At 37.9% G+C, this 72,089-nt stretch overlaps 2 protein-coding genes across 3 annotated transcripts; both read right to left on the minus strand.

The window, feature by feature from the left end:
- Positions 1-22,792: 22,792 nt before the first annotated feature.
- On the minus strand, positions 22,793-26,185 carry LOC149817099 (serine/threonine-protein kinase SAPK7-like). Of its 2 annotated transcripts, none has more exons than XM_089988106.1 (10): positions 25,966-26,185; positions 25,643-25,868; positions 25,441-25,515; positions 25,188-25,289; positions 24,816-24,869; positions 24,560-24,652; positions 24,307-24,399; positions 23,692-23,796; positions 23,484-23,582; positions 22,793-23,374 (listed from the first exon to the last, which is right to left on the minus strand). In XM_089988106.1, the coding sequence occupies exons 2-10, from the start codon at positions 25,760-25,762 to the stop codon at positions 23,030-23,032; spliced, it is 1,086 nt and encodes a 361-aa protein (XP_089844232.1). In that variant the 5' UTR covers positions 25,763-25,868; positions 25,966-26,185; the 3' UTR covers positions 22,793-23,029. The 2 variants fall into 2 exon arrangements, with proteins under 2 accessions (XP_089844232.1, XP_089844231.1); XM_089988105.1 differs by having other exon boundaries at positions 25,643-25,797; positions 25,966-26,161.
- Positions 26,186-46,338: 20,153 nt separating this feature from the next.
- On the minus strand, positions 46,339-50,055 carry LOC149817100 (photosystem II 22 kDa protein 1, chloroplastic-like). The gene is made up of 4 exons (XM_089988107.1): positions 49,638-50,055; positions 49,414-49,527; positions 47,067-47,310; positions 46,339-46,752 (listed from the first exon to the last, which is right to left on the minus strand). Exons 1-4 carry the CDS (start codon positions 49,854-49,856, stop codon positions 46,508-46,510), a joined length of 822 nt encoding a protein of 273 aa, XP_089844233.1. The 5' UTR covers positions 49,857-50,055; the 3' UTR covers positions 46,339-46,507.
- Positions 50,056-72,089: the final 22,034 nt, after the last annotated feature.

The raw sequence follows: 72,089 nt of genomic DNA on the forward strand, positions 1-72,089 counted from the left end.
ATGCCTTTCACAAAGGTGGTGTTCGTGCTAGAGAAATGCTTATCATTTTGGTGCATGATACGGTCGGCTTTGTGAGATTTTTTGAAAAATTGTCCCTGCACAACACATACAAGAAGAAGAGAAAAACACAAAGAGAAAGCAGTGAAGAATAACATGACATCTCACCCTAACGGGATGACATCTTTTGATATATATATATATATATATATGGCTGTTACAATTACAATAATGCCTATCTCTCACATGTTTTTACATAGTGCATATCAGGTCTCGATATGAATCCAAAACTCATGTATATTCTAATACATCCCCTCAAACTAGGCATGGTTGACCATGGATAGTTTGGATTTCAGATTCAAGTGATGACGGACCATAAGAGCCTTGGTGAAAAGATCAACCACCTGGTCCTCTCCTCAAATAAAGACTAACAAAATTTCTTTGGCTTCGACCTTTTCTCGAACAAAATGTTGATCAATCTCTACATGTTTCATCTTGCCATACTGAACTGGATTAGTAGAGATAGCTACCGCACTTCTATTGTCACAATAGAGCAAAAAGTTGAATATATGTTGATGCAAGTTGAACAATATTTGTTTAACCTATTCAACTATATGTGAGCGGGCAACAATTTTTTGTTTTCTACTAGCCCAAGCGAACAGGTGTCTTATCAAATAAACACCATAACCAATGACCGAATGCCTTGTGAGAGGATCATGTGCCCAATCTGCATGAGGGCTCACCGAAGAAGATCAAAGATATAAGAGGCCATCTGAAAGAGTGCCCTTAATATATCTAAGAATCCTCTTCACCGCTTCCATATGATGCATATGAGCCTTATGTATAAATTGAGAATCTTGATCCACTGAAAAAGCCAAATCTTTATGCGTGAACGTCAGGTATTGTAAGGCACCAACAATGGTTCAATAATTTTCAGGTTCGAGAAAATCAGCATTATCTGAATGACTATTACCCAACTGAGTTGGAATAGCCATGGAAGTGAGTTCAGGTTTGTATGCCAACATTCCATTGCGATGTAGTATGTCTCTAACATACTTTTGATGCGAAATAATACATTAGTTTGATTGTTGATCCACTTATACACCCAAGAAGAATCGAAGAGGGCTCAAATCTTTCATGTAAAATCTACTATGAAGAATGGATTTTAACTGGCTAATCTTTGCATGACTGCCGCTTGTGATAACTATATCATCCATATAAACCAAGACGATTGTGATTGCAGATTTGTCATGATGCACAAACAAGGAGTAATCATAATGTCTGCACTCAAAACCAAGAGAACAAACAACATTGCTGAATGTATCAAATCATACCCATGAAGCCTGTTTTAAGCCATATATAACAATTTTCAGTCTAAGAACAATGTTTTGAGCGTCTCTCTGAGGATAACCAAATGGATGCTCCATATATACTTCTTCACACAAATCACCATAGAAGAATGCATTTTTAACATCTAATTGGAATAAATCACATCCATTAGATACAACGAGAGATAAAACAATATGAATCATTTCCATGCGAACAACTGGACTAAAGATTTCATCAAAATCGAGTCCATATTTCTGAGTATATCCTGTAGCTACCAACCTGGCTTTAAAGCACTCGATGCTATCATCAGATTTGCGTTTAATTTTGTACACCCAATGATAACCTACCACGTTTTTATTTGATGATCAAGGAATTATTTCCCATGTATTGCACTCATGAAGGGCTAATATTTCTTCATTCATAGCATTTGTTCATTGTGAATGACGACTAGCTTCAACAAAGGATCGGGGATCTTGAAAATCATCAAGTGATGCAACATATACTTGAAAGTTCAGAGAAAAAGACTCATAACTGACCCGTTTATCAGAAAGATGTCGAATCCTGCTAGACATGCGAGTAGGGTGAGGTTGCTGCTAAACGGAACCAACGTCTGCTGCATTATTTGATGGTTGAAATGGAAAACTGCTAGTAGGCTGATTTGTGGTGTTGATGTCAACCAATGAGGGGGGATCTACAGACTAATCAACAGTGGAAGTAGTGGGCTGAATGGGTTTGGCAGTTGATTTGCTATATTTTCAGGCTCCATTTATGTTGTAAACTAGTTTAAAATTTTGAAAATGAGGCTATTGTATATGTGTTGGCTGAGTATTATCAGCAACAACTTTGTTAGTAAAAGCATGCTTAGTTACATGAATGATGGCCAAAAGGAATGCAACAAACTACTGGTGATTTCAGATGATGCAACCCCACAAACATCTTCATTAAAAACAACATAACGAGAGATAAGAACCTTATTGGCAACATGATCAAAACATCTATATCACATGTATTCTTCATCATATTTAATGAATTGACACATGGTTTCTCTGGGAGATAATTTATTTTGCATCAAGCCATCAATATGGACAAAACATCGACATCTATATGCACGTAACGAAGAATAATTGGGGTATGATTCATACAACAAAGAATATGATGACTCACCTCCAAGGTTGGATAGAGGCATTCTATTTATCAAATAAAATGTTGTGTGAAAGGTTTTCGACCATAGCTAAGTCTTGAGGTTAACATCATACATCATAGTCAAGGCAGTTTTCGCAATATGACAATGTTTCCGTTCAACCACACTATTTTGTTGGGAGGTCCTTGGATAACTCAACTTACGTTGAATGCCGTTATCAAACAAAAATTGTGTGAATTGAGTGGACATGAACTCACCACCACGATCACTCCACAAGGTTAAGATTTTTCAAAAAAATTGAGTTTAAACATACAATTTAAATTTATGAAAGACATTTAGGACTTAGTCCTTGGATTTTAGAAAATATATTCAAGTGAAACGAGTAAAATTATCTACAAAAATCTCATAATACTTGGATTTAGATAAGTACACAACCGGGAAAGGTCTCTAAACATCATAATGAATCAACTCAAAAGGAAAAGAAGCTCATTTATTAGATCTTGAGAATGAAAGTTCACGACTTTTATAAATACGACAACTAACACAAGATGAAAAATTTCTTCCTCGAATATCAATCAAACCTTTATTATATAAAATATCAAAAAAACTTGAATTGCAATAACTAATCTACGATGCCAAACATCAACTTGCATGTGGACTCCTAGACTTGACGATGATGATACATAGAACAAATGACTGGCTAACGATAGAAAAGAGTTTGGAGCTTCATTCAAGACATATAAGTTTATGCATCTTCTTTCCTCAATGAGTGTCTGATTCGTATGAATGCCCTTCACAGAAATGAAAGACGAAGAAAAGAAAACATAAAAATTAGTATCTCGATAAAGTTGAGAAACAAATATAAGATTTTTCTTAATATTGGGCACAAGAAAGGTATTGGACAAAGAAAAAGACCCTTTAGTAGTAGGAATGACAACGATACCTATGTGAGTAATGTGGTGGTGTTTTCTATCTCACATAATCACATTTCTATTACCATGATAGGCTCAACATGAGTGAGTTTACCTAGATCTTCTGTTACATGGTCTGTAACCCCTGAATTCATAAACCTGCCTTATGAGGAAGTACATAAAGAGAGTTCAGTTGAAGGTAGAAAATGCATGTTGATGACCCATGGATTTCCAACATGATTATGGTTTTGTTGAAAGTTTAACTAACCAAAACCAACAGTAAAGGCATCTAAATCATGAGAACTCAAATGCTGGAGTCGTAAAGCGAATGGGAATCAGTACTGTGGGCAGTTGAGAAGTAGGAACATATCGCCAATAACAGTTAAAGCACATATGACATACAAAATTTTCTTGATTAGTAGAAGAAGAAGAGGGTATAGGGAGTATACATGTCCCACGACCACCAGAATTGCGTCCATGATCGCGTCCTCTTCCTCAAGAGGTGTTGAAAGTATGTGTTACGACCATTATATCATGACTCACTTCATCCTTTTGGGACCCAGATGATATGTTAAATATCGCTTCATGTTCTAATAACATAGTGCATATTCAATCAAAAGGCGGGCGATGAACCATAATAGTATAAATCGTGATAAACATATTATGTTCCTGCCTAATGCCTCTAACAGTTTTTGTGCATATATCCTCATCTGACAACGAAGAGCCTATGGCTTAAAGCTAATCCACCAAAACCTTGATCTTGTTGAGATATTCAGCAATATGTGAATCTTACCTTTTTAGATCTACGAGTTCTGCCTTCAAATAATAAATCTTGGAAGTAGAAATCTCTTCATACCATTTATGCAATGTATTCTATAACTCTTTTGTTGGATCTCCAGATAGAATAAACACAAAAACTTTTATTTTTCAAAAAGTGAACATTCTTAGATATATATATATATATATATAGTTTGTTATTTTTTAAATCAAAACATCTATACCCTTTCTGAGTTTCTTCATGTCCAATGAAAGCACACAATACAACTTTATGAGAGAATTTATTATTTTTGTCAGTGAGAACAAAACACTTGCATCCAAAATGTATTAATCTAAGATAATCGAAAAAAACTTTGAAAAGTTTTTCATAAGAAGAAGTGTTGTGAAGCTTATATGACGGGAATCAGTTGATGAGGTATACGGCCATTAAACATGCTTCAACCCAAAAAGGTTTTGGAACATTTTTTGCAATTAAAAGAGTTCTAGTAGTTTCAATTATTTGCCTATATTTTCTCTTAGCTAATTCATTTTGTTGAGTATAGGCATGTGTTCTTTGATGAATAATTCCATTATTTTTAAAATAAGTTTTGAAATCATTTGACATAAATTCTCCTCCAAAGTCAAAGTGGAAGATAGAAATTTTGGTCTAAAATTGGCTTTTGATAAAGTTATGATATTTTTTAAAGTTCTCAAAAACCTCATTTTTGTGCCTAAGAAAGTATATCCATGAGTATCTTGTATAATCGTCAACAAATATAACATAATAACAAAACCACCCTTAGATAAAATGAAAGAAGGTCCCTGTACATTTGAGTGTTCTAATTCAAATGATTTAAAAGAAAAGAAGGTTCTTTTTAGAAATGGAAGAGACTTCATTTTGCCAACGATACAATCCTCACAATAAATTTTTTTATTACAAAATTTACTTAAATGGGGAACGTGAGATAATTTTAACAAACTAGGACATCCCAATCTTTGGTGCCATAAAGCCAAATTTATATTTTGAACATTATAAAAGAAATTGCTTTTTGAAAAAAGAAGACGATCTATGTAGTAAAGGTCTCCTTTTCTATAGCCTTTCTCAATCTGCTTCCTGGACTGGCGATCCTGCATAAAACACTTTTTGGATGAGAAGGAGACACTATACACATGGTTTGTAATTTGTGAAACAAACAAAAGATTTAAATTTAATTTTATGACAAGTCTAACTTTTGAAATAGAGAATTTGGAAGTGTTTTCAAAATTTTTAATGCTTTTTATGCTAAGAGAGGATTCATCGACGGTAAAAATATTTTTTGGTATTGAATTAGTGCAACATTCAGAAATTAAAGAGGAATGTTGAGTCATATGAAATGAGGTTTTGAAAACCAAAAGCCATGAAACCTTACTGGGAGGCAAAGATGTAGAGACCGTGGCACTGGAGAGAGAAGAGTTCTTTATTAGTGGATGAAGGGCCTCCATGATTTGAGTGAACATGGTTCCAATAGATTTAGAATCTTTATTGGTTTCACTTCTTTTTTCACGAGACACTCCTATGGATGCCACATTTTTTCTTCTCTTTCTTTGAACTTGGGATAAAATGACTTAATATGGCTTGGTTCTCCACAATTATGACAAGTCAACATGGTTTTATTTTTATTGTAATCATATTTAGGCTTCCCATTATAAGGTTTTGAGAAATGAGGTGGTTTATAAATATTTGTATTGGCCCCCGGTCTTGAGACAACCAACACATTATCCTTTGTCTCCTTATACTTGGTCATAGCTTTGAGTCTTGTCTCCTTCATGCATACTTGAGCCAAAACATAATGTAAGAAAAGATGTTTTTTCTATGAATAATATTGACCCAAACTTGTTCAAATTCGGGTCTAATACCTCTAAAAAATTGGAACAATTATTCCTCATGTTTGTATTTTGTCCATTCTTGAGCATCTTTTGGAGTCTCTCATATAGGCTTAAGTTTAACCAATTGATCCCAAAGTTTCCTGAGGGTACTATAGTATTCTCTCATGGTTCACCTTGTTTGCAATCGTGTACTTTGTCTTTGAGATCTTATTTATGTGCCACATTCTTTTGGGTATACGTTTGTCTAATATATTCTCAAGTCTCGTTGGCTCTTTCAAATTCAAGAATGTTGGAGCTAGACTCCTCATGCATACTACTTATAAAGAGGGAGAGGCTACTTCTCATTCTTTATAGGCTTTTTTTATAGCCAATCTTAGCCATTTCATTTCAATTCCTTTAAGGCTTTCTTTTTTTTATCCACCATCGGCTTCAACAATCAATTTTGTAAGAATTGGTTATAGTTAAAATATAGTTCCATCAACAAAATGTCATAAGTTTTTACTCATGAGGATTCTCTTTACCGTTGTGGCCCACGTGTTGTAGTTCTTCCCATCAAATTTGATGGGACCAACCGTTACAATTTCTTTATCGGCTATAGTGAAGAAAATAGTGAAGATAAGAATGAGAAAAACGAAGAGGAGAAAGTGAAACAAGATTGTTGAAGAAGTTTGATAGCTCAATGAGGCAACGAACTAATGCTCCACCAATCTCTCTGATCTCCTCTTCAAGCTTTTGTAAAAGAGCACTAAAGGCTCTAATACCATGTAATGAAACAATAAGTGTACAAATACAATGCCACAATATGGCTATAAATGTGCACACTCGCAAGAACAAGAGCTACTAATGGGTTGAATCACACAAACTCTCAAAAGAAAACATGAATATAAAAAATAATAAGAATTTTATTGAACAATGCTTGAAAACAAGCCTACCTAATACAAGAGGCATGCATAAAGGGGTGGGCTCTAGCCATTGAGGCTGGTCCAAAAAATAGTTAGACCAACTCCCAATCAGATGTCAACTGCAGCTGAGCTGTAGGTGCAACTACAATTGTTAGTTGACAGCTGCAACTTGTCAGCTGTCAGAATAAAAACCAAAAAGTAAAAAACAAAAAGCTAAAAAAAAAAACTCGTCAGTCTCTAGTGGACTGACTCCTATTACAACATGAAATGATTGAAATACCTTTGATGGATATTTCAGTTTACATACATAGTAAACTATATATATATATATATATATATATATATATATAACGCCCCAGATTTCCAAAACAAAGCCAAGTTACAATTTTTATGAATTTTTTTTCTTTGCAGCGGAACTTAGAAAAGCTTTTAGTAGCGAAATCAGACGATAATGAGTCATCAATTTTATAAAACTTCGGGCAAGTCACAGATATGTGGCCAAGCTTTTCTTGACCACCGAAGTGTTCCATTTATCAAAACCATTTATTTATTACAAACATCACTACTTGGAAAAAACATTATTTGGTTTAATAAAGGAAGCAGTACAACATTGTCTAGAGAAACCCTAGAACTCGATGTCGCCCTGCTCCACATATCGCAACGCAGGTCCAACACCTGAAATTCCCATTAAACGGGGTCAGAACCACTGATGGTCTGGTAAGCAAGAAATCATACATCCATTCAACTCAAGTAAATACATTGACCACTCAGGGTCACAGTTCGCAATAACGACACTCAAGTCTCCATGACTTAGCGTATATCGCAAGAGCCTCCTTCGTGCTATGAGTTGAACTCCTCGCCCAAGTCTTCATGACTTAGTGCAAGCCTCTTCATGGCTGTGATTTGAATCTCTCGCTTAAGTCTCCATGACTTAGCATTGACCTCTTTCGGGTCACAATTGGGATGTCAAAGCTCAAGTCTTCATACTTGGCACATCCGTATCTTACGAGCCTAAGATGCACGCTCCTTGATCTTCGCTTAGTCGTATAGATACAATACGGGTCTTTGCCCTATTGGTCTAGTAGTATACCGATCATGACACCTTCACTAAGGTTATGCAGGAATTGACACAACGACGTTCATTCACTCATACATTCAATACATCGTTGAACCTAGAGCTAATGCATTGTTTCAATATTATCTTTTTACCTCCTGGTACACGGAAGAACTTTTATTCAGGCATCAACACAACATTCTGGGGTTGATTATTCAGTGTATTTTAGATAACCCAGAGGCCTGTTGACCCCATCCATGTTAGGGCGGTAAGCTTGTACCGGAAGAACCCTAACAAGTCGGTTCGAATGCATCCTCTACTTGCAGTTGTTGGGTTCAATCCTTAGATCTTAAGGATAATCATAACCTCAAACCCTTTGAGTGACTGAGGTCTCATTGAACTCTGTCAGGTTTATAATTAAATACATGTCACTCAGGTTGTATCATCACTGTCTACCACGGTGAGCATTAGTCCTAAAGAGGTCCATCGATCTAACCGTTGTCGGATATGTTCTTGTCATTCGGACAAGCTAGTGCATCCCGCACTGAGAATATATGTACTTGACCCCATTCAATAATCCCCTCTAACATGACCATCAGCCACGGGGTTAATGAGACATTTAAGTCTTATTCATATGCATGCTTAACTGAGCTCTCAACACTACAACCATCACGAGCACCTCACCTCTTTTAGGTGGATAATATACTCCGGCTCTGCGACCCTTATAAGTCTAGTTGTATAACAGTATCCATGAGCATGCATATGACTCGATCTCAATGGATCGACTGCTCAGCGTGAATCACCGCAATGAGTAGTTGGCCTATTCAAGGCACAATAACTACTCTGGCTTTGCGGCCCTTATAAGTAGTGACTTAGTCAAGGGGTCACAACTACTCTGGCTCTGCGACCATTATGAGTAAAGTGCTCTTAGAGGCGAAACATAAAAATGGGCTATTCTGGCAGCGTTCCAACAACAGAGCATCCTCGTACCATTCAACTGGTTCTGACAGCTCTTCTGCCAACCATTTTGACAGCACTTCCCCTGTTTTGACGGCAGGAGTGAGTCGAACCTTTCTACGTTGTAGAAAGTACTTGACGGATTATGAGCAATACCTAACATGCTACGCTCTTTCCGAGCTTGGTTGAGCTTTTTCAGAAATTATTGCAGAACTCCCTCTCTTTATCTAAGAAAGCGTGCATTTTTTTAAGCTCTGTGCGCATCTTTTCAGAATTCCAGCATCACTTCACCTCTTTGATGGGAAAATCGTTATGCTTTAACTCTGAAATGGATGTGCACCATTGTGCATACTTTGCATGTATCGAGGTTCGATAGAACCTTTAGCCATATCCAAGCCACGCGTAAGTGACTTAGGTCTTTACAAAAAAGTAGTTTTACGCAAAAGCAAAGCCTTTCCAATAGGGGCTTCATTTGTCAAGCAGAATCTTAAACAAGGAGCGGTAATGAAATCACATTAGCGATTTAGAGTTGATCTCCATTTGAACACTCATTTACGCATACTATATTTAGTATAAGCAGAAGCCTGTGCTTTATATGGCGGCGGTGTAAAAGAGTGCATATACATTTTGTTCGGGGGGTGAAACTGAATAAAATATTTTACATATATAATTACAGAAAGCAGAAGCCTGGGCATCATTCGACACGATGGCAAGATAAAATGCGTAATGTAAGTGCATAATTATAAATTGCAGAAAGCAGAAGCTTTCACATTATATAACGTGACAGTAAGACAAAATACAATATACGCGGGAATCAATATCCAACGATAGTCACAAGGCGAGCGCGTAAATACTGAAGTGTCCTAGAGGGCTCATCCAAGGACTAGGGTGAGATACCATTTTTAAGAATGCATATACTGCGCATTCAATATATATATCCAATGATAGTCACAAGGCGAGCACATGAATACTGAAGTGTCCTAGAGGGCTCAACCAAGAACTAAGGTCAGATACTACTTTTGAAAGTATACATCATATATAAACAAGCAAATACTTGAAAGAGATGGATCAACAAAGTTAACTTACTTCAAATCAGAGAAGAAACGACTCTAGAATGCTTCGATTGCTTCAAACAATGTTCAATGTTCAATCCTTCCTTCGAGAGGTCAGATTAGGTCAGATGAGTTCGACCTAGTTGAGAAAGAGGGAGAGCAGGTCAAGCTGCTAAACCCAAGTGGTTTGAACTAAACTGGGTTCGGTCCAAGTCAACATGGTCAGGCAGGTTCAGACTTAGCCTAAGTAGGCTTGGTCTAGGCTAAGTAAATCAAACTTGGTTTTAGGACCAAAAGAGAATTTGACTTTGACTAAACCCAACTAGGTTCAAGCCAAGTCAAGTGGGTTTGGACCAGGTCAGGTGGGTTTAGACTAGGTCAGAAAGGCCCAAACCAGGTCAAGCAAGCTCAAGCCAGGTTAGGTGGGCTCAGACCAAGTGGGCTAGGTAGGGGAGGTTTATGAGAGAGAGAGGAGAGAGAGAGGAGAGGGGGGGGAGGAGGGGGACAATTTTTATGAGAAGAGAGAGAGGGGAGGAGGGCCATTTATAGTCAAAGTTAACTTAGCTCTTAAGTTAACTTTTTCCCTTTTTGCACATGGCTTTCAAGATAAAGATAGGAGGTTCTTTTTAAGGTGGGGCCCACATGAGATATTTTTATAGGATATTTTGTGGGTCCCATAAGATATTTTTTGAGGAATAATTTTGTAGGTCCCACTAACATTCTTGTGGGTCCTGCAAAAATTTTGAGTTTTCAGTGTTTTTTTTTCTGAAAAATTCTGAGTATGCCTTTCTCTTTGTACTGACGTAACTAAGAAAGTTGCTTGTATAAATCTTTTGATTTTATTTAGGGATAAAGTTATGACTCTCTGAGTGTTTGAGAGTATATTTGTGAAGATACGAACATCCTAAGTATAACTGGTTCATAGAAATCAATTCGTTTCGTATTTTGAGTTTGAATGTTATTTTCACTTGGAAATGCCTTGTGAATTTATTAAGAAAGATACTAAAAAATTGTGGGTCTTACAATATATATATATAATACAAATGGCATATACACAATACATTTGAACAGAGGCCACATTCTTTTCATTTCTCTTTTTTGGGCAAAATAGTTTGATGTTGCCTGGTTCTTTGCAAAAGTGGCATATTATCTTACCACTTCTCTTGTAATCGTAGTCACTAAAATTTCTTTCATAGTCATTTGAGCTCTTTTCATAGTCATTTTGGCCTCTTCCTAAGTGAGGAGTCCTATATTTTTTTGTATGATTCTCGAGTCTTGACATAGCAATCACCAATTCCTCATCTTTGGTAGATGAGGTTTTCTTTAATCTATTTTCTTTTATAGTTAGTTTTTCTAAAGTTTCTACAATGAAAGAAATACCTCCTTTATGAATGAGGGCCTATTTTATTTCTTTAAATTCGCGCTTAAGCTCATTTATGAAGTAGTAAAAATGCTCTGAGTTCATTTATTTTTCTCGAACTTCAATATCAAGTGGACAATACTACTTAGGCTCCAAGAGAGCCAATTCATCTCAAAAGAGAGAGAGAGAGAATTGTAATATTCTCTTATGCTCATATCTCCTTGGGTCATGAATCTTTCTTTCTTTTGGAGATTAGATATATGAGCTTCTCTTAAAGAATACATATTTTTGAGAGAAAGATAGAGAAATAGAGAAGAAGAAGAAGAAGAAGAAGAAGAAGAAGAAGAAGAAGAAGAGAATGAAGGCAAAATGTTCTTGGGCACCATGAGTCCACGATCATACAATCCACAATTTCACGTGCACACGGGCACACTTTTACCACGATAAAAAAGCAATGACTTTGATACCATGTAACAAAATCAAGTATTCTTCACACACCTCAACCAAGAGGCCAATACAAAACCCACAATGGGAGCAAAGCACAATACCCACTTAGAGACTTAGAAGAGCGTACACAACATAAAAAAATTATGTTTATTCACTTTAAACGCACACAAAAATGCATAATTTTACAAGGGGCTCAAGGCCCATATATATACACAATGAGATGGTGAAATGCTCCCAAAAAATAGTTGTTGGGAGCTCCCCAATGGCTGAAAATATAGTTGTTGGGAGATCCCAATAGCTATAAAGTTGTTGTATTGTCAAGAGATAAAAATTCCCTTGACAATACAACAATATACCAAAAAAATAAAAAATAAAAAATAAGCAAGAGACAACACCTGTTACAGTGGTCAAAAGATCAATATACCCCTGGATTGAGTATGTACATATAAATATATGTGTGTATATAAACATATATATAACAACAACAACCATATTTTAACAATGATGTTGGCTATATGTTGTTACCGTAATGGTACGATGTGATAATTTTGGCTTTATGTTGGTGTCGTAATGGTACAATGTGATGATTGGCTTTATGCCAATGTTATAATAGTACATTGTGATGTTGGTACCGAAAGTGGTGTGTTGTATGGTGATTTGATGCCGGTATCGTGAGGATGTGTTGTGTTGTAGCATGATGCAATGTCGTTAAGTTGATAGAGGATTGAGGTGCCATGTAATACAAGAAAAACAAGACTGAAGGATAACCTAGACGTACACACTTATAGGCAGATATAGTATGAGTTCGTGTGTTGGTGCATTTGGGCACCTGTCGACTTGGCATGAGTTAGGAGTCGACACCTCAGAGTTTACTGTGTCGAATGATAGTTGTTGGGATCTAAGGTTGACACCTATGTGTAAGGTTCGACTCCCAATGGGTTCAGTTTGGTGGGATGGTCGGCTTCTGCATTGGGTGACCCCTCTCTATTTAGTGTGATGATTCAGGCTTGAGGGTTGACTCTTTGAATAGTAGGGTCGATTCCTGCTTGTTGAGTAGTTAGGTTTGGAACCTTGTTGAGGGTCCTTGTGAGTGCAAGGTCCGACTCCTCTGAGTTCTTCTTTTCAAAATGAGTGAACCTTCAGGTCGACACTTGTGGTTGAAGGATCGACTCTTCGTATTTTAAAAATTGGGGTTTTTCAAAATGAGCTTTCAAAACCATGCTTATGTAGGGTGCTTCCTAGTGAGTTTGTTGAGTGGTGGGACCATGCTGAGACAAGTTGTGTTTCACATTTTTAATTATTCTGTTTTCAGGGGCTCAATTGTAGGGAGGCGAATGGTACAACACAGAGGACTCAAAGACATTTGCAGTACTAGACTTGGGACTACTTTTGAGAGTTTTGTTGTTTTTGAACTCTGATGAGTACATATGATATATTTAAACTTTTACAATGAAAAATGAATGAAAATATTTTTGTGTGTGTTGAGAAAACTTGTTTGGGTTTTGACCCTGTGCCGTAATGGTATGTTAGGATTGACTTAAGATCGATGCCAAAATGGTACATGAAAAAATAATGATTTTGCAAAGATGCACAAAGTATTTAAAAATTTGAGGTCCTTAGAGAAAGAGGGTTTTATTTTGTGCACCCTTGCATCGAAGTACACAATTGAGTGTGTGCAACTAGGTCGTGCTTGCCATTAGAAAAGTCTATTGTTTGGTTGTATCCCGTCTTATCCACAATAATAAAAAAAATGAAGCGAGCATGCAAATGACTCGGTGAGTATAACATCCACAAAATCACGAGGAATATGCATGGGCTCCTGTGTATAACTAAAGTATATATCACTATTACAAATTTTCATATATGACATACAACAAGTAATGCAATGTTTCACACAAAGTACTATAAATATGAAAGAAAAAAGATGAATACCTTCAAACTATTTGAAGATCCTCTACCCTTCTTTGAAGCTCTCTTCCTCTTAACCTCCAGCAGCCCTTTCGACCTACGATGACTATAATCTCTTGCTGCCTTTCTTTTCACACCAACTGGCTTTCTTATCTTCCCCTCATGGTTGATCACTTGTATTTTCTAAATTATTGAATATAACATTTATTTTTCACCCGATTATGAGGTTTTATAGGGGTTTGGGAGGTTCTCCGGCCTTAACTTTTTGACTTGAACATTTCTTTAGTATGCCATCTACTTTTTCCATAATTTCCACCGAAAGGTTCTCTAGGTATCTATAGGATTCTTCATTTGTTGAAGCACTAGCTGCAATTTTGTTCCAGTGGCTTATGTGACAATAACTTAATCAACTAATCATTGTCTAACAGGTCATACTTGCACATCGTGCTTTCCCATTTCAATGAAAACTCATCCTCATCTTCACAATCAAGTACACATCTTGAAAACTCATCCTTGAATCCATTCTCGATATTATATACATGATTTAGATTGAATGCAACATTTTGAAATGTGTCATACTCACAACAGATAGTGTGAATCAGACCAAACACATTTTAGAGCAGCTGCAATTGCTTGGTCTCCATCAGCTAAGACTCCTTTTGGACGTTTTTCCTTTCATCGCTATTTCAAACGACTAAAACAACCACTCAAAGGATTTTGTCATCTGATCATATAAAAGAGCTGCATAAAAAATAATACATTGTCTATGATGATTCACACCAACAGTGCAAATGGCCAACCAGAATTATTTTGTCTTCATTATTATATTAAAGCACACCATATCATTAAAGCATTCATAGTCCATTCTAGACCTTGCATCGGCTCAAAAAATATTTGTGATCATGTCATCTTCATCCGGCTGCACGTCACTAAAGAATGATGGGTCACTAGTTGATCTTTGTTGGAGGTATTGCATTATACCTCACCACCTTTGGGTGACATTTGATAATTTTTCTTATAACTTGAAGATAGAAAAGGCATTTGGCCTCAGTCTCTAATTAAAAAATAAAATCACTGAGTGTACTGCAATTTTTAACATCTATAAAACCGCAAGCCTATGTCTCAACTTTCCAATGACTATAAAACCACATGTTTTTTTACAACAGATTAGAGAGATACAAATCTTAGAACAAAGACTGTTATGCAGAAAATATGTGAATTTTCATATAAATATGCAAATTTCTTTCTATATATATGATTTTTCTTTCAAATATAAAAATTTCCTCCTAAATTTGTGAATTTCCTCCTAAGTATGTACCCAAGTATTGCATCTAAGATTTGTGACAGACTTTGTCAATGATTTTTGACCTAAAAAATGAACGATTATGAAAAAATACAAAAAAGAACAAAGAAACTAAACAAAAATAACTTTCCAACGATACTTGATCCATTGAAAAATGATGTGCTGGGTTATAGCCCCGACATCGTTTCTAAAATAAGAAATGAAGTTGTGTCTATTCTGAGTATTCTATGATATTTTTTGGCCACTTGCACTAGAAATTCAAAAAAATAATAAAAAAGATAGACAAATCAGGGTGCTAGCTTTTTATTGCCACCAAGATCACCTTGATTTGATGAGTAATTGAAAATGTATTTCTTTCCAGTTTTTTTATTCTTTTCTCCAGAATCTTTCATTTTTTGTGTAAAAAATTAGTGACAAAGTCTTTCAAAGATCTTAGATGCAATACTTGGGACACACATTTACAAGAAAATTGCATGTTTAGGAGAAAATTTAAATAATTAAAAGAAAATTTTCATATTTGAGAGGAAAATCACATATATAGGAAGAAATTCACATGTTTGAATAAAAATTCATATATTTAGGAGAAAATTCACATATTCGCATTTTTTTATAGGACAATTTCTGTTCTCAGATCTCTACCTCTCTGATCCGATGTAAAAACCTATGATTTTATAATCGTTGAAAAGCTGAGACATACATCTATAACTTTTTTGTTTTGAGTTAGAATTGAAAACCCCTCTAGGGCTTATGTTTCTAAGTTTCAAAATCAGAATAGAAACATGCTCTTCTTATTGGAACAACCTAACAGTCTATCTTTTAAAGGATGTTTATTCTCAACGGCTCGTAAGAGCAAGATGATCTTAGTGGTGTTGGAAAGCTAACACATGAATCTATCTTTGTCATTTTTATTATTTTTTTGGATTTATGGCTCAAGTGACCAAAAAATAGGATACAATAATCGAGATAGGAGCAGCCATGCCCGTTTGTAATTTTTCAACGAATCAGGTGTCGTTGAAAATGTATTTTTGTCTAGTTTTTTGTATTTTTTCGAAATCTTTCATTTTCTGAGTCGAAAATTAGTGACAAAGTCTATCACATATCTTGGATGCAATACTTGGGTACATGTTTGAGAGAAAATTCACATATCTAAAGAAAATTTGCTAATGCAAAGGTTAAAATATCAAACATTTGCGATTTTGGTTGGGTGGATTTGTGACAATTATAGGTTTTTTCATAAAACACATCGTTTTTACTATACGATAGTCATTTTTCGAAAAGAAAACGCACTATTAATTGAAAACTTTCTATCAATTGAGTATGAACCCCCCCTCCCCTATGTTAAAAAAGTTTAATGTTTCCATGGTCTATAGATTGACATTACTATGTTCTTTTATGATTGTTCAAAATATTAGAGAAATAACCACGTCTTGATCAGTTGGTTCTCTTGTAATGGAATCTGAGCTCATCCATTTTGACAGTGGTTCAATGGTAGAATCACCATTTTTAAAAAAAGATTGAAATACAATATTCATGCCCTCCTAATTATTTGTATGCGACTTGAAACAAAAACGACAAGAGTGTTGTCTTCCTAATTATTATATGTGACTTGAAACATAAAGGACAAGAATGCTTTAGATGAACTTATCACCCAAACCAATATTGTTCTCATTTTTCTTCTGAGATATTTTGTTTTGAGTTTTTTTTTTCTTTTTGACTGTCATTGTCAATTTTAAACAATCCCTTAAGGGTTTAGTTGGCATGGACTGACAGCATGGTCTATATGCACGGCATGTTGGCGACCTTGACATTAACAGAATCAAGGGGGCTGACCTGACCCGTATCCAGTATCTTGAACAAATAGCAAAATCAATAAAACTCAGCAATAGTTAGCACATAAGCTGGTTAAGCATGCTTAAGTTCAATTCAGATCTATCAAACTTGTCCCAATCTGAATCTACTTATGAAGACAACCAGATAAAGCCTAGGACAGAGATCAGTACACAAATTTCATTGGGCTCGAATCACCTTGGATCCACTCATTTCTGTTAACAGCTGAATCCATATCTCAATTTTCAGACTTAGTGGACTCTTGGTTGAGTCTGTATGGTGCAGGTTACAGGTTGCTAGGGGTGCAAATGGGTCGGATTCAGGATGGAGGTTTTGCAATTTTTGGTTCTGAATCCAATTCCTCTCCGAATCCCCATGTATTTAGATGTTCCAAATCCGAACAGTTTACATTTCCTGATCACAATCCAGATCCACTGATCTCTTATGTGAAACAACCAATCACATGGCAGTGCATTGTTTGCCTGCGAATGAGGAGTTAAGAGATCATAGGAACTCGGTCCACAATCTGCAGCAAAGAGCGTACGTCCAGTAGGACTGGTTAAACAAGTCAAATTAGACTAGCATGTTCAAGCTTGGTTCGTTTAGTCTCTGTCCAAACTCAGGTTTGGGCTCGAGCTCGAGCTCAAGCTCGTGATGAGCCAAGCTGAGCAGGGTCTGTTTAATAAGAAAATACCATATCCTTTTTTATACTGAATGCACAGAATTAGGCAATCGAGCACTTTCATCAGAGCCGGATACTCAAACCAAGTAGGGCTGGTAACCGAGCTGGGCTTGAGCTGTTTCGGCTCGGCTAGTACGCTCATCACGAGCCAAGACAAGCTTGAGCTGGTTTGTTTTTATTAAAAAAATGTTTTATTTTTTAAAACTTGATAATATATAAAATAGATATAATATATGTGTAATACATAATAAAACATATATAACATATATATATATATATATATATATATATATATATATATATATATATATATATAAAATGAGCCTATATGAGCTGAGCCGGGCAGAGCTTGCCATGTTCGCGCTTGGCTCACTTACCTAAATGAGCTGGCTCATAGCTCTGCTTTTCAAGCTGAGCAGAGCTTAAAAAATTTATGGCTGAAAACAGAGTTTAACCATGGTATTTGGGATACCGTTAGTCACATGGATAAACAGCATCGGGTCAGGTGGCATTGATGCCTTCCATCTTTGGCTGTGAGGCCCAAAAGCAGATGGAGAACCGCCAAGTGCAGAGGCACGTGTGCCATGTGATTAGGGATGGCAATGGACCGGGGTGGGGGACAGGGTCTCCACCCCCACCCCGTCTCAAGATTAAAACCTCCATCCCCGCACGGGGATGGATTTTAACCTCCACCCCCGCCTTCATCCCCGTTTCATGTCCTTCATCCCCGGTTCAAACGGGGATGAGGTGGGGGCGGGGCCCCATTTTCCCGTAGTCTATTGCCATCCTTTAGAAGGACTGAGGATGGGGCATGGCGGGGATGGGGCGTGGCGGGGAAAAGTGTAAGTCCATCCCCGAACCGGGATAGATTTCAACCTTCCTCCCCGCCTCCATCCTCGTTTCATGCCCTTCATCCCCGGTCCAAACGGGGCGAGACGGGCCCCGCTTTCCCTGATCCACTGCCATCCGTACATGTGATGGCACCTGATCCTGGCTCGACATGATAGGGAGAATCACTTTGTGATTGAGACCTATTGTACCAATCACATCAAATAAGCAGAGAATATACCGGAGATATTAATTTTAGCAATGTTGATTCAACTGATAGAATTGATCAAAAGCCCCCACAAAGCATTGATATTTTTGCAAATACATAGCCACGAGGTAAAAGAAAGTAGCTTTCTTTGACTTTTTATTTTTCTCTAAAACAACAAACTCCCTCTACCTGATTAACTATATGTTTTAAGTAAAAAATGAAAAAAAAATCACTTTACTCTTAAAAAAAACTATATATTTTAAACAAAAATTCAGTTTAAAAAAATATTTTAATCAATTAATCAATGAATGATGCTAACATTAATATAATATTTAAAGTTAAATAATTTATACACTGGTGTATAGACTCTTTTTTGCAAGGATTCAGCTAACAAATGTTGGATTTAGTTTAATTATTTGTCAGGTTAACAAGCTTAATCATCTCCAATACATCGTAAAAGATTCAATTTTCAAGTCATATATATATATATATATAAAGAGAGAGAGAGAACTGCTTTAGAACATCCTGCACTGGCAGAGAGAGAAAGTTGAAAACTACTTTGGAACACCCTGCACTAGTAAATTTAACTTTTCTAATATATATATATATATATATATATATATATATATATATATATATATATATATATATATATATATAGTAGAGCATAGGTGCTTGCTTGGGATACATGCTTCATAAGTTTTTCTGTTCTTTTGGTGTTTTTTTGCAGTTTCGACCCCATAAATGTGTTGGGCATGATTGATTGTTTTTTATGAAAAAAATGATATTTGAAGCCTAAAAAATTTGTTGATTTTTTAACTTTGTAAAAACCCACTCATGTGTCAAAATCGAACACTTCAATGGTCAAGTACATAGATCCCATCTGTACTGTCAAAATTTAAAAATAAAATAAAATAAAACCTTAAAAAAACTATCAAGCACCTATGCTCTCTCTCTCTCTCTCTCTATATATATATATATATATATATATATATATAGAGAGAGAGAGAGAGAGAGAGAGAGAGAGAGAGAGAGACGAAAGAAGATCAACATTACCACTCATGAAGATCAACAAAATGTTGAACCCATAAACCGAACAATATAGAGAACAAAACAAAAAATAGCTAAAGAAAAAGAAACTACAGATATATAACAACCAACAACAAAGCCAAGCTCAACTAGAATCCATTGGATTAGAAGAAACCACCGATAAGTGAATGTTGTTAAGAGGGAATGAGAGGTCTCTAAGATACATATATAGAATCACATATACATCAACCAAGATTTTATGGACAAGATTATTAAGGACGACCGAAATTTGACGAAAAGTAACATCATTGCGTGCCATTCAAACAAACCACCAAGTAGTAAGCAACCTCGTCTTCTAGATTAGTCTCCACCACTTGTGATGTCTAATTTCAATAGGGCCCAGGAGCAGATCGAGCGCAAAAGACTCATTTTTTGACAATTACGTTCGGAGATCTCTACGTCTTATTAAATAGGACTACAAAGATTGGACATGACCAAAATAAATGAAAAGTAGTTTCTTCAGCAGCTTGACAAAGCACACACCAGCTAGGAAACTGAAAGCCCAACTTCTTTCTGAATCCTATCATGCAAAATTAACCAACCCAAGACCCAAGATCTTGGGGAAGGGCCCTTAGCCCATAACACACACTCAGAGAACCAATCTGCCCCCAGGGAGAGCAACGATATAGGGTGAGGAACGCACCATTTGGCGCAATCGCCCATTGCAACCACTGATTGTAATTTTCCGCATCTCCAATTTGATCTCTAAAGAACGATAAGGCTCTCGGTCACATGCTTTGCAAGTGCGAGATCGCCAACCCCCGGGTTTCATGACGAAAAAAAGATAAATCAGAAGCATCATATTTAGCATGAAGCAAACTAGCGCATGGAGAATCTGGATGATGGGTCATTCAACATTGCTTGGCTACAAGAGCAATACTCCTAAGCCAGCCATATGCCTAGGTAACACCACCGTTCGCCAACCAATCAAATGGTGCTTACTCTGGAGTTGACACCCAGACCAAATAAAATCTGCCATTAAACGACAAATTTGTTTCTCCACACCCACAGGCATCACAAACATTGACATAAAGAATTCAAGAATAGAAGAAAGAACATGTCTGATTAAAGTTAGATGACCAACGATGGAGATATAAGACGCTTGCCATGCAAAAAACTTGTTTTTTATTTTTTGAATAGTTGGAGCCCAAGCAGCGGAAGAGAGGCGTTTCACTTGTAACAACATGCCCAAATACGCCATCGGCAATTCAGAGATAGCGCAATTAAAAATTTGTTGACCTGCTGCAAGCATAGAAGACTCAACATTGAACATAGTAAGAGAGCATTTGCTATCATTTAGGGAAAGCCCAAAAAGGGATAGAAAGAACTGGAGAATAAGTTTGAATCTAAGCATCTGCTGCATGTTTGCTTGCCCAAAAATAATCATATCATCAACATAAATAAATATATGATCCGAGAAACCCAAAACATCTAAAGGATCTATCAGGCGCTTCTCCGCATTATGCTTGAGCAACACCACAAGACCCTCAGCAATGACATTAAACAACAAAGGCGAGAGAGGGCAGCCTTGTCGTAATCTACACCCCAACTTGATCTGGCCACCTCAAATGTCGTTAATCTTAATCATGGCCTGAGCATTAGAGAACAATTCCCTCACCCACCCAGAAAAACGATGACCAATGCCAAAATTGGATAACATTTAAAATAAGAAGGGCCAATGCATAGAATTAAAGGCTTTATGAAAATTTAATTTAAGAGAAAAGTAGGGCTGACCACTAAGATGTAAGGGGTGAATTACTTTAGAGGCCAAGATGAATGAATGGTGAATCCTCTTATTGTGGATAAAAGCGAACTGAGAGTTCAAAAATATTTGGTTAGCCACAACCTTCAACCTATTAGCCAACACCTTAACAATCATTCGATAAAGGACACTCATAACAGAAATCGAGCGAAACCTAAAGATATCAGTGACAACATCATCTTTTAGAATTAAAGAAATAATTGTCAAGTGGGTTTGAATAGGTAATCTGGAGTTGCGATAGAACTCATCAAACATGTGAATAACATTAGGCTTCACACAAGACCAAAATTTTTTGAAGAAATCCACATGAAACCCATCAGAACCTGGAGCTTTCCACCCCGACAAACCTTTAATGACCCTAAAAATCTCATCTTCAGATAACTTCATTTGCATAATTCTGGCTTGATCTTGCTGAATCGAACCAATAGAAACAGGACCAATGACACCCTCCGCAGTAAGTGAAACAAAATATAAATCTTTAAAATACTGAGTGACAACTGAAATAACATGTTGATTACAGTACAAAACACTCTCAATGGTGATTGATGGGACGGCATTTCTCCTATGACAATGAGAAGCATATGGGAGCGAGAGTAAGTTGAAAACTGCTTTGGAACATCGTGCAGTTTGTGTGTGGGAAAACTGCACGATGTTCCAAAGCAGTTTGTGTGTGGAGGAAAAGTGCAGCAGTTTTCAACTCTCTCTCATTCTCTCTCTCTCTCTCTCTCTCTCTATATATATATATATATATAGAGAGAGAGAGAGAGATAGAGAGAGAGAGAGTTGAAAACTGCTTTGGAACATCCTGCACTAGCAAGTTTAACAGGGCCTCTTTCAACAAAACGATGAGCCATTTATGTGCAACCCTTACCGCAGGTCTCACGAACTGTCCCATTTCAACTTTCTATTTTTTGGAAAAGCGAAACCAAACTTTGCTACCTTATATATCCCCGCTAATTAATGTCAGCTTTGATGCAGAAAACAAGAAATAGACCGACTGCTGAGCCTTAGGACACCTCGTTCCAGTCTCCTTTGTAGTTCCCTACTATTCTATTAAATATAAATAAAATAATAATAATAATAATAATAATAATAATAATAATAATAATAATAATAGAAACCAAGCAGGAAAAACAGTCAAAAGAAGCTCAGATTGACACAAATACGTGAAGAGAGAGAGACGAAAGAAGATCAACAAAATGTTGAACCATGAACCGAACAAAATAGAAAACAAACCTAAAATATAAAAAAAAACAAAAGCTAAAGAAAAAGAAACTACAGACAGCTAGCAACAAACAACAAAGCCACCTCAACCAGGATCCCCTGGATTAGAAGAAACCACCGTTGAGTTGAGTGAACGTTGTTCAGATGAAAGGAGAGAGAGAGAGAGAGAGAGAGAGAGAGCATACCAAATACGCAAAAGCAGCTTTGCATTACAAACATGACTAAAATTCTGGATTCCTAACACCAGATAGACATCCACGCCATTTTGCTGCCCCAGTTACATAATTTACACACCTTTGATTTTGTTCCTTGTCCAATCATCACAGCAGAATTCCCCAACACAAGATACCATTGAAAAAAGATGCACATATACCAACAGTTATTCAGTTGTAATATATAAGAGAATAACCACAGAGTTGATGAATCTTAGGTAACTTTGAAATCCCCGCTCTTCTGTGCCTCTTTCACGGTCTTATCATACTCGTCCTCTTCCTCCTCGCCATACTCCCCCTCCTGACCATGCTTCTCCTTTTCCTCTGCTTCATCATCTTCCTCTTCCTCTTCCTCGCCTCCCCACCCGAAGCCAGGAACAGGCCTTGAAGAAGGGGGTACTCTGGCCTCACTCACAATCTTCATGATCTCCTCTACGCCTTGAGGGTATAAACTGGGGCTGTTTCGTTGGTAGTATACAGCCTGTGCTGCCTCTGTTAGCTCTCTAGGCAGGTTCCTGAGAAACCACCGGTGGGATTTAATCTCCCTGATTGTGATCCTCTGCAAACAATCAGAAACAGAGTCCCTCTTCTCACCGTTGGCTCTTAACAATAAAAGGGAGGATAAGAGAAGCGTGTTTGTTAAATAAAAGGACATTATACATTGATACCTTGGCAGGATTAGCTACAAAAATCCTTGAGAGAAGCTCCCTGCAATCCTCAGAGATGTGGATGTAATCCGGGATTTTGAATTGTACATTCATTATCCGCTGCGGGCGATGAAATTTGGGGAAAGCAGTTAAGAGTTTTCAGCAGAGAGAAATAGCAGGGAATTAGGGAGGAAGACTAGAAGATAGAAGTGTGGTTGAAGGAACTTACCCCGATGGTTTTTCTGAAATTTTTGGGGTCCTCTGGATCTTCAAAGGGGTATGCTCCAACCAGCATAACGTAGAGAGTTACCCCGCAGGACCAGACATCGGCCATCTATGTAATACCATAACAGCAAAATAGGAGAACACAGATGATGATTGTGAGAGAATGATTCTTATTTGCCCCATTTGTCATGTGCAGTCAAACACGAGAAAATGGGCCCATTTGTCATGTCACATTAGGGGCCATTTTACTCATTTTTCATGTGATTCGAATGTGATTTTGAATCACATGAGATAGAATCAGGTCACCTGATTTTGAATCACGAGATGCAACCAATTGTCCCCAAGTGCATCCACTTTTCTACAAAATGTAGGTTGTGTTTAAATGCGAATGTAGAGAAGTGGAGAACATTAATTTCAACGGCTATCATTGTGGACTTTCAAACGTGTGTTTGGATGCACCCGCTTATCCAGAAGACTCAGACAAGCTTGGGCATGACACATTACAGAGAAGAAAACATCCCAAAATTTCCCGTTTTTCTGCACTCGAATACCCCCGAACTGAAAATGTTCTGAATGAAAGTAAACAAGAAGACCCAAAACTCTGTTTTTGCTTTAGTACCTTGCCGTCGTATTCCCGCCGGGAAAGAACTTCTGGTGCTATGTAAGCAGGAGTACCAACCGTGGATTTAGGCCTCGAGTGGAGCAGAGAAGACTGTCCAAGTTTGTGTTTTCAAACCAGAAAAAGGGCAAAAGGAAAAAAGCTTCAGCGAGCGAGAGAGAGAGAGAGAGAGAGAGAGAGAGAGAGAGAGAGAGAGAGAGAGAGAGAGAGAGAGAGAGAGAGAGAGTTGCAGGAATAAAGGGTCGGATAGGACCTTGGAGTATCCAAAATCGCAAATCTTGAGGCGAGGTGCAGGGCTTCCGTCTAACAGAGTGTTCTCCAGCTTCAGATCACGATGACAGATTTGCTGGCATCGACCAAAACCCACAAAATCAAAGATTCAAAATCAAAATGCTGATGCACTCAATCCACCTAAAGAAGATTTTGGGGAAAAAATTGGCAGGAGAGAGAGAGAGAGAGAGAGAGAGAGAGAGAGAGAGAGAGAGAGAGAGAGCAACGAAAGATCTTACCATGGAATGGCAATAGCTCACTCCTGAAATAAGCTGCTGGAAGAAATACCTTGCCTAAACGAAAACCCCAAAAAGAAGAAATCATGTCTAATACCAAAAAATCGGCTAACAAAGTTGCAGAATTAGACGAAATTAATTGACAATGAATCAATTAAAAGCGAAACTCCCGCCATTAAGGGGTTTTGACCCGACTAGTGCCAGTGGATTATATCAATAAAGGAGGAGGGTTGGCGTCAGTGGCAAACGGCAGTAAAACTCTAGCCACATCCCATGAAAACGAGTCCTAAGTGGAGAAATAGGACTCGTAAAGCCGACCCCATGTAGTTGGGATAAGGCTTGATGACGATGATGAATTAATCCGAAGCAAAAAACCTCGTTTTCGCTGAACCGCCCGGCGTTGCAGATGCGCTCGAAGAGCTCCCCACCTGCGGCGTACTCCATCACGATCCCAAGATGAGTCGGAGTTAACACCACCTTCGCAAAAAAACCCAAAATTTCCAAATCATCACCCATGATCCTCCATCATTCCCTCAAGCAATTTGCGCTCAAACAAAGGGGGGAAAAGAAAAACAAGAAAGAAAACCCTTTAAACAGAGAGGTTTACGGGATTCGCGATCCAACCGACCTCTTTGAACCTGATGATGTTGGGATGACGAAGCGACCGGTGATTTATGATCTCCCTCGCGACATTCTCATCGATCTGCAACTCCGTTCGCGAAACAAATTCAGATCGAAAACAGCAAAATTTTCAGGAAATGGGCAACAGAAAGAAAGGAAATAGAAAAGAAAGAAGGCAATTGTAGCCACGAGATCCATGAGACCGATACCTTTTGACCCCTTTCGATGAACTTCATGGCAACGAGCTCTCTGGTCTGCTTGTTCCTGAGCAGCCTGGCCACGCCAAAATTCCCCGCCCCTATCTCCTTCACCACTTCGTACTTCTCCATCTTTCTCCTTCTCTCTCACCTCTCAAATCTCACATCTCCAGCAGAAGAAGAAGAAGAAGAAGAAGAAGAAGAAAACTCAAGGTGGGTCATTTAAGTCGCTCCTGATCTGTTTCCTTGTTCATTAATTAAAAAAAGACGAAGGAATTGAAAGAAAAACAACTTTGCTTCATGATGAAGCATGATTGACGGATCTACGAACTTACAGAGAGAGGGATTGAGAGCACATGCACCCCAGATCGGATCCTCGATATGCGGCGGGATCGATCACGTGAGAGAGTGTACCAAGGAGGGTGGTCGTTGATGGGCTCGCCCACCGAGGGGGGACGGTGCGGGATGTGGCGGTGGAGGAGCAAGCAATCAACCTGTATCTCTCTCTCTCTCTCACATGCTCCTCTTTTGGTTTTTCTTTCCTTAGCTTCTCCCTTTATCTTTGCCGGGAATTTTACTCGGTTTGTCCTCTGCAAATTTCTAAGGCGTGCCAACGATTAATTACCTGCAGTAACGCGGTAAAAAGAGGGAGATGGCGTGTGTAGACGACGGGGAGAGTGACAAGGGAATGAGAATGTAGGAATGACTTTCGTCTGCATACGCTCACAGTGGTTTGTGGGGGCATGCTTAACGGGAAGTGAAATGGATACCAGAAGCGAGATGCGTGAAGCGGAAGCGCGGGAGTGGGTCCAAAAAAGTAGGGGTGGGCAACTGGCCGGAAGGCTCGATGGGCCAAGCTGACTTGGGCCATCATGGGTCGGGTTTGGGCTAAGGTTTTAAGCTCAAGTTCGGGCTTGTTAAATACTGAGCCAAACCCAACCTATTATATATGTGGGCCGGGCTTGGGCTGGCCCGCGAGCCATCAAACTGACCCTCAAGCTATACTATTACTATTTACCTAATTAATTGTATTAAATTTATAAAAAACTAGAAAGATAATTAGTTAGGTACGTGAGAACTTGTTAATTATTATTATTTACAAATTGATTTGGGTTAAGCTAGTCCGGATCCACCAGCTTCACATTGGCCTGTTGGACCAATGAATTGGACCATGAGCTGCTCTTCAAATCCGAACCCGTTAAAAATTGGATAGCTCATTAAATAAATAAATGAGATGAACCATCTTCGGGCCGAGCTGCACTTGAAGCTTGACATTCAGAGCTCTAAATGGGCCCGGGCCAGGCGGGGCCAAACCACTATGCCCACCCATACTAAAAAGTAGCATGAAGCGATAAGGTTACAAAGAAATTAATGAAAAATGGAAAATAGGCACAAAAAAAGTAATATAAAGTGCTGGTAGAAGTAAATATGAAATGATATAAATATAAATATAAATATAAATATAAATATAAATATAAATATAAGGCACTTCCTTGGTAGGGATGTACCATACTAGCTTGTGGTGAAACACCCTTGATTTACGTAGATCTAAGCTCTAATATCAAAATCTAACCATTGAATCATGTTTAGCATGATCTATTTATTATTTTAGTGTGTAAAAATTGACTGGACTGACATTTTATATCATTTTTTAAGCTGCTTTTATTTTCATGAGTTGTGAGCCATTGATTTTTACTCTTAAAAATGGATTCTTATGGTGCATTAGACATGACAAAACTATACTAAACATTTGTACCATCGTATCACCGTATATGTTCCAATGGATAATATAAAACCTACTGATAATTTGTGTAGGAAGGCTAGGATTCTAGATTGTGCTTATATTATTTTTGATAATTGATATGAACTTATTTAAGTTAATTCTATATTATGCATGAAAGAAATATTTTGCTGTGAACTTTTGATTTGATAATTTAGACATTCTTTAAGATAGAATTTTGATTTTTGTGATTTTTTTATAAATTTGGTTTATTTCTTTTGATCTCACATGAATTAGTTTATTAATTTAATTCAAAAGACCTACAAATGGGTTTGAGCCAGGTCAGATTGATCCGCTGAACATTGGCCCTGCCTTTCAAACCAAAGCCCATTAAGGATCTAGCTGAAATCCAGCCCATTAATAAATGGGCCAGGTTGTTTCTGGGCCGGGTCCTGGTTTACGCTCAAAACCGGATGGGCCGAGCTTCAAACGGGCCTGGGCCTGTGCCAGGCCGGCCGGCCGGCCGGATACGCACTCCTAACTGGAAGTCATCATTTGGCAATTTCTATGAAAAGTTAAGTCTGTTTTATGGTTTCTCAAAAATATGTGTGGGTTTTTGAAAAATAGGTCAAAAGTGGGGTCCTCTTCGGAATTTATTTATTTTTTAAATTAGACAGAAAAGATAGGGGTTCCAGGTGGCACCACGTCTATTCCCCATCTCCTGTGGGCCCCATCCACGTAAGCCACCTATAGGACAACCCACTACCTGACAACAGTATCATTTTAGTTTATCAAACGAAAAATTATAAAGATAAAGAAGGTAATAATGATAGCTATTAGATTTTACCTTTTTCTCGTATCGTTCTTTACCTTTTGTTTTTCGCCTTTTCACTGCCTGCCCGTATTCCCATTTTGGTTGGACGTAAAGTGGGGCAAATAACGTGAACCTTTTTTATCCATGAGAAATTAGAATTTTTTTTTTTGTATTTTTATTGGCAAATATCACGGCTAAAAATAATAAAGAAGAAAAGTTAATTTTTTACAAAAGATTTTTTTAAATTAATTTGTGCTGACTTTATGTATTAATCGATTGACAAAATTGTTGCACGGTTTTGCATTAAAAAAATGTTGTTACTTGTCACAGTTCAAGCTATAGGTGAGATGACAAGTAATGCACAATTAAAAGTGAAATTTGATCGATCAAATCCTCATGGGCCGTAACTTCTTGAAGATGGGAGTTCACAGTGTGTCCCTTCATATGTGTTTCTTTTCATGCATCATACCTTTTGGTATGATGCATGGTGACCCTTTGGAGGTATTTCTTGGATACCTATATATATACCACAATGATGGGTAGTGGTATAAGAAAAAGTGAAATTGAAGGCTTACAGAGATCGTTTTCTGCTTACCCACTGCTTGAAGGCCTATACTCATCAACAGGAGTAGTTCAGCTAAAGATATTGTTTGTCAATCACATCAGCGTTGTTCCCTTGCGACTTACAGTGTACAATTGCGCTAGAGTCTGTTTTGCTTTTGTTGAGTCGGATGTAAGCTGCCCGGTTCAGGTGAATTAATACCCCGAAGGGGCAGCCCGTATACTTGAACTGTAATAGCCTGCGGGCAAAATTGTGAATGAATTAAATGCGTTGAGCTTTCTTTTGTTCACCCTCGTTGTGATTGCTTCTTGTGATTGCAACTTCTCTCCCTCTATTCTCTCTTGCTCTCTTGCACTCTGATCATAAGCTTCCGCGACCGGCAAGCGAGCTGACGAGTAGGCTTGCGGCGGTAAGGAAGGACCGTCGCGCCGCGCTGGCCCATTGAAGGAAATAGGCCCGTGACAAGTGGTACCAAAGCCCGTTCTCGTGCTGGGGAAGGGACTCCGGAGTTGGTGTCGACATACACGCCGACAGGCTGCGATTTGTGAGCAAGACATCGTGGCGCCTTATCAACACTTGCGCAACACCAAAGGCAAGGCAGTTGCCGAAGCTGAGGAGATGGGTTCACCTCGGGGCCAAGAAGAGTTGGCTGCAACTGTTAACAAGTTGGTGGAAGATGTGACTTCGCATGATGAAGCGATTTCACGCGCATGTTAATCATTCAATGGATTGAATGATGTGGTGGCGAGCCTGCAAGAGCAGGTGAACTTACTAATGGGGCAGGTCACTTCGTTGACGACTACAGTGACCGATTTTGAGTTGAGGAACCGTACGTTGCAGCGGACGGTGACCCTGAATGGCGGAAATGGTGAGAGACCATCAAGGATTGAAGTACCTAGACCCGCAAAATTCAATGGTTCTCGCGACAGCAAGGCCATTGAGAACTTCTTGTTCCAAGTAGAAGACTACTTGGATATCCAAAATGTGACCCTTGAAGATCTGAGGATCAAGGCTGCAGCGGCCTTACTTGATGGTGATGCTATCGCTTGGTGGAGGCGGAAGCGCAATGACATGGAGAGGGGTCAATGTGTGATAGACACCTTCGACGACTTCAAAGTAGAGTTGCGCAACTACTTCATGCCAAGAAATGCGCAGAGACAGGCTTACCGAATGGTTCATGAACTCAAACATACTGGTTCGTTGCAGGACTATGTCCGAACGTTCCAGAAGCTTATGCTGGAGATACCTAACATGCCAGAAGACGACATGCTCAACTGGTTCATTGTGGGACTTCAACCATGGGCACAGTCCGAAGTGGAAAGGAGCAACCCCCGTATTTTGGAAGATGCATACGTGGCGGCTGAGCGCTTAGTTGATACTCAGCGCAAACCTTTCACCCCATCAACCAAAGTTGGGAAGAAGCCTGACCACGGAGGCAATAAGGATGAGCAGCGCAACGATAAAGGTGAGGCGTCGACACGCCATCAATCCGAAAAGAAACAGAACTACACAAAGCATAACAACAGCAACAAGGGTGCGGTTGTGACATGTTGGTTCTGTGGTGATAGACATATCGCCCGGCAATGCCCAAAGCGCCTTGTAAAGGACGACGGGCAAGCCAATGCTGCACAGGAAGAATGCAGCGATACTGAAGGTAGTGACACTGAGACCATGCAACCGAGGATGGGCGTCATGCGATCGATTAACGCAGCTAGAAGTTGCGCAGCTAAGAACATGCAGGTCAGTAAGGAACTTATGTACGTAGAAGTCATTATGAATGAAAAGTCTACTTCGGCAATGGTAGACTCCGGGGCCACACACAACTTTGTCTCGCGGGAAGAGGCAGAGCGGTTGGGCTTGAAAACAGGGCCAAAGCAGAGGACTATCAAAACAGTAAACTCTGAGGCCAAGCCCATTCTTGGTGAAGCAAGAGATGTGGCTACTCAAGTGGGGAGTTGGGTCGGCAAAGCCAACTTCTCTGTGGTGCCCCTGGACGATTTCAAGGTGATTCTGGGTATGGAGTTTCTGCGAAGCCAGAATGTGATGATGCTGCCAAAGTTTAACACGTTGACGATCATGGGATCGGACCTGTCCCACACAGTGCAGTGCCTTACGCAGAAAGGCAAGTCTTCAGTGTTATCAGCAATGCAACTGAAGAAGGGTGTCAAGCATGGGGAGCAGACATTCTTAGTTGCAGTGCGTGCAGATGAAGGGAAGGTAGAAGCAACAGTGCCGCCGACCCTAGCCCCTCTATTGGAGGAGTTTCGGGGGGTGATGCCTCCGGAATTGCCAAAGCGTCTTCCGCCAAGACGCGAGGTCGACCACAAGATTGAGTTGACCCCGGGAGCAAAGCCTCCCGCAATGGTTCCATACCGTATGGGGCCAGCAGAGTTGAAGGAGCTGCGCAGGCAGCTAGACGAGATGTTGGACGCAGGCATTGTTCGTCCATCAAAAGCCCCATTTGGTGCCCCGGTCCTTTTTCAGATGAAACATGATGGCTCTAAACGGTTATGTGTGGATTACCGGGCCTTGAACAAGGTCACGGTGAAGAACAAGTACCCATTGCCATTGATAGCAGACTTGTTCGATCAGCTAGGCAGTGCCCGTATCTTTTCCAAGCTAGATCTGCGATCGGGTTACTGGCAGGTGAGGATTGCCGAAGGTGATGAGCCGAAAACAACTTGTGTCACCCGCTATGGTGCTTACGAATTTCTAGTAATGCCATTCGGGTTGACAAATGCTCCAGCCACGTTCACGACTTTAATGAACAAGATTTTCTACCCTTACTTAGACAAGTTTGTGGTAGTCTATCTAGATGATATCGTGATCTACAGCAGTAACATGGAGGAACATGTCGGGCACTTGCGAACAGTGTTTCAGGTGCTGAAGGAGAATGACCTCTGTGTTAAACGAGAGAAGTGTCTCTTCGGGCAGGAGGAGATCAGCTTCCTTGGCCACGTTGTGGGGCGTGGTGTGCTGCGTATGGATGGGCAGAAGATAAGGGCCATCCAGGAATGGGTTCCGCCAAGCAAAGTGCCAGAATTGCGGTCATTCCTCGGCTTGGCAAATTATTATCGGTGTTTCATCGAAGGTTATTCCCTCATTGCTGCGCCCCTCACAGATTTGTTGAAGAAGAATCGGGTATGGCTCTGGACAGGAGCGTGCCAAGATGCCTTCGAGGGCTTGAAGAAAGCCTTAGTGAGAGAGCCAGTGCTGCGACTGCCTGATCATTCGAGACCCTTCGAAGTCCACACTGATGCCTCAGACTTTGCCATTGGCGGGGTTATTATGCAAGACGGGCATCCGATCGCATATGAGAGTCGTAAGCTGAAGGATGCAGAGAGGCGGTACACAGTGCACGAACGTGAGATGACCGCCATTGTGTATTGCCTCAGGACCTGGCGGCACTACCTTTTGGGTGCCGAGTTCGTCGTCAAGACGGACAATGTGGCCACGAGCTATTTTCAGACGCAAAAAAAGTTGACGCCCAAGCAAGCTCGATGGCAGATGTTTTTGGCTGAGTTCGACTTTGCCTTAGAGTACAAGGTTGGAAAAACCAATGTTGTGGCGGATGCTTTGAGCCGTAGGGCTGAATTAGCTGCTGCGCGCGCAGAGCCTTCTGAAGTGCATTTGGAGGGTGCATTGCTGATTCGCATCCGCGAGGGTACACAGCAGGATCCGACCGCACAACACCTTGTTTCTCTGACGCAGGCAGGGAAGACTCGATGATTTTGGCTACAGGATGGCATCCTGGTAACAAAAGGGGGACGCATCTTTGTACCACGGTGGGGAAGCCTTCGCCGAGAGCTACTCAAGGAGTGCCATGATACACTATGGGCCGGCCATCCTGGTCAGGAGCGGACCTTAGCACTCCTTGAGCGCGGCTACTATTGGCCGCAGATGAGAGACGATGTTGAGGGGTATGTGCGGACATGCCTCATCTGCCAGCAAGATAAGGGGACAAACCAGAAGGCTGCCGGTCTCCTTGAGCCTCTACCAATTCCAGAACGTCCTTGGGAAAGCATATCTATGGACTTCATCGTTAGTCTGCCAAAGGTAGAGGGCCTCAGTTCTATTTTAGTCGTGGTGGATCGTTTCTCAAAGTATGCCACCTTCATCTCAGCTTCCAAGGAGTGCCCTGCAAAGAAGACTGCAGAGTTGTTCGTAAAGCATGTGGTGAAGCACTGGGCATACCAAAGAGCATTGTGAGCGATTGCGATGTTCGCTTCACGGGCAAGTTCTGGCGTGAAGTATTTCGGTTACTTGGCTCTGATTTGCTGTTTTCAACAAGCTTCCATCCGCAGACAGATGGGCAGACAGAGCGCATCAACGGGATACTGGAGCAGTACCTTAGGCACTTTGTTAGTGCCAATCAGAAAAATTGGGTGAAGCTCCTTGATGTGGCACAGTTTTGTTATAATCTGCAGAAGAGCGAATCTTCAGGCCACAGCCCGTTTGAGATAGCCACGGGGCAGCAGCCACTGACCCCGCACACTCTTGCCGCACAAGAAAAAGGAAGGCCATCCTTCGCCTATCAGTTTGTTCGCGACTGGCACGAGCAGAATGAGTTGGCGAAGGCATTCTTAAACAAAGCGGCGAAGAGAATGAAGAAGTGGGCGGACAAACACCGTCGGCCCGCAGGGTTCCAAGTTGGGGACCAAGTGTTGGTGAAGTTATATCCTGGTCGCACAGGCATCTTCCGCGGGCGTCACCGCGGACTACTCAGAAAGTATGAGGGACCCTTCACCATCACAAAGAAGGTGGGCAAGCTGGCATATAAGCTGGAGTTGCCCCCAGACTTCAAGGTGCACCCGGTGTTCCACGTGTGCAACCTCAAGCAGTTCCATCCAGATGATGGAGACCCGGAACGCAATGTGCCGCAACGCGCTCCCATCATGCAGAGGGCCCCGGCAGCACAACGGGCCGAGAAGCACCTCAGTCAGATCCTTCGCCACAAGGTCAACTACTTGGGACAAGCGAAGAAATACTTGGTGCAGTGGGAGGAAACAGCGGAACCAACGTGGGAGCCTGCATTTCGAATGAACAGCCGCTACCCGGCTGAAGTCAGGGCTTACCACGAAACAGATGGCGCCGAGGACGGCGCATGATTTGAAGGGGGAGCATGTTCCCTTGCGACTTACAGTGTACAGTTGCGCTAGAGTCTGTTTTGCTTTTGTTGAGTCGGATGTAAGCTGCCCGGTTCAGGTGAATTAATACCCCGAAGGGGCAGCCCGTATACTTGAACTGTAATAGCCTGCGGGCAAAATTGTGAATGAATTAAATGCGTTGAGCTTTCTTTTGTTCACCCTCGTTGTGATTGCTTCTTGTGATTGCAACTTCTCTCCCTCTATTCTCTCTTGCTCTCTTGCACTCTGATCATAAGCTTCCGCGACCGGCAAGCGAGCTGACGAGTAGGCTTGCGGCGGTAAGGAAGGACCGTCGCGCCGCGCTGGCCCATTGAAAGAAATAGGCCCGTGACAAGCGCAATGGCAGGGACAAGTATGTGGCTCTATCTTTTCTTATATGTATGTATTATGTTATGTGTTATGCATATATGTCAATGTGTATACTCCTCATTGATGCCCCACATTGTGGTATCAGAGTCAGGTTTCCGATACGGTTTTCCCATTGACCCTATTTTCTCTCTCTCTTTTTGTTTTAATAGAAATACAGAGACACCAGCTGTAAGTTGAGTCACTCTGGGCGAGACGGGACCACCATCGTGAATCTATGTTTTTTGGCTAGGGTCGGAAAGTGATGCCAGAAAAACCTTTTCTCGACGTTGTTTTTTAGCATGTATGAGGCCAATCAAGCATTGAACCTTATTTTTTATGGATTATGTATAGAGGATCTAGATTGGATTAATTTTATTTATTTCATAAAAATGATTTTTATTAGTAATATTGGGCAAACTTGTTCTCTTTTGAAAAATAGTTGATTTTGGGTGTTATATTCATGTTATATATTGAATTTATGTATTTACAATATGTTAAATGTTTGTATGAATGTATCTCATATGTTCTTGATGGATTAAAATTTGTTAGATGTTGGATCATGGACTCATAATTTCTAAAATTTAGTGAAGATATTCCATATATATGAAAGTAATCCCAGATCAAATCCCAAACTCGGATGAGTTGTGGATTGAAAGATATACCCTTTGCAAATCGGTATAGAAATTCTGTCATGACAGTGAGTCTGAAGAGACAAAATATTTTGTAAAAGTTATATCTACTAAAATACTTAGGATTTGTGGCTAAAATTTTAAGAAATATTAGTTTAGACAAGGAAGAACACACTGTTAAAATTTGAGAGGTCGAATCCTCACATTTTGAAAACGAAAATTCATGAAAGTTAGTTTAGATTCTTTATTTTTCTGAAATATGTTCCGTTGAATAATAGAAACAATATATGTTTCGAGATTTTTATCACTCAGCTGGAATCAAATTAAATTTTGAAATTTTGTGGACTTGAACCTAACATATCAAGTCATCCACAATAAAAATCTCAGTATCTAATTTATTATAGATGATTTATAACTATTTTTTTTTTGAAGAAACATAATTGGACAAGTTTATTCTCTGATAAAACATCAGTCTATGTTATAAAAATTTTATTCCATGTTCTGTAATAAGTTAATGTATGGATTTTGCTGGTATGCATATAACATATCTAAGTGATTCAGTTAAAATCTTAGAGCCTAAATTGTTTTGTATGATTTATGATAGATTTTCTAACGTCAGATGAATTTTTGCATTAACTATCTTGCGAGTGAACTGTTTTGGTTTGAATGCATGTGATAGTTGCAGAAGTGAACTAGATGGACTTTGTGGTATGTTGTTGAGTAACATATAAACCTATTAGGGCAACATGCTGGTGTTTGTGAAAATTATATTGAATACAAAGTGTAAATTCTGTCATGATGCATATAATGAATGATACATATTTGCACATATTAGCACATGATGGGTACACTATTGTGTTCGAGTGAGGAGATAGCTCAATCAAATGTACATGAGATGATATGCATGTTTAAGCTAGATATGAATCTCATTTAGTATGAGTTCATGCTATAGATGTCATGGATCCAAAACCATTCTATGTGAAAAGAACACATGAAAGTTAAAGAAGTAAAAAATACCCAAAAAGTGTGCTATTTTTTTCTGCTTGGTTGCCCTCTAAAAAGGTGAGATCGTTGGATGACTATCATGGGAGACAAGGTGATACTGAACTCCGTGGTGTGGTTTTTCCCAAGAGTATAATATAGGGGCTCATTGTCCTCAACCATAGTAGTAGAAGACATTTTTCACCATTGAGACCCAAGAATGGTGTGGTTTTGGGGTTCAAATGTTAAGCATTATTGGTATACTAAAAAGTGGCCACCTAGGGTGTTGTATCCTGATGTTGATCCAATGAACAATTGCATACTAGGTTAATAAAATATAATTATGTATGTAAAAAATATACTTTTTGGATTGCCTTATACTTTGGTTTTTGCCTATGAACAGTGCCTACTATGGGGTCAGGAGGATACTTAAATTGATTGTAAGTATATTTCTCATATATTTAAAAGTAAGTGTTAATAAATAAGATAAAAGACCCCATGCATTATGCATTGGTTTATGTATCTTATTTGATTGCAACCATGTTTGAATTGTTTTACGTACCTTAACATTTTCTGAAGTTGATGTTTGTTAGATTTATGCTTTATGCCGTTACTGATGGATTATGTAAAATTTTGTACGAGAATCATGGTTCTCACCCGTTGTTTCATATTTCTCAGGTAGTGAGACTCATACATAGTTGAGTGGCATGATGACATGATTAGTGCTGGAGATGATGGATCTAAGTATTATAGGGTCTTTTGTTTCTAAGCGGATGGATTGAATGAAAAAATTATAAACTTAATTTAAAGTTTATTAAATTTTTATTATTAATTTAAACTATTTTGTTTCATCAATAGTTTAAAATGAATGATTGGTTTGATGATGGAACATGAGTTCTGAATCTATGATATGCCCTGAATTCTTGAGATGTATTTCTATTTTTATATAAAAACTTCTTTAAAAAAATCAAGATATTCAAGATGATTTTGTAGCTGTTACAATTACTTTATTTGACATATTATGAATGTAAAAGGCCTTGATTTTATGCTTGAAAGTGCATGATGCTTGAATCTTAAAATGCTTCCTTGAATCATATCAATTGTTATAAAAGTGGAAACAACATTCTTTCTAATTGGATTGCTTCCAAAATGATAATTGCTTGAGAACGTGATTGCATCATTTTAGCATATTTTGGATATTATATAGCTTGCAATCACGTATTTGGACAAAAAATAAATTTGGATATATAGATCCAAAGTTGATATGTTGATGCAGTGAATTACTGTGTAATTAAAGCATGACTTTGAATATACATATCTAAAAAAAATATTTTTAAGTTTCTCATTACGTATGAAAAGTGAGAGTAGAATTATGATTGATATGCTCTCTAAATGAATAATTTAGATGGAAACATGATTGAATATTTTTTATATGCTTTGAATGCCTAATACCTAACTTTTATTTATGATTTTGGATAACAAAACATAATAATTGGATATGGATACATGATATAATCATGTAGTGGTCAAGTTGTGATTCATTTTGAGAAAGTAAGAGTATGTAACTCTAATTACATATCTAATAATTTGAATAAAGCATATGAAAAGTTAGAGCATTTTTCATATTTTAAGAATTGATTAAATACATTTAAAGTTTATGTATGCAAATTATATGCAATATGACCAGTTTTTAATTTAAGTCTAGATAAAGGTCTACTAGTATTTTTTTTAAGCATGAACTCTTGGAGTTAAATTAATTAGCAGTATGACAAATAACCTATTGCGCGTGAGTAATACGAGCAATTTAAAAATGACAGTTATTGAATAGTCAACCCATGGATGGTTATAAAAAGACCATGGATCCTTCTTAAGAAAGAGATATTGGAAGGGTTGATTGCCATGATGGCCTTATCTAATGCTATGGTTAGTGGAGGTTGGCCACCTCTACTAATCATGTGAGGAGATAATCATGGTTAGTGGAGGTTGGCCACCTCTACTAACTATGTGATAAAATCTTTTTTACTATACAAGATGCAAAACAATTATGACATTTCAATATGTAGAATCCACCTCTACTAACCATGTGAGGAGATAACCATGGTTAGTGGAGGTTGTCCACCTCTACTAACTATGTGAGAAAAAAAATTTATTGCATAAGATGAAAGAAAAATATGGCATTCCAATGCGTAGAAAAGTGAGAGTTGAATTATAACTTGCACATGCATGCAAATATTTATTATGGTTGCATGTATGAATATACGAAGGAATGTTTTTTAATGCTTTAAAAGATTTATGCATAATCTGTAATATGGTTATATTTAATTTTATTTGTATTCATTTTTATGACTATTTGGATTTGGATATATTGATTCAAAATGATCAGGTGTGGTTAACCCGATAAGAGTCTTAAGTAAGTTGCATGTGGTAATGATGCATATAGATAGTGAAAGTATTATTTATGGCAAAATCTTGAAAAGTGATTGCATTAATTATATTTGACAAATCAATTTTTATGAATCCATGAGATGCTAAAAATTTATAGTACTTCAATAGTGTAAATGAAAATTTTGTGCATGGTTATTAGGACAATATGCTATCCTATGACATGGTTATGAAAGAGTAATATGAAACCATGATTATCTAAGAAAATAAGACCCTCATTATGTTAAATGTGCAAAATAAATTCACAATGGTTTGTTCATGAGCCATAGACTAGATACAATGGAGGTAAAAACAAAAATAAATTTTGCACATAGTATTATACATTAAGAGTTACGATTGAAATTTTTGACATGATATGAAACCCATATAGTTATGTGAAATGAGTGCATGAAAGGATCATGATTGAAAATCAACCTAGTATATAAATATTCTCATGATAGAAATATATTATGAAGGGAAATTCCAACTAGTGTATGTAAAACCTCATGATGTTGTAGATAAACCCATACTATATGCGAAAAAAATCATAGTTTATATGATCATAAAAAATACGCATAACTATGTGAGAAATAACTCATAGCATGTGAAGAAAACATCATACTTAGATATTGATGTAACCCTTGGAATTGTGCAAAGTCACTCGGTAGATGTTTTGCTATATATGATACTTGATGCACCAATTATGATATAATATATTTGTTTGCCCTTATGGCCAAGTGAGAGATGTTGGGTCCAAATATTAGATCTAAATATGGTCATTGGGTTTCACTTTGAAATTCAAAAACCATCAAGGTAGTAAACCTTTGGTCTCTCTGTGTTGGAGTGCCGTGCCCCAAAGGGGGTTTGGCATAGTGGGGTAGGGCCTTGGCTGCTATACTGTCGTCAAGGTTCGATTCTCATGGGCGTAACCCTTTTGCGCAAGCCAATGCATAGTATAGGCTATTGGGCCAAGGGTCTTAGCCTCATAGTTTTAAGTTGTGGGCACGATGACCATAGGTATGATAGGCTGAACCAGGGCGACCAGGTCTTTATGCGGTGTGCAGATTTTTCAGGTTATAAATTAAAAAAAAAAAAAGACTTGCAGTGCCGCAACATATGCCTTTTTGTACTGTGATGTCAAACTTGAAGAAGGCTATAACGGCCACTTGGCGAATACGATCAACAAATGGCAAAGGGAGAAAGCAAGCCACATTCATGTGGGGCTCAACATTCATGTTCATCCCATATCCATATGTGATTGATTTAAATGAGAAAATATATAGGATGGTTTTGCTTCTAAAGGATGATGCCATGTGATGGTGAACACTTGCTTTAGATCCATCCACCAAATGCTAATGCTAGATGTAATCTTATAAAGAGAAATTGGTAGCGGCTCACACTTTAGGTGCTAAATGATATGTGCTAAATGGGTTTTTCTGCCTTTTTGTATTTTTTTTTTTGCAGTTTCAACCCCATAAATGTGTTGGATATGGTCGATTTCCGAGGAATTCACACTTGGATCATGTGTTTTCAATGAAAAAAATGATATTTGAAGCCTCAAAAATTTATAAAGATTTTGGACTATTGATTTTTTGAACCTTATAAAAACCCACCCATGTGTTGGAAATCAAACGCTTCAAGAGTTGATCCCTATAAAATCAAGTACAAAGATCGCATCTGTACTATCATAATTTATAAATAAAATAAAAAAGACTGTAAAATCCATTAACATGCTCATTTAACACCTAACGTGTGAGCAACTACCAATCACTTATCTTATAAATATGTTTATTTTTTATTTACTATTGTAAGATGTTTTATCATCTCTTATGATTTGATTCTTGAGATTCATAAAGATATTAAAAATGGTCTAAAACATCATCTTAGAGTCAACTTTAACACATGAACATAATAAATAAATATGCTCAATGTGATTCAGAAGTTAGTTTTTGCTTGTGGATATTAAATCTACGAATTAAGTGTATACGGCAGTAAGTCGTGGTGGTTGAATTGAGATCAGGTGCAATGTGATTGCATACTTTCAGTGTGTCAAGTTCAGCAGCACAGTAAAGTGTACAATCACATTTCACCAGATTCTAAGATTGCACTAAATAAATCCCAAGATAAGGTTACACAATTAAAAAAATATTTTTGCAAAAACAAGGTTTACATCTTTTTTCTTTTTTAAATAAATAGGAAACTGCATTGCTCATCGAGCTCATTGGCATAAAACACCAAAGTGCCCCTGCCCGCGAAGAAGTATAACCAGCTTTGGCCTCGCTAAAAAAGAATGTGCATCCATGGGTTTTGAACTCATGATATCTTGTTAACTTTGTCATGGTTGGCCGATTCACCAAGTTAGACTGCTTGACTTGGCGACTCAGTTCAACTTTGCATCCAACCGGATTAGCTTGTTTTTTACTCAAACTAGGCTCAAACTCATTGTAAACCAGACAATAAAATGCGAATGAACCAAGTTAATACGCACCCGCCAAGTTGGTCACGTGTATTTTGAAAAGGAAACTGTAAAAGAGGAGGCTGTTGAGCTTCCTCATTAGGGGTGTCAATGGACCTGGTTTACCTGGACCCGACCGAATCAAACCCTATAGGGTCCGGGTATGGTGATAAATAAGAAAACCCGGGTCCAAACTTGAATGTCCGATTAATACATGGACCTGGGTATAGTTTGTGAAATTTTATACCAGACCCGGACCCAACCCGAGTTCCAATTAAGACCCGTAATTTTCAATGTAAAAATGATAAAAAATATGATTTTACCGGGTTTGTTTCATGTAGTTCTTATCGGGTCTGGATATGGTTTTTTTTATAGTGAACCCTATTAGACCTGAATCCGGACCCGATGCCATACCCAAAAATTTGGTCCAAGTCAGGTTCTACCTGAGTCTGAACCAAACCCAACCCGTTGTCACCCCTCTCTGTCTCCTCTTTGTTTTCTAAAAAAAAGAAAACTAACTTTTAATTATTTCTCTCTTCCCCATTTTATGCAGTAACTAGTGCAAAGCATATTTATGGCCCAGGGTTTATCAGTTACAAAACCTAAAATAGCAACATTTAGTTATCTTAAAAAATAATTTTTTTAAGATGCCATCTAAATAGAATGTGACACCATTATTTTTTTTAGGAAGCAATAGGGATGGCAGTGGATGAGGGGCGGGGGACAAGGTCTCCACCCCCGCCCCGTTTCAAAATCTGAACCTTCATCCCCGCCTCCATCCCCGCACAGGGATGGATTTTAACCTCCATCCCCGTTTCATGTCCTCCATCCCCGGTCCAAACGGGGGCGAGGCGGGGTGGGGCCCCGTTTCCCCTTAGCATATAGTCATCCCTTAAAGGATTGGGGACGGGGCGGGGATTGTGACGGGGATGGGGTGGGGCGGGAAAAAGCGTAAGTCCATCCCCACCTCCATCCTCGCATGGGGATAGATTTTAACCTTCATCCCCGTTTCATGCCCTTCATCCCCGGTCCAAACGGGGCGAGGCGGGGTGGAGCCCCGTTGTCCCCCGGTCCATTGCCATCCCCAGGAAGCAATAATGACAATGGATCTTTAAACCAATGTTATCAGTATGGGTATCGGTCCTGAATCGTTCGGCCAACTATTTAGGTGAATCCGCCCCTACCGATTCTCAAGTGAATCGTTCTGAATCAGCTCTCTCTCTCTCTCTCTCTCTCTCTCTCTCTCTCTCTCTCTCTCTCTCTCTCTCACACACACACACACACACACAGAGATTGGTGAACAACCAAACAAACTGAACATACCCACCCTTGTGGTGAGCTGAGCCATGCTCGAGCTAAACAAGCCAAACTTAAGCTGGCTCATTTGCAGAAAAAAAATACATTTTTAAAGCGAAATCCAAAGAATTTTTGGACTTTAAACTAGAGGTGGCCATCGGTCCAGCCCGGCCTGACTTTATTCGACCTGGGTACCCCACAGACCCATCAGGAATTCAGCCCGATGGCCACCTCTACTTTAAACCTACTGAACCAAGCTTTAACTTTCTTATTTATAAACTAAATACATTGTTTTAAAGTTCTAAGCAATAGAAATTGAACTCTAACCTCATGCTTGCAAGTGAAACACTTCAAGCATCTACAGACTAAGCATCCACCGAGGTGTTTTCCCATGTGGTAAGCAGGGTCCTGTGCCAAGCTGAAGGCCCAGGTTCGAATTCCTCTGCCACATGAGCCTTAAAAGATATCTGGTAAGGTCTGCCTAACCCCAGCTTGTCTTCCAAAAAAAGAAAATGTAGGAGGGCCACGGGGGGGGGGGGGGGGGGGGGAGAGAAAATGTAGGGGGGCCACGGGGGCGGGGGGGGGGGAGGGTTCCGCTTGTGTGGTTGGAGCAACTAGTGCACGTCTCCTTGTGTTGGAACATTGCAGGTTCAAAACCTAATGGTATAGTTGTATAAGTGGTAGGGGTCTGCCTAACCTCAGCTTGCCTTCCAAAAAAACAAAAAAAAAAACAAGGGTGGACAACAGGCCAGGTAACAGGCCCGAAATAGGATGGGTTTGGGCTGCCATGTGCAGCCCAAGCCTGAAAAGAATTAGGCTCAACCAAACCCACTAGTAAATGAAATACACACACTTAACGGATTAATGTTTTATACAGTCCATTACATTTACAAATGACTTGGCAAACAACAAATTTTTTTTCACATCTAACACCATAGATGGCCTAAATCCACCATGTATACATGTTTTTCTAGCGATTCAAAAATCAACGGCTATGAATGCATCGATTTTTCTCTATTCATAAAAATATGTTTTTTTTTCTTCTAAAATACATGATCCAAGAGTTGATTCCTACTAAATCGAGCATGTTGAACTCATCTATAAGGTTAGATTAAGACAAAACAACTCTCATCACGAGATTACAACCCGATTATAGGTATAATCGATTGTAGCAATATCCACACTTAACTTTGTCTTGACCATCTAGAAAATTTCAGGTCAAGTGTTTTACATCAATAAGTTTGGGTTCCAACACGATCCCTGATAACCAAAAGCATATTCTTTGTTGAGTATTTTACAATTTTATGGCCATCCTCTTTACTTTTTAGCAAAGCAATCATAAAGAAGTTGGGTTTATTCCCTAACCACTTTTTGATTGAGGGTGAAGAATTTAATTTCAATCTGTTTCTTTTATATGCAAGTCAAAAGAATGGGCCTTATGATTTTTGGACCCAAGAACCCTTCATCAGGATAATGCAAGTATACCAAACCAGATTTTCTATATAAAAAAAGAAAAGAAAAAGAGTACACCCAACCCAAGCAGATATGCTCTCTCCTTTTTTTTCTCCTTTTTTTTAATTTCTTCATTAAACCTCAATAAGTAACCTTTTTTTATTACGCATCCTGATCTAACCCACAATTAATTTTTTATTATCATTGGCTTGAGTTTATTTTCTCGGGCAAGTTGGCAAGCTTTAAAAGTTTCTTGTAAAAGGTGCAAGGCGGATTCCATTGGCAGATCTGGTGCATTGTGATTGCACACTTTTAGTGTGCTGCTGCACCTGATCACCCTTCATCTGCTGTTGGGTCCCACCGCTAATAATAGACTGATTAGGTGCAATAGCACACTTTGCAGTTGCATTGCACCATAGTGACAAATATCGCGAGAAATTGCCTGAAAGTTTGAAACGGCAATTTCTCGTGAGTTTTTCAAAATTTCGTGAGATTTATGAAAAAACATAAATACCACAATTTAAACACGATATTTATGTTTTAAATGGCTATTTATCATGAAAAATGTGTATTTTTATTTTTAAATATTTTTATTAATATTTTCTTATAAAAATAAATTTTATATTTTTTAATTTATTTTTTTATTGCCGAGATTTTGCCAAAAAAATGTGAGATTTATGAATAAATTTCAATTTCTTGTGAGTTTTTTGAAAAACAAGAAATTACCGTTTAAAACGTTTGTCACTATGCATTGCACCTGATCCTCCCTCGTGGTCGGGATTTCAACGGGCTGGGAAGACAAACGTGAGATGGTTCAAGTGAACCGATCCAGATAGGAATCCCCACATCATACCAACAGGGGCTCCGCTTGTTTGGTAGGAGCACCTTGTGTTGGGACGTTGCAAGTTCAAATCCCAATGGTATGGTTGTATAACTAGTAGGAGACGGCCTAATCCCAGCTTTCTCTGCCAAAAGAAAAACAAAAAAGAAAAAAAGGAATCCTCACATCATAGCTTACAAAGGATTTTTTTTTTCCTATACAAAAGTCTGACTCAATCTTAGAGGTATTTTTTTTCCATCACTCACTACATGTTGGCAGGCCTGCAACCCTTGAGGTTTTCTCTGCTAATGAGAGAGTATAACCCAGATTTAACTTTGCAGCAAGCGACACCCCTCCAAGGGCGGAATCCGGGGGTGGGGGCGGGCTGCGAGGAGGGGCTGGAGCCCCTCCTAAAGAATATTGAAACTTTGAAATGCAAAATTTATATTTACACTTACTATTTTAAAAAAAGTAACATTAGATGCAATTTTTGAAAATAAACATATTTCTACTACATATTTAATACAATTAGGAGGATTTACTGTTGAGTTGACTCGAGACTCGGCCGAGTCAACTCGGATCGAAACCTGTTCGAGTGAAAAATGAGCTTAATTAGTCATGAATAGAAACTCATCCGGTTCATGACTCTAACTCGGGTGATTCGTTCATTTTGTATGCCCTTCATTTAGAGCATCAATGGAAGCAGATCAGGTCATGCTGAACATGAGCGTTTTTGCTCATGCCGACATCGTATCAGCAGAAAATCGATATGCTTCACTCCTGAAACAGCTATTTTTTAATAAATATAAAAATACTTAAAATTATTTTTTAAATATTATTTTAAAAATGATTCACTTGAGTATCGGGTATCGACCCATTCACATGAATCGTTGGCCAAACAATACAGGGCCAATATAGATACTAACAACATTACATTGGGGAAAACTATAGTCATAATTACAAATGAAAAGTAAGAGAGAAAGGTTTGTAAATAATATAAAATATAAGAACCTTAAAAGATGGTAACAAATAAAATATTCTTTTTTAATCTAAAAAGTCTTTCATTTTACTTCTTTGTCACAGTTAAGGGGCAAATCGGTTCCACTCATCCCCTATGTCATCCCTATCTTGGTACCCCTCCTTTGACATTTTATTGATGCAGGTTTGATCTAGTGGGACTCCACAGATGTGATCTACATCATTCATGTTTAAGATTTGTTTTTTTGAAAGGCAAGCTGGGGTTAGGCAGAACCCTACCAGTTATACAATGATACCATTGGGATTGGAACTTGCAACGTCCCAACATAAGGTGACTTGCACTAGCTGCTCCGACTAGACAAGCGGATTCCGTGTTGGCGAAGATTAGCATTTAGATGTAATCTACATCATTCATTCTGTCAAGATTAACATTTAGAAATCCCAATATGTGCAAGATTTGTTGGCAATTCAAAAAACCAAACATTGACAAAAACACAAAATTTTGTGATTTAAAATTTTTTTTTTTTTTGAGAAAATACATCAAGGGTAGATTCTTATTAAATCGACAATGTTGAATCCATCTATGGGTCAGATTTGATCAAAACAACTTGCATCATAAGATTTAAGAATGGTATGAAGATGGTGGGATGGCATAGGAGATGAGTGAAACCGAACTGGTTAGGGGTGCTCACCTCCCGCTATCCCTAATTCCTAATACTTTTTGTAATGTTGTCTTAGTCGGTTTCTGAATGGAATCCTTTTGCAAAACGATTTAGAGAATCAATAGAGTCAGAATCAAAGCAAATCGGCCTTATAGGGTCCAATCAATTTCTAAAAAATGGATTTAATGAGAAAACAATCAATAAATACTATAGTTTATCAGAAAAAACAAAACTGATTTAGTTGATTGAAAAAAACTGATTCATGCCAATTTGATTCGATTCTGACCATTAATTTTTTTAAGACTGCATCAGCTTTGTTGCTGTCAGAGCATCAGGATTTCACTATTTAGTTCCTACTATGGATCAACCTATCACCATTACAGGTTAAATGTGTATCAACACCCTCTTTCTCTCTCAGTGACATTTGGAGAAAGTAGCAAGAGTTTCTATTGGAGAAATTCATACATTATGGGCAACAAACAACTGCTTCCTGCAATTCCAGAACAAGGGCAATACTCTCCCCTCCAAAATTTGTAACAAACAGCAACTATAACAGTTTAGACAATTCATTCATGAACAACATTACATGTTCTCAGTCTTCCTCTTCATCAGTGACAAACCTACCATTCCCAGGATTCAATGCTGCAATGAAGAAGAAAACTACATTGAAGAGGACGAGAGGCTCGATCTCGTTAAGCGGCACGCCGGTCTCAATGTTCAACTGAGCTAGGGCCCCCTTCCCTGTTACGATCTCCCCGATGATAGAGAAAGCAATCCCAAGTTGAGCCAATCTTCCAACAAAGAGCTCATTCGACTTGGTGAACCCAAACAAGGGTCCTTTGGAAGAGCAAGCAAAAGTTGTCAGCCCTCAAGTATAAGCATGAACGTGTATGCATATTGATCAAATTAACAAGCACCATATGTGCTAGGATCCTATGATCTCTTAAACTCATTTTCTATGTGGTAACTGGTAAGGCCCAATCACAAGGCCGCATTCACGTCTTATAGCAACAGAATGCGGGCCTGCGATGTGATTGGCCATAAAACATAGCAGATGAGTTAAGAAATCATTGGTTCCTGCCTAGGCAGGATATGTTCATTAACTGCAAGCGCCATTTTTTCAATAAGCAAAGTAAGAGGATTGCAAGTACCTCCCTCGCTAAGGCCCAGAGCTCCTCTGAAGCCTTTGCCTGGTTGGATGACCGCCTTGTCGAGGCCGGTAGGAGGGTCGTCGACGAAGCGGCCTCTGTCACCCAATGCACCAATCGCGCCCAAGAGAGTGAAAAGGATGAAGAAGAGGAGAAGGGGCTCTGCTTCATATATGGGAATTCCAGTTTCCAAGTTTAATTGAGATAGTATTCCTTTGCCTGTTATTCCTTCTCCTAGTAGAGATGCCTGCAATTCTTTCATGTAGTGTCAGAATTACCCATTAATCATACAATGAAACTAATTAAGAAACCAAACATTTCCCCTGTTTTGTGCATCCCTTTACTCGGTTGAATTCTTTAAAATCTATCAACCATCGGCAGGAAGCGATCTCCAGTAGGCAGGGGGTACTCTAAGAGTTTTACACCGCGAACATTGAAACAGGGCCACAGTCAAGGTGGCACCGCTTGGCCCATAACGGGACATCCACGTTTAAGCCAAAGTGGTGTTTTTTTTTTTCAGATTTAAAACCTGAAGAAACTGCACCCGGTACGAAGACCTGGTCGCGCTGGCTCAGCCTGCTATACCTACGGTCATCATGCCGGCAGCATAAAACTCCGAGGCTAGGACCCCTGCCAAAGTGGTGGTTTCTCCCCATTATCCAAAAAAAAAAAACTCTCTCTAAAATTATGTCAAATTTGATTTCCTTATTTTGACAAAAGAATGAGGAAATTAGCTTTTGCACAATATGAGACCCTGTGACAAACAAGAATTTTCACTCAACTTGCCAACTTTAGTGCACTACCCATTGGAGAGTATACTCAGTTTTGACCTTGCAGCAAGATACGCGACCTGCGGGTTTCGAACTTAGTGACATTCACAAGTTACCCCTACCAGATGAGCAGAACCCTTGTCTATATATTTTATTATGTACAGAAAAAACCAAATAAAGAACTTAGTATGTCCAACTTACTAGCCTTTTATGATTTATGGAGACCAGGGAACTTCTAGACTTTTATTTGTGATAGAAACACAAATACCGAAAAATTATGGAACCTTTGGATTTCTGTAAAACATTTCAAGCTTTACACAGAACTTTGGACCTTGGAATTCAGGTGTTCTAACTACTACAGATCCTTTTCTAGTGCCACCTAGATGCTCCTTGAAGGGTTGAACAGAAATATAACAAATTAATTAAAAGCTTCCAATGGATTAAAAGGTTGGCCCAGAGTCAAAAACAGCACTAGAAGGGTGGGGCTCAAGAGCCCATTCCCGCTTTCTGCTATAAAAGCAAAATGGTGCTTTTTACACCTAAAAGGTGGCATATATTCACGAGTAAGGCTCGCTTTCGGCACAAAAAGTACCCGTATCTTGAGTAAAATCTAAGTCTCAGATCACAATCTCAGATCCCCCATTTGGGGGATCTGAGATTTAGCATTTGCTTGATTTTGTGAGCTCCACACAAGATTGGATATGCGGATTTAGAAATCCAAAGCATTCTTTTTTCGAAAGGCAAGACCCCTACCAGTTATACAACTATACTATTGGGTTTTGAACCAGCATAGTCTCAACACAAGGTGACACCGTTGGTAGATCCAAAGGGCAGTTTGAATTTTCTAATCTCTGACCCAAGGATCTGCGTAGGATATGATAAGGCGCAGACCCCATGCTAAGATCTGAAGCTATTCAAATGTCATATCTTATATCAGAGATCTAATGATGCTCCAGTTAGAAGGATGGAGAAATGAGAAAAATATATTAGTTAAAAGAGGTCAGGGTAGGCTTAGGAAGACTTGGATGGAGATGATAAGAAAGGATATGAATGCTTTGAACCTCACCTAGGACATGGCATTAGATAGAAATGATTGGAGGAGAAGGATTCATGTGGAAAACCCAGAATGATTTTCTTTTTTGGTTCATATCGCCGACCCCAATTGTTTTGGGATGAAGGCGTAGTTGTTGTTGTAAGATCCCTGACATAAAAAAAAAGGGAGAGATCCCGAGGATCTCTGGTCGATGTCATAACCAATCATCAGTTATATTCAATCCTCACTGAACATCTTACTTGGAAACCACAAAATATGTGAGAGTGGGGCCTATGCACACCTGTGTCAAGTGAGATGTGCAGTGGTGATGGAATATGCTGTATATAATACCAACTTGGGGTTCCACTTGTCTGGCAAGAGCAATTAGTGCACCTCACCATGTGTAGGGATGTTGCAAGTTCAAATCCCAATAGTATATGGTTGTATAACTGGTAGGGGTCTGCCTAACCCCAGCTTTCTCTATATATAAAAAAAAAAAACTATTCTCGTGTAGCTACTACTAATTGCTGTTGAGCAAAGAACTCACGGCGAATCCAAGCATGGCAACACGACCAACAAAGAGCTCGTTCTGCTTCGTGAATCCTATCCCGCCCGAGGTCCCGAAGATGCCGTCCTCAACCTTGGGCTTCACCTTCTCCACCTGATTACAATATCAAAACAAAAAAAAGTACATAATTTGCTTTGAGTATTGTCTCGCTAATAGGCTAATGCAACATACAAAATCACCATAGCAATGCAAATAAACCAGACCTTCACAGGCGCAGCTTTCACCTTGGACTTGAATAAGGCAACGGTTTTGGCCGGAGAGCATCTGGTGGAGGTTGGTGGGGATGAGAGACTAGGAAGGACGAGCTCCGAAAATGTTGGCGGACGCAGACGGATTTGGCGGAATTGGAGTAAAGGCTCCTGTTTCAAGTCAAAAACTTGGCCGGCGGCCCTGCTTGACACTAGCATGGACTGAGCAGCCATGGCGTGAACTTAGGTTGTTGTCTTCCCTTGCTTGTACACTTTCCCTTTATTGAAGTAGGGAAGCATGTAGATGTAGAGTGAGGTCTTAGTGAGAAGATAAGGTGTATCAGAGCGATGGGTGCTCGTGTGACCACGTCTCCCTCTTCTTGTGAGGTGATAAAATGAGTCCCCCCCTTCCTCCCACTACATGGGATTTTTTCTCATTTGTACTCTTTGGTGGGTTGGCACATTCAATAGTTCATATGCAGACGTTGATCATGAACCACTAGTCCTTTAACATCACTTGCCACTTCTACTTTCAATCAAATGGGAAGCAATGCCCCAATGTAGAAGTGTTCGGTTTGATATTTGCTATCACCCAAAATTGATGATATGGAATAGTAACCATACACGTGTCATTTCGTTGTGGTTCCCATATGGTAGGAAGTAGATCCCTCAAAAGCTTAAGGGCAGATTCCCCTTGCAACGTGTCCTTGTGGTGGGGACCGGTTGGTAAACACGCGAAGCAAGAGGATCAGGTGCAATGTAATTGCATACTTTTAATGTGCTGCTGAACCTAATTACTCTCTATCTTTGCTATACATCCTATCAGTTGTGGGGCCCAAGTAATGATGGAGGGTGATCAGGTGGAGCGGCACACTAAAATGTACAATTACATTGCACCTGAATATCACCAAATTTTCATGATATGAAATATAACTTGGTTTTCTTTATCTTGGTCTTTTTCATATATTGATTATTACCATTTTGGATCCACTTGCAGATCCAATGAGAAGTAGATCTTAGTTTGTGGATCTGCAAAGGGCTACGTGGTTCGTTGTATACCGTCTCCCAACTTTATGGTTAGGGTGGGGAAATGAGAGAAGCTGCTTGTGGTTTGGCTTCCATGCAGCTTCTAAAGAATTCATTTGAACAAGAAAAGTAAGCTCAAAAAGCCACAAGTGTTTGACTCGGCCCTTTAGGCTTGTAGATAAATTTTATGTTTTATATCATGTAATATTACAATATAAATACATGGTGAAAGTGTTTGGCTTGCAAACAATAGGTTTAGATTTCAAATGCTAGCTTGAGCTTGATCAAATTTATTTAGTTTTTCATGAAAAACGGAGAAACCACCCACAAAGTAATACCGAATCATGTTAGTCGGTGCCTGCCAACCTACGGTCGCTTCTCCGGCAGCGTAAAACCATAGCGCATCCCTCGCCGTCAGGGAGTCACCTTGCTTCATCATAATAACACAAGGGGTGACGCCTGTGGGAATGAAACCTCAACCATCCATCTAGCAGCCTAAGCCCCACCCCACTGCACCACACCCTTTGTGGCTATGTAAATGTGTCAGCTTGAGCTTGAGCTTGAGCTTGGTCAACTGATCTGGAATTTAAGGTCTTGCTAATTCTGACTTTGAAACAACGTATGTTTCTGCAAAGTAGTCAGCTCGAACTCGACTCATTTAACCGGAGCTCATTTCGGATTGCCACAAGAATAATTCAAGCTTGAACAGTGCCTTAATGGTATAAGGCTCATTTAACAGTCATGCTTTTAGATACCCAAAACGACAAAACCTATTGGAGAAGGTTGCAGTGTTGTCAGACAAAGAAAGCTCACCTAAGGCATATTCCTCAACTTCCTTCTAGTAGCATCTATGATAAGAAGTTGCCCATTGTCGTCTTCTCTGCTGCATAGCTGCAGATCCGTCTACCCATCAACCCCTTTTTGTGGTGATGCATCAAGTGATGAAAATTGGGAAGATGGTGGGCTTCTTTTCATTGTCACTAGGGTTTTATTATCGTCTTTTGATTTGATATTAACGTGATATGGGCACTTTCCTAAATATTTATCATATATTTTATGTTTTCTTTGCAATATTTTGTACAATTTTTTTGCTTTTTATTACATATATACGTACCGATATTTTCTCGAGATACTCAAGAGAAATAAAAAATTTCAATTTCTTGCAAGATTTTTTTGAGAGGATATTTGTGACTAAAATTATACACACATTCAATCACACACATCACAATGATCTTACCGTAGTTCGGCAATATGCGTGCCTACGTCAATGAAAAAATAGCTCTCTCTTCAAGTCAGCTGACAACTTTGTTTATTAACATATTTATAGCCTTAGAGATACCTCTGGGTTACACATTTTTGGGAGTTGAAGGACTTCAAGGTCCACACAATTTAGAGGTTTGAAATCTTGAGAGTCATGATTCATACAAGCCTTGTTGTATTGAGAACCTTTTTGGAAGAGTTCAACATCTCAGAGTCCAATGTATGAGAGTCCTTCATGTGAACTTCCTTCATCATGCGAGAGTCTTTCTTGAGAGAGTCCTCCTTCATGTGAGAGTCCTTCATGGCGTGGGAGTCTTGAGAGAGTCCAAGGCCAACGTGAACATGACCAAGACTCATGTGTCTTTCAACGTGTCATCTAACATCCCCCCTCAAGTTCAATGGGGGTAGGGAGCACGTTGAACTTGCGACAAAGAAGTTGGCATCGTGGCGATGACAGAGGCTTAGTTAACACATCAGTCAGCTGATCTTGAGTTGAAATGTATCTAACAAACAATTATATTTTCATAATTTTATCACACACTGAAGATGAAGATGAATCTCAATGTGTTTGCTATGGTTATGAAAAACAGGATGAGACACTAAGTAGGAGTCTCCAACATTATTGCATCAGAGAGTTGGAATTTGTGTGTAGGTCACACCCAATTCTTTTAAAAGATATTGAAGCCATGTTACTTCGGTTGTGGCATTGGCAATGACCCTGTACTGGAGCAAGACACAATGGATTGCTTTGTGGATCTTCATGAGATTAAGCTGGATAAAAAAAATGGAATATTCGTTTGTTGACCTGCAATCAGTATTTCCCTGATATTGCTCAAAGAGTAGGAGAGAGACATAGGCATGGATATAAGTTTATCTCCTTGCATGGATAACTTCACTAGAAGGTCTAAAATATATTTTGTCGAGACAGGACTAGACCAAGTTTTCTAAAATTTATTTTTATTCCCAGAAAGAAGTGTAGCGAGCTAAGATCTTTAACAGCAAAATCAACTATATATTGTACAAGCTTAATTAGGAGAATGGTAAGTAACTATAATATCATCCACATATATTAAAACATAAATACTGTCATGTAAAAACAAAGATGTGTCTTTTTGAGCTCTAATAAAGACAAGAGTTTGAAGGTAAGAACTTAACCTAGCAAACCAAGTTCTTGAGGCTTGTTTAAGGCCACACAAGGCTCTTTGGAGCTTGCACACATAACCACGGTAGTGAGAACTTTCAAAAACAGGAGGCTAATATATATATATTCTAACAAGTAACTATACAAAAAAACATTTTGAACCTCCAACTGACACAAAACCTATCCATTATTGATACCAATAGAGAGAACCAATCTGTTGGTGATCGATTTTATTGCTGGACTGAATGTTTCAAAGTAGTCTAGTCCTTCTTGTTGGTTGTACCATTTGGCCACAAGGCTTGCCTTATTGCATTCAAGAGACCCATTTGCACGCCTCTTAATTTTATAAATTCACTTGCATCGTACAATATGTGGAGCTTATTGACATAAACAAGAGTCCATATTTTATTTTTGAGAAGGGTATCATACTCCTTTTGCATGGCATCATGCCACTTGGTATCTTGGTAGGCCTTTTTGAAGGACACATGTTCTTGGTCTTGAAGCATGGTAGTAAGCAGGGTTATATGAACATGATAGTTTGTGATCTGAAATACTTTGGATTTTAAAGTTCCATATTGAAATCTAGTGATCATATGATGGATTTTTATAGGAGGAGCACTCACAATGGGTATAGGCTCAGAACTGAGACTTGTGAGAGTTTGATATTGACTCTATTCATCAAGGGATGGAGTAGTAGGATTCTCATTGGATTCTAGTGGGATAATTACATTGGGATTAGGACTAGTTGATGAAATAACAATGGGAGTTTCACTTGGGATGGTTTTGGTACACTACGATTTTGGCTTTGAAACAAAAAGCAAGTTTCTTTAAAGACTACATAGCGTAAGGTGTACAATCTCCAAGATGCCAAGTTGAGACAATAATATCCATGATGTTGATGAGCATATCTCATAAATACATATTTTTTAGATTTAAAATCCAATTTATGTTTCCTATAGGGCTGCAAGCATGAATAACAAGCACATCCAAATACTCTAAAAAAATTATAATATGGATCATTATTGAATAATTTCTTCATGAGAGAAATATCATTAGTAGTCTTAGAAGGAATGCAATAAATGAGATTGACTGCAATGTTGAAGGCAAACATCCAATATTTTGGTGGCATCTCAGCTTGGGCCATCATAGGCATACTCGTATCAACAATGTGTTGATGCTTTCACTTAGTTGCCCCATTCCGTTAATGAGTATGGTGATACAAAATTCTATGTCCTATGCTACACTCAATAAAAAAATTTAGAGAGCGCTTGCTACTCTCCTTTCCAATCAACATGAAGATATATAATCTTTCTGGCCAAAAGATTTTCAATAAGTGTCTTAAATTTTTTTACCACACTAGCCACATCATATTTATTTTTAATAAGATAAAGCCAAGTAAATTTACAATATTCATCTATAAATCAGACATAATATCTAAAACCATTATTTTTAGTTACTATAGCAGGACCCCACACATCAGAATAAATTATGTCCAAAGGACCACAACACGTGTTAGTAGAGCATTCAAACGGTAAATTGTGACCTTTTCATTTCAAACATACTTTACACATGATTTTATTAAACAATTTTTCATATGGTAACTCAAATTTATTTATTATTTGTTGCACTATACATAATGCATGATAACCAAATCTCATGTGCCATTGTCCAATTGATGTCTTCTCTCCAACCAATGCCTCCTTATGGGTGACTCTCATATGGAACTAAAAGAGACCTCACTTACCTGTTCCTTGAAAAAGGCAATTTCCCGTGTGATGATCCTTTACACAACAATGATTAACATGAAATTCAAAGTAGACATCATTATCCTTGCATAATCTTTTAACATACATTATTTTTTTAGTAATCAAACCGAAAAATTTAGAGGAGCCAATATGATTGATTTTCAAACCTGAACCATCACCAAATGTTTATTGAATTAGGTCCCTGATATTCGTTGTGGATAGACAAGTTATTGATATAATTGTTGATGTTATGTGAGTAGCTCATTTGCTAGGGTACTATCCTTCCTCACTATATACTGAAGGATTAAAATGAGGTGCAACATGAAATGTTGTGGAAGCATGGGGACGACTTTCCTTGTGCTATGTTTGAGTTCTGATGACATTGGCAAACTGTGTGTCAATTCTTATCACAATACTGGCATAGGTCCCTGGGTCTCTCTCCTTGATTATTAAATATGTCACATATCCTGCCTCTGCCTCTATTATTAAATGTCTCTCGTTGGCAGTATAGGGACAATCATGTCTATGATAGTGTCATATGTATCTTTGATTTGACATAACTTATCCAAAGTGATGGGTTCTTTTTTGGTTTCTATAGAGATCTTGAATGCTAGGTAGTCATTCGAAAGACTCCTTAGAATTTGAAGGATCATATCTTCTCCATCCACAAGTTTATATGCCACAGATGGGCAATAGCTCAAGCCTGTTGAAAATATCCATCTTGTTCTATTTTCTTTCATAAGATCTTGTAACTGAAATTTGAGTTGCATTATGTTGGATCTTGATTGAGCAGCATATGATCTCTTTAGACCCGACTACATGTCATGTGTGGAGTGTAACTCAACTATCTGAGTATGAATGGGCTCAAATAGTGATGATATGATCCAACTTAGGATAAGTTGGTCATATTTCAGCCATTCAACATAAGCAAGATTTAAATCTATGAAATTACCAACAAATTTTAGGGGTCCGAGCTTACTGTCATCAACATACTCCATGAGATCGTGGGTATTCAATATACATATAAATTATAACTCATAGAGAAGATAATTTTTTGAATTCAATTGAATGGACAGACAATGGTAAATATTACTAGGTATGAATGGAGATGCAGAACTGAAAACCATATTGGATATGGATGCAGAGGACGATGAAGATGAGCTTGAGTTGAGTTCTGTCACAATCGACAAATGTTGAATTTAGGGAGAATTAATTATGGTTTCTCTGATACCATAAAACAACACGCACACACTCAATCACACACAACACAATGATCTTAACATGGTTTGGCAATATGCATGCCTAAGTCCATGAGAAAATAGCTTTCTTTAGAGAGCTTTGTTTATTAACATATTTATAGCCTTAGATAGACCTTTGGGTTGCACATTTTTTGGAGTTCAAGAACTCTATAAGGTCCACACTATTTATAGGTTGAGACTCTTGAGAGTTATGATTCATACAAGATTTGTTTAGTTAAACCATCTTAAAAGAGTCCAACATATGAGAGTCCTCCTTCATGTGAGTATAATGGAAAATATAAGATTGGGAAGAATTCTTGGATTTGAACTGATCATTTCCAAGACCTTTTTATTTAACCCTTCATGATGATGGAGAAGAATCTTGATTCGGGCTATGATAGATGTTCTGAAGCTACGTTTCTTAGATGTGTTACAATATCTCAACTACAAAATAGAACCATATTTTTTCTACTATGTTCAAAGTAAAAGAGAATCTTATGGCCTTCTTTTCCCAACAAGTTTATGTTTCTAGGAAGCTCATTTGGCAGCTATTATTAAATGCACCCTATGTGTAGGCCAAATTTCATATCTTTATTACTTGATGCGGGCAGGTTATATAGCTACAGTGTGTGTTCTTAGGTCCCCATTGAGCACCACGTGGTGCTCAATGGGGTGTACGGGGGTGTTGTACACCACCGTACATCCTGCAGGCTGATGTACGGCCGTGTACGACTCCCCCATACACCCCACTGAGCGCCACGCGACACTTAGTGGGGACCCCAGAACACACACTGTAGCTACAGTGCGTGTTCCGGGGGTGCACACGCAACACCCTCTCTTGATACACATCAGTTATGCTTATTTCTATGCCTTCTTGGAAATTAGATTCTGATTGTGAAATTTCTTGTCCTATGCAGCCCTCTAAGTAAAATTTTTGGAAAGTGGTGGGACCCACCATTTCTTTATGTTTCTAGCAAACATGGAGAAATTGTAAACTGATTTTTTTGGTCTGTTTTGACTTTTTTTATGGAAAGAAAAAAATAAAATAAAAAATAGATGTAAAGACATCCAACTTTATCCTATTTTTTTCTTCCTATTATTTTTCTTGATTGCAAATGGGGTTTTAATGAATTCCATTAGAAGACACCTGGCTGTTGGAGCAAAATTTGTACCATATGACTTTGATACATAAAATGGGAGTTATATATATATATATATATATATATATATATATATATATATATATATATATATATATATATATATATATATATATATAATGGGCATGCACTTGTTGGATTTTTGTGATCTCATTATCATAAATGTGCATTTGTTGCAACCTCATTGGAAAGATAGGGAGAAGGCTTTAATACATGGCTGGACTTCCTTCTGCTTCTAATTATTCTCAACGTGTCTTTAAGCTTCTTTCTCATGTTCTAAGTAGCATGCTCATTCTTGCCAATAAGAAATGACACTCTCATTGGAAAACGTTAGTATATGAATTGAGGCCTTCTTAGTAAAATAGGTACATGTTTAATCTAAAAAATATATTTTTTTTTTTGCTGACAGCAGGGAGAAACCGCTGCTATGCTAAGGACATCTGGTTAAAGTCTAGAGCTGCCAAGTTGACTGTGATTCGGTATATGTAGTGTAAAACCCTATGAGTACTCCCCCTACCGACTAAGTATAGTTTCTCATCAGCTATCTTAAAAAGCCACATAACTCATGTATGTTTTTTTCAAGTGCATGAAATTCTTGAATCCAATCCTGACGATGGAGAATCAGGTGCAATGTGATTGTATTAGAGTTTGATCATGCAAGCAAAAACACACAATTTAACATGGTTCAGTCTATGTATAGATGTCGTCGAGATGAGAAAAAGTTTCTTGCTCTCTACTATTTATGAGATACAAAGTTTAGAAGGAAGACAACCTTCCTTAGAATTATAATCCATCATGGACTCTTTCTTAATAGAGAAGTTTACAAATTTTGGAACAGGAGAGTTGTTCCTTGCTTGTGAAGACTTGCTAACTTTAACTTTCACCAAATTAATAATACGACTCTCCTTGGTTGGATGAGTTTGAAAGCTTCTCAAAGCTGGACTTGATTGAGACTCCTTAGGAACTATCTCTCTAACATCCCCCTCAAGTGTAATAAGCTAGAGAGCACATTAAGCTTGTGTTGAAGAAACTCAAATAGCTTAATTAGTAGCCGGTGGTTTTGTAAATATATCAGTCACTTTAGAAGGAATATGACGAAATGCTAATTGTCATTTAGCAATTCTATCTTGAAGTGAACATCAATATTTACATGCTTGCTCCTTTGATGCATGTCATGATTCATTGTACGTAGCACCAAGGTTATCACACAACCTCTGTGCTTGACCTGACAACCGTATGTTGTTTACGAGAGCTTCATGACACCAAATTATTTTCGTAGAATACTGCATACCCTCCTATAGACTTTCTATCGTCTAAGCACTCAACCCAATTTGCATATGAATATACCAAGAACAAGGAAGAAGAGGAAGGATTTATTATAATACCATAATCAATACTCTAAGGTAATGAAAAATACGCTTCACTGCATTCCAATGCTCATATGTGGAAGAATGCATAAACTGACACACCTTGTCACTGAATATGATATGTTTGGTTGAGTCAAAGTAACATAATGCAAGGCCCCAACTATGCTTTGATATAAGGTAGGATTATCCATTGATCTACTCGATAAAATTGATAACTGAGAAGTCGAATCCCATAAGAATAGTGACAAGCTTACAAGTTGCCATAGAAAACCAAAGCAAGAGATCTAAAATATACTTTCCCTACACTAAAAGAGGACCTTGAGACACCCTTTGGCTTCAACACCCAAAAAATAGTGAAGAAGACCTAAGTCCTTCAGTGAAAAATCTAAACCAAGTTGTAATATGAGATCACTAATAGCAGAAGAACAACTACTTGTTATTAAAATGTCATCAGCATAAACTAATACATAAATCACCAGTCCCATATTCTGATAAATGGACAAAGAAGTATTTGTGCATGAGCCTATGAATCCCAAGGTCAACAAGTAAGTACTCAATCGTGAGTACAAGCCCTTGGAGCCTATTTGAGCTCATAAAGTACCCGCTGAAGCTTGCAAACATGACTGGGTCTGTCTAGATCCTAAAATTCATGTCGTTAACTCATATAAACCTCTTATGAAAGAAACCCATTTAAAAAAGACATTATTCACATCCAATTGAGAATACACCAGCTATGTGAAAAGAGAAAGTATAGTTCGAGTGGTAGTAGGTTTCACAATAGAGCTAAAAGTCTCAAAATAATCTGTCTTATTCTTTATTAAAGGGGCTTTATACCTTTTCATATAACAATGAGACCTACATTTGATTTTGTATACTCATTTACACCTGATAACATGTTGACCTGGTGCAAGAGGAACAAGGGACCAAGTACTATTCTTATCCGGGGCATCAACCTCAGTTTTTATGGTGTCTTGCCAATGAGAATCTAGGTCAACAACTAGATTTATTTCAGAACCTAAAGAAAACAAGAGGTACCACTTGAGGTCACAATTTTGTCTAGACTAAGACTTGGGCTTTGGTTAACAGAGGGTGGAGACACAAGCGTAATCGGTTCTATGTCAGGAACATTTTGATGCGAGGTTGAGACAGGTGCAATGGGTATAACATGAGCTGTCATGGATTGATTAGGCAAAGGCCCATGTGAGAGACTTATCAAACACGTCTGGAGGTGTAGGCTCTCCTTGTTTTAAAATCAAGACAATAGTATCCATGTCTTTGAGAGGCACATCCCAGAAAAACACACTTTATTGATTTGAAATCCAACGCGTTCCTCATATTAGGTTTAAGACAAGGAAAACATGCACTGCCAAACACCTTAAGAAATTCATAATTAGGTTTCCTTTTAAAAAGAACTTTCAAAGGAGATAAAATTTTCACAGTTTTGGAAGGCACACAGTTCATCAAATACATTGCTATAGCAAAAGCGTAATTTCAGTATTTGGTTGGCACCCTTTATCATATATAGGCCAGTATCAACGACATGCCTATGTCTTTGTTTAGCAGCCACATTAAGCTCATGAGTATGCGGGCATGAAACTACCACAAGCAGTAAAATATTTAGACAAGGCTTGATATTCTCCTCCCCAGACAAAGTGCACAAATTTATTTTTTCTACCAATCACTCTCAACATGCAACTTGAATGCTTGAAAAACATGTAGGACCAGATTTATTCTTACTCAAATAAAGCCATGAATGTTTTGAGAATGCATCAATAAAAATAACATAGTATTTGAAACCTCTACTGCTAGCAACTGGGGCCTAAACATAAAAAATAAATAAAATTTAATGATCCATACACAGGATGAGAAGTTGGATCAAAGGGCAAGTAATGACTTGCTTCTTTGACATGCTTAACACTATCAGAAATCAAATCACTATAAGGTAACTCAAATTTCTCAACTATTTGTCTAACATTTTTAAAACTAGGGTGTCCCATTCTCTGATGCAACACATCCAACGTGGCACACTCACCAAAATTTGCCTCCTTTTGAGATATCACGGTAAGATCTAGCAGCTTGTATATACCTCTTTCACTCGACCCTCGAAGAAGACAAGTTCCCGATGTTCGATTTGGATGGATGAAATTTAAACATCACATTGCTATCTTTAGCAAACTTTTGAACAAATAACAAATTAAGAGAAACCTGCGAAACATGTAATATATCTTTTGGGCCCTTGATAACTTGCAGGAACAGAGAGGTTGTTGAGATCATTGGTGACATGATGAGTGACACAATACTACTGGTTGTCATGTCCAATCCATGCTTGTCTTACATACCTGCGGTTGCATACTTTCACCTTGACATAAATGTGAGATCTATCTACACTGTTTTGCAGCACAACCGGGTTTATCGTAGATCTGACACAACCTGATAAGAACCTTCTTGCTACCCATAACAATGGCCAGAGTCGAACTGACCATATCCTCTGCCAAAACTACGGCCCCGTCCGCCTCTATTGTTCCTTGATAGCCGCCTCTATAAAACAGGCCACAACCACCTTCCTATCGATTTTGAAAGTTCAGCTTCTGACCACCACTGAATGCAGCCAACGTATTGGCTGCTATGAATGTGTCCTCACGCGTGTCTTCGCCATCAGCGAGACTTGTCTCATGTATGAGCAACATACCATGCAGCTCATTCAAAGTGATTGGTTTTTCATGAGTACTCACAAAGGTATAAAAAAAGGGTAATAACTGGGAAGCCCAGGCAATATATGTAAAATCAAATCATCCTCTTCAACCGGCTTGGAGGCGATAGTGAGTTGATGGGAAATGAGTTTCGCCCACCATCTATTGATTTGTCTCCCTTAGTTAACTCTTGTAACTGAGACTTTAGTTGCAGTATACGATATCTCCAGTGAGCCACATACGACTCTCTCAGAGCCTTCCCTTCCACACATCATATGACGTTTTTAGTCCAATCACCTGACTATGAACGGACTTTGCGAAAAGGAAAATAGCTCAATAATAATTGATCAAGCCTATGCCAGGCAACATACTCAGGGTTCACGGTCCATCAGCAGTGGTAATGAGCTCAAAAGGGCATGGCTTAGAGCCGTCCACATACCCTTTAAACTCATATGAGTTCAAGATCAAGAGGAATTCACATTCCCACATAATATGTTTTTTTATGTAAGCTTTGTGGTAAAAAAATGTTGTAATGAATTTGGAGACTGAAACAAATTGGAGATAGTTGAAAAACATGAATCTGACATCGATGACGAGCTCGAAGAAGATGTTGCCATGGGTTCTGTCAAGCAAAGTCTAATACCATATCAGAGTTTGATCATGCAAGCAAAACCGCACGATTTAATGTGGTTTGGTTTGTAAAGACCTACGTCCACAAATACTCTCATCTCTTTCTAGATGTTGTTGAGATGAGATGTATCATTGTTCTCTACTATTTAGAAGGAAGGCAACCTTCTTCAGAGTTACAGTCCATCATAGGCTCTTTTTAAATAAAGAAGTTTACAAATTTTGGAATAAGAGAGTTCTTTGGTAATTGTTAAGACTTGCTAACTTCAACTTTTACCAAATTAGCAGGACTCTCTTTGGTTATATATGAGTTTGGAAGCTTTGCTTCTCAAAGCTGGACCTAAACTGAGACTCCTCTGAACCGTCTAACATATTGCGGGAGGGTGTTGTGTGTTCTCTCCCAAAGACACACTGTTTGCTACAGTGTGTGTTCAGGAGTCCGAATGAGCGCCACGTATATAAGCACATGGGGCTCGTATTCCCGTGTGTGTCGGCATCACTTAGCATCGGAGTCCGGTGTGGTTGCAAAGACTTAAGTACTCTTTCCTGCTATTCTCGCCATGAAACGATAATTTAAGAAAATGACAAAAATGTCCTTCATTAAAAAAATGATGGTTCGAGAAAAGGACAAAAATGTCCTCCATCCAGAAAGTCAAGGATGATGTTAACTCTTCAAAGTCCAAACGTTTCATTTTTTGCCTCAGCAGTAAACTTTTGCACCATCTGCTGTAACAGGAGCTTTCTTTAAAGACACACCATTTACTGTCGTTTGCTGCCGCCAGAGCAACCTTTGTCGTTGTCTCAAGTCCAGGTTTCCACCTTGGTTTTTAGCTTGTGTTACAACACATTGCCGCTTTCTCGTTCCTGCCTTGTGTTACAAAATATTCCTGGGTTTGCGATCGACTGGTTCGATCATTGGTGGGCATCATAGGGGCATTTGTCGGCCATCTCTTTTTTCAGTCTTCTCTTCTTTTTCGTTGTTGTTAGGCAGTATGGAAGAAAGCAATGACGCACAAACATTTCAACAAATGCCATTAAGACGTCGTGAGTACCTTTTTATGTCAGCATGCTATTATTGAAGAACGTATGTCGTCGTGAGTGCCATTAAAGTGTTGTTTTGTTATTGCAGGTGGATTTTATCCTTTTGATGGTTGGAAACTTAATGATATTTGTAAGACGCTGAGACCTGTTGACAAAAATGCTTGTTTATAGATGCGAGAAAGGGCCTCTACCCCATCCGGTATCGTCCATTCACTCAGTATATGCAATGTATCACAAATCGCGGTTTTAGTAACATACTACCGATTTGTGAGATTTTGTTTTGTTTGTTAATTTTGATTTGTAAGCTATTATGTTGAATTTTCGTATCGATTTGAAATATATTTTATGATATGTATATTGATTTGTAAGATATTATGTGTTTTGTAGTATCGATTTATAAGCTATTATGCTGAATTTTCATATTGATTTATAATATATATATATATATATATATCAATGTGTAAGATATTATGTGTTTTGTAGTGTCAATTTGTCAGCTATTATGTTGAAATGTCATATCGATTTGTAAGATATTTGTAGAAAGAATTTTAAAACATGTGTGTGTGCAGAAATACATTGTTGCACGCTTGCGGTGGCAATTTTTGTATTCAAATCGCTGCTCATTTAGCGATTTCTATTGAAATCGCTTCACAACATCATAGATATAATTAAATCGCTATCGTCAACACATATATGACAAATCATTTTTTTTATTGGCATGGTAAGTAACAACTCGATGCACAATATAAGCAAATAAGAAATCGTTGTTGCTTTTATACTGTGATTCAATCAATCATTAATTCTTTGACTTGCTTAACCTTATCGGTATTTGTTTAACGCAAAATGATATCTTTCTTATAAAAGTGGTAAGCTTATCACCTGATTGCAATGAAGATGATCCATCTCAATCTTTAGAAAGTTATGTAGAAGTGAACATATGCACTAATGATGCACATGATAAGAAGGGTGCAAGCATTGTATTCACTCTTGACTTGAATGTTCCAGTAGAAGAAATGCAATTCGATAATGAGGTAGATGATCATGACAATACACTTGATAAAGGTGCAGGCAATGGGAATGAACATGATAGTACACTTGACTATGTTCCCGTAGAAGGAACGTAGTTTAATAAAGAGAAAGGTGCATATAAATTTTATAATAAAGCTTAGCTTCAGTGTTAGAAGGTACTCTTGGTCAAAAAATGCACAGGGTGTCGTGGTGAGAAAAACATATGTTTGTTCTAAGGAAGGTTGGAAGAAGTCAAGTAGAAATCCAACAAGGAGCAAGCCAGATTGAAGATGTGGATGTCCAGCGAGAATGGTGTTAAGAAGACTTTCGAATGGAAAATATGTAGTTCGTACTTTAATCAGTGATCATAACCATGATTTATCTGTTTTATTTATGACTCCTATATTAAGGTCACATCATAAAGTAACTGAAGCGCATGTTGCAATTGTTGAAATAGCTGATAGCGCCGGCATTACACCAAGGAAGACATGCAATTTGTGCACCATATATATGGTGGTTGCAAGAATGTGTCATTCACACCTATGGATCTAAGAAACCACTTGAATAGGAAGAGGACAAATAACATGAAGAATGGAGAAATATGTTCTTTGGTTGATTACTTACAGAAGAAATCAAGCATTGACCTTGGTTTCTTTAGTGCAATGCAACTGGATGAAGATGGATATGTTGTAAATATGTTTTGGGTAGATTCAAAGTCAAGAGTAGATTATGAATGCTTCAATGATGTGCTTGTTTTTTATACGACAATGAAGATTAATACTGAACAGTGGTCATTTGCATAGTTTGTCGGAGTGAACCATCACTCACAGAGTTGTATATTAGGCAACACTTTTTTGTATGACTAGACCAAGGAAAACTTTGAGTGGTTATTCAGAGTATTTACAAAGGCAATGAATGGAAAGCAACCTAAAGTTATACTTATAGATGATTATCACGCAATTGCGGCTGCAGTGTCTCATGTATGGCCAGATGCACATCATCGCCTATGTTTGTGACATATCTTTCAAAATACAGTAAAGAACATAGGACACATATTTAATCAAAAGACAGGGTTTGACAAAAAGTTTATAAGGTGTGTACTTGAGAGCGTAGACGAAGTCACCTTTATGTTTGATTGGAAGAAAATGATTCAGATGTACGACCTTGAAGATTGTCTGTGGTTACAAATTTATATGCAGAAAAAGAGAAGTGGGCATTAGCATATGGAAGACACTACTTTTGTGCAGGTATGATAAGCACACAAAGAATTGAATCTATGCATGCTACATTGAAGAAAAACCTATATTCATATTTAACAATGTTTCACTTCATAGAACAATATGAATTATTTATAGACGATCTTAGACAGAATGAGCTTGAACACGATATGAAATGCTTTAATACACGCCCTGTAACTTTGGGCATGAAAATATTGATGCGACCTGCAGATCTGTATACACTAACTATATTTGAATAGATTAATAAGGAGGTTATACAGGTCATGAATTGCAACATAGAAGGATGCATGCTAACCGAGAATATGCATAAATGCCATATTGTATGGGAGGGCGAAGAGCATTAGAAAAGACAAAAAGCACATGTCACGTACAATGATGACAACAAAATAGTTAAATGTGCGTGCAAAAAGTAAAAATTCAAAGGTATTTTATGTCATCATGCATTAAAGACACTTAATCAAGAGAAGATACAAGAAATACCTGAGTCATATTTAATGTGAAGATGGATGATACAAGCAAAGATTGAACTAATGGATACAGATAATGTCAGTCAATCTAGTGTTGATGAGAAGTGTCACATAGCCTCCCGTTACCAATAACTATATAGGTCACTTATGCATATTACAAATTTAGCATCGAAAAGTGAAGAAGCCTATGTATGCATGAGAAAAGTGTCAAGGGAGTTACTTAAAAATATGCAGTTAATTCACCATCAGTCTGTTGCGGCTCATGAAGACCAGTCTAAGAAAATGAGAGCAAACAACGGAAGTAAAAATTATGCTTTCCTTGACACTCATGAGAAGTTGCGCCGAAGCGTAAACATTATCTTCAATAAGTCAGGAGTAAACATTATAGATTATGATAGAAAAATTCACCTAGCAAAGGGTATCAAAAGAAAACCTGCCTCTGATCGCAGTCGTCGGAGGACAAAGGGTGCACTAGAATTGGTTGACAAGAAAATGTCTAAGAAACAACCAACCACTAAGAAAAAGCAATCAAGCCCTTTGCATGAACAGGTATGTAATACATTATATTGCTTCCCATGTAAATTGCATTACGTGCAACTTATCAATATCTAACTTGTGTAATTTCTAACATGCAGCAATACCCTACAGACGTAATTTTCAATGTTGTAACCTTCAATCCTCTCAACCAATATTTTCGGAATGATAGCTTCAGTTTTATAAGTCTTTTGGTATGTAATCAATGTTGGAAGGATGTTTGCATTTCTTGTGAAACTTAATGTAGTGTCTTATATTGTTTTGTTTCATGATAGACTCAGATCAATTTGAAAGCGAGCTATGAAACACAAGAATTGTGTGTGAATTATGTTTAAGTCTTACCATAAAGTTTGTTGTTATGCCTCTTTGCATGACCCAATTTCCATATTGTCAGATTTGTTAAGAATTTAACAAAACAGGAGGTGAATATGCTTATACACTGGATGATCTTATTAAGAAAGAGTTTTTGGAGAAAGCCATTTTCATGAATCGTGAGCCACAAAAATAGAATTGTTAATATTTTTGTGGATCACCGTTCATGAAAATGGCTTCATCCAAAAAGCTATGGAACATAAAAATCGTGTGTGAATTCTGTTTAATAATGTATCTTTCAAATATATAAATCATTGTAATATGTATCATTCATATGTATAAATTGTTGTCTCATCTAGCCTTCACATATACAAATCGTTATACATATATTGTATTGTCCATATTGTATGGGAGGACCTCTACCCCATTCAACATCGTCCATTTACTCAATATATGCAATGTATCGCAAATCGTGATTGTAGTAACATAATACTGATTTGTGATATATTGTTTTGTTTGTTAATATCGATTTTTAAGTTATTATGTTGCATTTACGTGTCGATTTGTAATATATTTTGCCATGTGTATATCGATTCGTATAACTGGATGAAAATCGCAATGTGCATGAGTATAAATTGCGATAAAAGTGTAAGGATAAATTGTTGTCTCGTCTACAAATCAACATGAAATTCAACGAAAAAAACAAGGTAAATTCAAAGTAATTTACAGCATGATACCGATTTATGTTTTATACAGAAACAATATTTTAGTAACAGTTACAAATCGATGAGTAAATCATGATATTATATATCGATATCTTTCACAAAGACAAACAAAGATATATCATTGTCTCGTAGCTTCTTAAATATAAATCGACGTTATTTACAACCACATTCATTTATAAAAAATATTAGTATCTAGTTACAATACATCATGACCAATGGCCGAAATGATTGATTAATAAATGGCCGAAAAGAAAAACAATAAATAAAGCCACACGATGTATAGACTTAGTAAAGAACAAATCGAGAATAATTCAACGATACAAATTGAGGTAACTTTATAAATACAAATCGATTTCATTCACAAAGACTAACAAAAGACATATTGATTTGTACTTTACTAAGTCTAAACATCGTGTTGATTTGTGTACACGTGCGTAAAACCCTGCAAAATGTAAAACCCTAATATAGTTCTATATATAAAACCCTACCCTACCCAACCCGACCCGTTGTCCAGGTCTAAAACCCTAATATATTTAACCTCTCTTCCTCTTTCTTTTCTACGGCATCGCAGCTTCTTCTTCTTCTTTCTCCTCCGCCTTCATCTTCTTCTCTTTCTTCTTCTTCTTCCTTGTATTTTTTTTTCTTTGCTCTTCTGTGTTCCTTCTACCTGTGCTTGATAGATGGGGTTTGATGTTGATAACGTAGTTGTTTCACGCTGTGAAGAAAGATTTGTATAACGACCATAATCATCTTCAATTGTTGCCATCAAACCGAAGCAAGCACATATATTCTGCATGATAGGGGTGATGTTGATGTCCATCTATTTGATCTATTCCTACTGTTGGACCCTCCATTGTTCGTAAACCATACTTCACAGTTGGAAAAATATTTGTTTAATCTTCGATATACTTCATGACAAATATGGTATAGTGTCTGAGCTGAAGTTTGTGAAGCATATTCTCAAGAGTGCGCCATTGCTAGAGTCTCTAAGAATCAGCCTTAGTCCAAGAAAAATGGTACAGTGGGCTGCCATTACTAATGAGCATATTTTCTTGGAGAGGATGTATCCTCAGCTGCAGATAGAATCGCTTTGCAGCAGGAAATGAACTTGACGATGAACGATATGGATGTTTTGGTGATCTCTTCTGTAAAAATGAGTCTCTAAAAGATAGATATGCATTTGATGAAAATGTCCTCCCATAGATATTGTAACTAAATACTAATATTTTTTGTATATGAATGTAGTTGTAAATCATGTGGATTTGTAGTTACGAAGTTACAGTGAAAATGATATTTCTTTGTTTGTTTTTGTGAACAAAATCGATTTAGATTTAAGAAGTTAACTTGTTTTGTATCGTTGAAGTAAAACCCAAAATCCTTAAACCTAAACCCCAAATCCAAAAACCTAAACCCTCTACCCCAATCACCCATAAAAGCGATTAGGAAATATCGTTGACATAGACGTAGCCTTCATACATCATTGTGTAAATTGTGATTGTACAACTGGATGAAAATCACACTGTGCATGAGTATAAATCACTGTAAAAGTGCACGGTCAATGTTTATGCAAATCATTTCAGTCGTTTATCAATGTTTATGCAAATTGTTTCAGACTTATATAAACGTTTGTTTGATTTTAATTTACGAATGTTGATCATTACAACGATTTGTTCAGTGACATTTGTGTGCTACACTTATAGAATGTCACATTATAGAAAACCGTTTGTTTCCACTATACACAACTCTAATTGCTTTTACGATTTTCATTTATGAAGGGCGAACATAACAACGATTTGCCTTTACTATAAATATCAGTCCAACTTATTGTCGTGTTTAGTAAAATTGAAATTTTATTTATTTCAACCTAGAGAGATTTACATAATTTGTATACACGGTCGTATAAAATTTGTATACAAAATTTGGTTGTACGGTCTATAAAATCTGTTAGAAGTCGATGTACATCATATTATTCCTGGGGGGGTCGCGTCGTTCATTGCCTTCTAGATATTCTTGTCGGTTGAGTTTTTTTCTCTTTCACAATTAGAAACTCCGTCAATTTTTCGTATAGTTATGTGCAGAATCCAGGTATATCATCCCGCAACAAAAATGTAATGTGACACCAATATATAAATTGAGTCCCCAATAATAGAGGATAATAAAGTGCATACATCATCGAAATCAGGTTCTCGTTCATTGTGTATTGCTTCAATATACTTCATTACAAATATGCCACAATCGACGCCATTATTTTATAAAAGAGCATCGTGCGCTGAGCGAAACCTCCACTCACTAATGTCGACACCTAAAACATCTTTGATGAATCCCATATGTGGTTAATACAGAAGTAAGTAAATTCTTGACCATCGTACATGATATGATACCCTTATAGATGGAAACTTACCAAATGCAAAATGTCACGATGTACATCAGTGTGAAAGTCCAATGAGTTATAGCACCATATTAGTTTTTTCTATAAATCCATCACGTATAAGACTCAATGCTGAGCAGTTTTCCAGAGTGTAGGAATCAATATCTGTAAATCGATAAAATATCTTATAAACCGATAGTACAAATCGTGTTAGGACTATTTTGCATAAACCTTGGACAAACGGTTTCTTCACTTACCTTTTCACTTGACCAAAAGTCTCTGCAGTGATCATCGTTACCCCAGTATGGTAGTCCATCTTGAAATCCAATGGAGTATGGTAATCGACGAACGAAACTCCGTTGAACGAGTCAGTGATAATAGTAAGGTTAAAACACAAAGCAACAATAGTAAATCAAAAAAGAAAATAAACATATAAGAGAACTGATATACCATGAAATAAGGGGTGACGATGCGTCTATTATTGGATGTTGCGTTGCTTTGAATATACATGACGAAATCGGATATAGTCAGTTTGCAACAAATATACATGTGTTGACATACATACCCATGGAATACATAATATATAACTGATAGTGGTTTCATACATATAAAATTACTGATAGTGTTTCTTTCTGCAAATTCATTTTGCAACCGTTTGATGTTATGTTGGAGCTCTTTGTTGAGTTTTTGAGCACCACTTTTTGTGAATGTTCCACAAATATTAGAAGAATATTCAAGAAATGATATTGAAATTCTTTTCTACAGTACACAACACAAATCGAATATACGCCATAAAAGAGGCAAATTTTGAAGAAACTCGTCATGAGGTGTAGAAAATATATGTTTGATTCGCCATCGTTGGTCATGTAGTTGTCGTCTTCTCCTTCCTCAACATCGATACCCCTTTTGCAACGAAGCAGGTTATATGTTCGATTCACAAACAAGCCGTTTATAAAGGAAACGTTGGTTCATCTATTCCTTGTTCACAAAGCAAAGCGAAGCGACACCATCCTGAACTTATGTGATGTGTCATTTATATATAAACAAAACGTCATTTTACATACCGCAATTATGTCAGAAAATACCGTCAGTTTTCAAAAAGTGCGAGCAAATAAATTGCATTGCGCATTAATTAAATTAAAAAATATCATTTCATCTGCCTTTTAGAAAACTAGTCAACGTGATAGGATGTATCAAGCAAATCGCGATAGCACGTATCGTTACAGTGAAATCGATTTGCAACTAAGTCTCAATTTGTAGTTTACTAAGTCTAAACATTGTGTCGATTTATTTATTATTTTTCTTGACATATCGTTCACATTGACAAAGCGCGATAGAAAAATCATTCACATTTCCAATAAACATCGTGTAGATTTATTTTTTTATCCTCTTTTTTATCTTTTAGCAGTCATTCTGTAAATCGCGGTAGGACAAATTGTTAACATAGACAAAGCTCATCAAAGTAAATCACAATAGGATAAATCGTTGCAGTGAAATCAATTTTCAATTGTGACTTAAATCAGTATAAAGTTGTAAATCGATTTGTATTAAAGAAGTAACCTCGATTTTTACTTTAGCTATTCTAAACATTGTCTCAATTTTTTTACTATTTTAATTTTCCGGCTTTTATTAATCAGTCATTGTGTAAATCGCGATAGGATATATCGTTCACATAGACAAAGCTTGTCAACCCTAAACCTAAACCCCAATCCCTAAAGTCAAAAACCCAAAAACCTAAAATACAAAGCTCAACAATTATGATATTATATATTGATATCGTTCACAAAGACAAACAAAGACATATCATTGTTGTGATAACTTCCTAAACCCTAAACCCTAAACCCTAAACCCCTAAACCCTAAACCAAAAAACCCTAAACCTAAATCCTAAACCATAAACCATAAACCATAAACCATAAACCATAAACCATAAACCATAAACCATAAACCATAAACCATAAACCATAAACCATAAACCATAAACCATAAACCATAAACCATAAACCCTACAACCTAAACCCTAAAACCTTAAACCCTAAAACCCTAAACCTAAAACACTAAACCCTAAACCCTAAACACTAAATCTAAACCCTAAACCCTACAACTTAAACCCTAAACCATAAACATAAACCATAAAACCTAAACCCTAAACCCGAAACCTAAACCTAAATCCTAAAACCTAAACCCTAAACCCTAAACCTAAAAACCTTAAACCTAAATCCTAAAACCTAAAACCTACAACCTAAACCCTAAACCCTAAACCCTAAAACTCTAAACCCTAAATCCTAAACCCTAAACCCTAAACCCCTAAACCCCATTCCCTAAAACATAAAACCTAAACCCTAAACCCTTAAATCCTAAACGCTAAACCCTAAACTCTAAACCCTAAACTCGTAAATCGTGATAGGACATGGTTCATATAGACAAAGCTCATAAATGCAAATCACTATAGGACAAATCGTTACTGCTTTATGTTCGTTGTTGTGCAGATTGTGATAGATTTATAAAACAGTGATAGTGA

Source organism: Nuphar pumila, chromosome 14, assembly GCF_984573655.1.
Source record: "Nuphar pumila chromosome 14, dmNupPumi1.hap1.1, whole genome shotgun sequence".
Taxonomy (NCBI): Eukaryota; Viridiplantae; Streptophyta; class Magnoliopsida; order Nymphaeales; family Nymphaeaceae; genus Nuphar; species Nuphar pumila.

Excerpts from the sequence above, each read along its gene's own strand:
- LOC149817099 (XM_089988106.1), bottom strand. The coding sequence starts at position 25,762 with ATGGAGAAGTACGAAGTGGTGAAGGAGATAGGGGCGGGGAATTTTGGC. Across the intron at positions 23,583-23,691 it reads ATTTCAGAAAAACCATCGGG|CGGATAATGAATGTACAATT; the intron begins GTAAGTTCCTTC and ends CATCGCCCGCAG. Across the intron at positions 23,375-23,483 it reads TTGTAGCTAATCCTGCCAAG|AGGATCACAATCAGGGAGAT; the intron begins GTATCAATGTAT and ends GATTGTTTGCAG.
- LOC149817100 (XM_089988107.1), bottom strand. The coding sequence starts at position 49,856 with ATGGCTGCTCAGTCCATGCTAGTGTCAAGCAGGGCCGCCGGCCAAGTT. Across the intron at positions 47,311-49,413 it reads TTGCCATGCTTGGATTCGCC|GCATCTCTACTAGGAGAAGG; the intron begins GTGAGTTCTTTG and ends AAAGAATTGCAG. Across the intron at positions 46,753-47,066 it reads TCTGGGCCTTAGCGAGGGAG|GACCCTTGTTTGGGTTCACC; the intron begins GTACTTGCAATC and ends GCTCTTCCAAAG.